The sequence below is a fragment of the Eleutherodactylus coqui genome, chromosome 10 (genome assembly GCF_035609145.1).
Source record: "Eleutherodactylus coqui strain aEleCoq1 chromosome 10, aEleCoq1.hap1, whole genome shotgun sequence".
NCBI classification, from domain to species: domain Eukaryota; kingdom Metazoa; phylum Chordata; class Amphibia; order Anura; family Eleutherodactylidae; genus Eleutherodactylus; species Eleutherodactylus coqui.
This window is the reverse complement of record NC_089846.1, coordinates 27,882,032-27,953,591: the sequence shown is the minus strand read 5'-3', so window position 1 is coordinate 27,953,591 and position 71,560 is coordinate 27,882,032. Positions and strand designations below refer to the sequence as shown.

Sequence of the window (71,560 nt, the reverse complement as noted above, 5' to 3'; positions counted from 1 at the left end):
CACGGTTTATGGCATAACATGTCATGATGTAAACGGATCTCTGCTGATGTGTATTTTGTTATGCACTTTACCCTCACGTTGTCACCTTGTCTCACGTTACCTTTCCTTGCTCTTTGCCCTTTCACCTCAGTGTCAATCGGAGGTCACGGGCTAGGTAAGCCGCTTGCTGGTCTTGACTAAACTTTTACATTCTCGTTGAAAGTAACTTGCTGATCTTTGGTAGTCTTGGGCATTCACAGCTGTTAGAAGGCTTATTGGTATAGCTTGGCAGGTCGTTAGTTATAGTGTTAATCACTAATATAAGGGGCATTGTATTAAGTCACCTCTTTTGCATTGAACATCCTTTCTGTGGGTGATGTGTTCCAGAAGGAGCTAAAAAGGTGAAAAATCCTGTTGTAACTGGTCATTTGGGTCCGGTAGACAGTGCTACTTGGCAATTACCACCCTTGCCTACAGATGTAGCATTAAAGGAGTTTTATGGTGTTTAACTTTATCTTATACATTTGAGATGAGTGGGGTTGGGGGGGGGGGGGGGGGGGGGAGCATATTCTCCAATAGTGCCCTGATGCCTGCCCCTTAAAACCCAGACAAACCCCTGTAATGCGTCCATCCATGGGCTACACTGTTAATATAGCCCTGGCGCTCTTCACTAAACTCAGCAGTTCTCGTACAGTGAATGAGTGGCACACTGCAAAAATGGTTGTGTCTTGGCGGGAATGTATATTAATGTCCACTCGGAAATGGTAGTTGGTCACTTTCTATCGATCTTCCATTTACAATCGTGAACAAACTTGAATTTCAATTAGCTTTGGCCTGATGGTTGAGTTATCCATTTGGCTGCAACAGCTGTGAACGGCCCAAACTTAACTAAACCGTTTGTCTATTCGGGGTAGGGCTTTAATCATAGGCATGGTATGCTTTATCTATAACTGCTCTAGTAAATGCTCACCAATGTACCCTGATTTAGACTTTAGATTGTGTACAAAGGGGCAGTCCAGGCTTTGTCTAGGTGTTTTTTTTTTTTTTTTTCTGGTCCTCTTTAGTCAGGTCTTCTAAAATGCCCAATAAAGAGAATTTTTGGATGGTGGTGGAACAAGTGGACTAAAAACGGACAGCAGATCTTAGTTTTGGGATTGATCTGAAGTGGTATTAGTGTGGCATCAATGACTATGTACTTATATGGTCTCGGACAAAGCTGCCAATGAATTTTATCTAGTTTGAGCTCTGTTGCTCAAGTGAGACACAGAACTTAATTCCAGCTGCTAGTAATTCTCTCCTGATCAGATTTCTAGATCATTAATGGGGAATTGTGCAACAAGACAAAGCATACCTATATATGGAAGTTCTAATCTATTCTCAAACTTCCAGATCAGTCCCTATACTATACATTTGATTACTAGGCCTTTTTTTCTCTCGAAATGGGTAGAGAACTTGCTTGTGTTTTTTTTTAAACTTTTTTTAATGGAAAACTGCAAGGTTCTTCAGGGGAGACTTTGATATTCTGTACCCTTAAAGCCATTCCATTCAGGCTATACTCCCCAACTCTGAACTGTAGGACCTGAATTGGGATGGGGTTTCCTTTTTATACCATATTTTTTTTGTCTTGCTACTTGCATGCCTGCTTTGTATGGCCCATCTTCAACAATCTTTGGACCTTAACTGCATCTCTAATTCCACTTTGATCTGCACCCTCTCTCACCCTCCAATGCTTGTCTTTAGCAATTATGTATGTTCTTATGGATATCAGTTCTTCAGGAAGTTTTTGTTACTGCTCCATGCACGAATACTGTAGGGTCACCAATTCTGGAGGTAACTTTACACATCTGGTGGTCACATCTTCAATTTTTTTTTTTCGCTTGGAATCACATTCTTGCCATTTTGAGGTCCCTCTAAAAACTTTGTTCCAGGCGCAAGAAGCCATTCAAGAAGTGGTGGGTGATTTAGCATCTTTTCGACCACTTAGTAGTATGAACCTGTTCATGGTGGTTGTGGTGTCAGATTAACTAGAACAAGCTTGGTTATGAGCATGTTGGGTCATCTTGGTGTGTTGAGGCTTTGGGTACTACATCGGATTTATTTGCAAGTCTTACACCTCAAAGATAATTTGAGCAGTCTAAGCTATGAGTGGTAGCTGTAATCTATATGGCCATACTGGTATAACTGGGCTCCAGACAAGTGGTCAAAAATTCACACTGACACAAGTCTCGGGTGCTCGCCATTCTACGGGTTACTAGGAGGGCAAGTTTCTTAACTTTGTAACCTTGTGCATAAAAATTTCCTGAGAACTGATCGTCCTGTAGAACGGCGAGGGATCTGGCTGTGAATGCTGAAGGGTTTGGTTATGTCAGATTTCATATTTTCCAATTTAGCGTGGTGGCGCATGGGATTGGCCTGAAAAGTAGAACAGTGAACTCCCGTTTCACCATCCTTACTTTGTACCTTCCTACTTGCCCCACCCTATTCCCACATCTTGGTTCCTCACAGGTGCTGGCATTGGACCTACCATACAGATTGGTGAAGAGACCGTAATAACAGTAGATGCCAAGGCTGCTGGAAAGGGTAAAGTGACATGTACAGTGTGCACCCCGGATGGCACTGAAGTGGATGTAGATGTTGTAGAAAATGAAGACGGAACTTTTGATATCTTCTACACTGCCCCTCAACCTGGCAAATATGTCATCTGTGTGCGCTTTGGTGGGGAGCACATACCAAACAGCCCATTCCAAGTTACAGTAAGTATGGCGGAGACTTTTCTCTTTACACTATTAGATATCCTTCAATTAATTCTGGAAATGGAGGGACTTTATATTACAAATTAGAGTAGCCTTGATAAGACCACCTCTATCAGCAGCCCTTTGGTATCACTAATAGAGGGGGAGTCATTAACAGGTGACTCAATGGTCATATTAAATTCATAGAAAACCCCTTCCATATCTAAAATTAATGCAACTCACCCAGCAGATCAGTGTATAATGCCACAATGTAAAAAAGAATAAAACTCAAACTAAATACGCTGTGTTTCCTCCAAATGGCTAGCCTACAAGCTGTGGCCAACGTTGCTTTGAAGGCCTTTGTTCCATCCACCTATGTCTTAATGAAGTTCCAGTTGTAGAATGTGACTAATCTGTTCTTACACGCAGGCTTTGGACGGCGAGCAAATGATGCCCCAGCAGATGGCTCAGCAGCAGTTAGCCCCACCTTACGCATACCCGGGCATGCAGCAACCCTGGGTACCCCGTCTTTTAACCGTAACTGTTGTTCATGGAGGGAAAAAACATCCTGCAACGCTATGTGCTGGGGAAGGGATTTTGGAATTCAGAACTCACAACCTGCTCAAAGCTCTAGCACAGACTTTTATTAAAGAGGAACTGCACTTTTTAAAAACTTTTCGCATGGCAGGTTTCGATCAATCGGGGTGCAGGTGCTGAGAACCCTGCTGACTGCTCATCCAAGTGCTGTGCCCCTTCGGCTATCTTCATAGATTTTGTCTGCTCCTTGACAGCTGACTCACAGATGGCTATAGAAGTCTATGCTGCTAGAGGTGCCAACAAGTGGTAGGCACAGTGCTTGATGGAGCACTGCAGTACCTTAACTTGAGCGACCAGCAGGGCTCTTGGCACTTGGACCCCACCACTGATTAAAAGCTATGTCACAGCCACATGCCAAAAGTTTTTGAAGTGTGGTTACTCTTTAAATGTAGCTGTTTTGGAGGCTGCTTTTGAGTAGACTGCAAATAATGGGTTAAAGGGGTTGCACAGTCACTAGTGTTTGTAGGTTCAGCTCTATAGTGCTTTGCTTGCATGAGAGGTTTGTTGCATGTGCCATTACACTGACAGCACTGGCATTGCCTAGCAGTGTTACCCACAGCTCCGCTGGTATAGGGTGACTTAGTTGTCCAGCCAGAATACTTTATTCTCTTTCTGCTTTTGCTGCGACAACACAAGATGAATTCCTTCCCTGTGTATACTGTTGCAGTGATGGCCTTTTCCTCAATCTTCACTGTAATTAAATTTGGGAAGGGGAATGGGGTGGGTTCTGAGGGTCATATGGTGGGCTCATACCTCTGTCCACTCTATATAAATTCCAAATGTCTGCCATATCTTCCCATTCTTTTCACTACCAACATCTCATTAAGTCTGTTAGATTTCCAACCAGTCACCACATGTTGGATGGCAGGAAGGAGTTAACACTTTATATCCACTCGTTCGTCTCATCCATTTTTTTTCTTCATGTGTTCAGAAATATATGTAAAGGTCTCTTGCAGAATTCATGTTTCCAGGTTTGCCAAGTTTTTGGATAAACTAACTGCAAAGACTTCCCTCATCGTGCAACTTGTCATGTTTCCAATTTTGAACTCCATTGCTGGTTCATCATCCTTTTTGTAGTGCATCAGTATAATGTCCATAGGATGTCTGATGGCACAGCAGGGTTCTTTCTGCAATATTCAGAATCTGCCTCTCTGACGGAGCCCCTTGGCTGACAGCAGAGATTGCAGTGAAGCTGTAGTCATGAGATGTGCCCTGAACTTGCAGTTTGGGGGCTGAGAACGTCTCAAAAGTATCTACAGTAACAGATGTGAGAACCTAAAAAAAAAAGCTTTAACTCAAAGTTTTTTGCCTTTTATGAAACTTTTGGTCTCCTACCATGATGAACTTCCATTGGAGTTTGAGGTCTCTTCCTCCCATTGAAGCATGTCCTCTCCACTTTTTTTCCCCTCTTTCATTAAGGGTTTGCTCATGTATGACTCTCTCGGTTTAGGCTACAGATCGCCCTGTAATGGGAGTGAATGGACTGGATGTTGCAGGGTTGAGACCATTTGACCTCGTTATTCCCTTCACTATCAAAAAAGGCGAGATCACCGGTATGGACACTTGTCTTCATGCTTGTTGCATGTTTCTAGATCTACTGGCTTTAATTTCCATAACTCTTGACTTTTACATAATACTGTTCACATTAATGTAGGAGAGGTTCGCATGCCTTCTGGTAAAGTCGCCAAACCAGACATCACGGATAACAAAGATGGAACAGTCACTGTCAGATACGCTCCTACAGAAGCCGGCCTTCATGAGATGGACATCAAGTATGACGGCATCCACATTCCAGGTCTGGCCTTGGTGATGGACACCATAATGTACTTTGTGTATGAGATTTCTGGTACCTTATAAATACTGATGTGCTCGGTTTTCCTACAACTTTAACCCTTTCAAATCCACGTGTCAAACAGGCTCTGGCAGCAGAGCGGTTGAGCAAATGTATAATAGGCAGAGGGGGTTAGAATAAACCCCATTGGACCTCTTCTGACATCAGAGCTGCAAGGCTGAATCAATGTTGGATTGGAAAGGGTTAAGGAATTGCGTATTTGAAAAGTGCAATTTTTGAAGAAAAGAACCTAAAGGAAGAGCACATGGGACATGCTCCAAGTTAAACTGTATTGGATGCTGATCAGATCCTTGTCTTAAAAATGGTTATACCTTGATTTTCAGGAAGCCCCCTGCAGTTCTACGTGGACTATGTCAACAGTGGGCATGTTACAGCCTATGGCCCAGGATTAATTCATGGCACAGTCAATAAGCCGGCTGTGTTTACAGTGAACACCAAAGATGCTGGTGAAGGTAGGTACCAGGAGGTGATTGGACTAAACTCTTCTTTTTATACATGGCCTTAACAATTATTGTTTGCATGTAGGTGGCTTATCACTGGCCATTGAAGGTCCTTCCAAGGCAGACATTAGTTGCACCGACAACCAGGATGGAACTTGTACAGTGTCCTACCTTCCCGTCCTTCCTGGAGACTATAACATCCTTGTTAAGTACAACAATAAGCACATCCCTGGCAGTCCTTTTGTTGCCAAAATCACAGGTTGGTATTGCTCAATGAGACGTTTTGCTGCACTACAAATGTGGCAAACTTTTAACCCAACGCTAAGAACTTGCTGAAAAGATGAGAAAGCTTTGCAACAGATTGGCTCTTAAGTGTCAAGTTAAACTTTGCTACATCTGTAGGTCCAACTTCTATGAATTTGAGGTCGGCTGTTGTAAAATGTTGGTTATTTGACAAACAATGTAACTTTTCCCCGCAGGTGATGACACCATGCGCATGTCCCAACTTAAGGTTGGTTCTGCTGCTGATATCCCACTCAATATCACAGAGACTGATTTAACGCTGTTGACTGCTACTGTGACTTCTCCTTCTGGAAGGGAAGAGCCGTGTCTTCTCAAGAGACTTCGTAATGGACATATAGGTGAGTCTTTGATTTTTATTTCTTTTTTACCGTTGGCTCAACTAAATGGTCATGACTTGTATTCACCACTTTGCTTCATGTATCTGTAGGTATATCTTTCGTGCCAAAGGAGACTGGAGAACATATTGTTAGCATCAAGAAAAATGGCCTTCATATTCCCAACAGTCCCATCACTGTAATGATCAGCCAGTCTGAGATCGGTGACGCAAGTCGCGTTGTTGTCTCTGGCCAGGGCCTAACTGAAGGAAGAACGTTTGAGCCAGCAGAGTTCATCATTGACACTAGAGAAGCAGGTCAGAACCCCACTTTATTAGCTGAGAACTTTGAAATTGCTTAATCACAGGCAAACTGTTAAAAGCCAACCAGCTGTCTCTTGCTGTTTGCTACAGGTTATGGAGGTCTTAGCCTTTCCATTGAGGGTCCCAGTAAAGTGGATATCAACACAGAAGACTTAGAAGATGGAACATGCAAAGTGACATACTGTCCAACAGAGCCTGGAAACTATATCATAAACATCAAGTTTGCCGACCAGCATGTGCCAGGTATCCTATAGAAGTGCAGAAGGAAGTTGGTGTATATTAGTTGGCCTTTCTCATTTTTCTGCTGTCTGCAATCCACTTTCAGGGAGTGGGGGTAGAAGTGTAGTAAGTCTAGCATTCTGCCAGTAGTTCACTGTCCTGCACTTCCTTGCCCTTCCCATGCTGTATGGTGTGGTCTCGGGTCCAATCAGTGTCTAAATGCGCTCCTAGGAAAGCATTCTAGCCAAGTAGTTGGTTAGTAAACCACTGAGTGCACAGACTCTGTAGCAGCAGGAGAAGCAGAGATTCTGGAAATTGTTATTGGGGTCTGCAGATCTGTCAGCCTGCAGCCTCTGAGTGTATGGGAGCATCCCTATGAAAATAGCCCCTCCCCCGATTGCCAAGGAAACATGTCCTTTTGGTACAGGAGCTCTCTACCAAACAGCGTTTATTGCATAGATGGAAGCGAGACCCCTAGTGGCAGCCACTTCAAACATAATTTACAGTGGTAAAGCAACATTTTAAATGCAAGTATATTACAGAAATGATGCGACTGACACGCTAGTGGATGAGCAGAGCTTGTTTGAAAAGTTAGTTCTTTTAAACTGACCACCTGGTTTTGGGACAAAACTGTCCTGGGACCAGAGGGGATGGGAGATGTATTGTTTTCATTTCTGTTGGCCCTCCATCCTGCTAGATCTGGGTTGTGTTTGTACTCATCCAAAATGGCTGGCACAATCTTCAGACTACCTGTTCCCCACAGTTCACTGATCCAGCTTGTTGGGCCACAATAGAACTGGAGGTAACGCACCCCCTTCCTGTCAGGGACGGGATTTTGTCCCGAAATTAGAGGATTGCTTTAAGACTCAGCTTTTACTACGACTTGCCTCATTCTGCTGCTGCAATCTGACTTCTGTTCTGCATCATGTAGTAATCTAATACACCTTAGTCCACTGCAGAACAATCCTTTGGGAGGTTCAACCTAACACATGAATTAGTATCTTCATTGATGGGTTAAAGGGATTGTCCAAGTTATTGGTGGCAGTGGACAAAAAACTAATCTACCACTGCTCTGGTCTTCGCTTTACGGGTGCTGTGGGGGTGACATAGGCTGTTGACCCACATAACCACTGCAGCCAATAAAAGGCCTGACGGCAACATAAGCTTTGTATAGCGCCAACTTATTCTGCAGCGCCTAAATCACTGATGTCCTGTAAACCTGATGGGGGGGCTTCTAGCTGGGTGTTACCTGTCGGATGTCATAACGCTGGACCGCCAAAACTGTGTGCTCCGGCACCACGGTAAATATATTTTATATAGTTTGGGGCCCGGGGGACCCAGAACTATATAAAGGAACTCTGAAAACACCTTAAAAAAAGTTTGCTAACGGAAATCCATCATGTCCATCTTGGTGTAATGCAGGGTCATTCTTCTCTGCAGGCAGTCCATTCTCTGTCAAAGTGACAGGTGAAGGAAGGTTGAAGGAGAGTATTACACGTAGAAGAACGGCGCCATCTGTGGCAAATATTGGAAGTCAGTGTGACCTTAGCCTGAAAATACCTGGTAAGTTGCGTACCGGATCATTAAATAAGCTGTTTATGATTATAAATACTTAGCATCTTGGAAGTATATCCAGTACAATACTGTTACATCACTGATATACTGTTGCGTTACGAGGCTGCTTCTAATTTACAGAAATCAGCATTCATGACATGACCGCTCAAGTCACGAGTCCATCCGGCAAGAGTCATGATGCAGAAATCATGGAAGGTGAAAACAACACTTACTGCATCAGATTTGTCCCTACTGAAATGGGCGTTCACACGGTCAGCGTCAAGTACAAGGGTCAGCATGTTCCCGGAAGTCCATTCCAGTTCACTGTAGGCCCCTTGGGTGAAGGCGGTGCACATAAAGTTCGAGCTGGTGGACCAGGCTTGGAGAAAGCAGAAGTTGGAACTCCAGGTACGGAGAGCTTCAGGGGAGGAAGTTATAACTTGGCATAGAGACTGGCAGTCTGTAAATGGGACTTACTGGGTGCTCCTCAAAAAGCTAAGTATCCGATAAGTCATTGATTCTGTACTACTTGGCAGCATATTACAGCTTGGCAGCTGCTTTGTGTACAGTAACAATTGCCATTTGTAGTCTTACAAGTAACTGAAAAAATGGCAATACTTACTGTAGATTCTCTAGTTAAACTGATTTAACAAGTTTATTTATTTTTTTTTTTTATAGCGGAGTTCAGTATTTGGACAAGAGAAGCTGGTGCTGGGGGTCTGTCCATTGCAGTGGAGGGACCAAGCAAAGCAGAAATTGCTTTTGAGGATAGGAAAGATGGATCCTGTGGGGTGTCCTACGTCGTTCAGGAGCCTGGTAGGTTTACAGATCTGTAGAGTTTTGTGGAGAGAACCGTTCCCCACAGTGAGTGTGTGCACAGGCTCAAATTCAGATCCTCCTCTCCCCCCCTCCCCCCCAACATTTCTCAATCACCAGTGATGGAGGATGGGGCCCTTATCTTTACTGCACTTTTATCAGCTCCTTTATGACCACCTTTATGGTCCTAAGTTGACTGATAAGGAAGTTCAGGAGATGAAAGTGAAGGGTTCTTTTAGACAAGCCAGCTCTCCTTTCAAATGAGCGAGTGATCTTGCTAACGCCTTTTGCAGTCAGACAAATGCATGGTTGGCACATTCAAATGAGAATCGTCCATTCTTTCACATTCACTTATACAGCAAATGTGGAAGACTGAATGCTGTCCATTGGCTGCAGCAAGTTCACACTAGAAAGCTATAACATGTAATTTGCAAATTAAACTTTTTTTTTTTTTTGGAACATCCTATTAATTTAGGTTTTGTTTTTTTTGTTTTTTTGTTTTATAGGAGATTATGAAGTGTCTGTCAAGTTCAACGATGAGCACATCCCAGACAGTCCATTCATTGTTCCAGTGGGTTCTCCATCAGACGACGCTCGCAGACTCACTGTTTCTAGTCTTCAGGTGAGGCACTGGGAAAAACCCTAGCCCTTACTGGTTGGGCAGAGGATCTGTCTCCTGAGCAGCTGTATAGACCCCCTCACTTAGGCCAGCTCTGTGCCAAAGTCAGCACCTTGGTTCGCCTTGGCATGGACTTGGTTACCTTTTTAGTTTGACTATTCAAAGAATATTTAGGTCTGTCCACTTTTGAACTCCAATGACTCTATGCTGTGCCTAAAAATCACAGCATCCAAAATTCAATCCCTAGTCATTGTTACAAGGCTTGGATAAAGAGTAGCATTGACTTGCAGGAAATCTGCCTTCCAATAGGTGGCGCTGCAGAGATATTTAATCTCCCTTATTTGCATATTACCCAGAGGAGCATGAATGGCCTTTAGTCTCCTCACTCACCTAGGTGCTCTCCCTACGGAGAAAAGATGGCGGTCCTTGATCACTAGTCCTTTATGGTTGCTAATTGCAGTAGCAGTGCTGCCACCTACAGGGCTCGGTTAGGTTTTGCTTCATAGTTTAAGTATGGCAGAACTGCCAGGACTCCTCCAGGTTCCCAGCTGACTCAGGAGGCTCTCCATGTGTTTTTCTCGTGTCTTTCTTAAAGGCTCTTAACAGGAAGCAAATCTTGACTTCAACCTGCCAGTGTTTAAAGTGGGAGAGGAAAATGGATGTGAACCGTGGCTGTGGCTTACTGTGGCATTGCTGAAGGCTCTGAACTGGGCATTCGGGGGTCCTGCTTCTCTTCAGGCTGCTTTTTTCCACTTCTTTGCACCTTGTTTCTGCAAATCATTTCATCAGCTACCTGGAGTGCATCAGCATGGTTGACTAAGCCACCCTCATTGTAAAATTTTTCACACCATACCTGCATTTGACGGCTGTCAGAAAACTCTTATTGCTGATTTTTTCCACCAATGGTGAATGAGCAACTGATGCCGTAGTGACCTGATTCAGTCAATCATCTCTCCTAATCCTTGGACTGCTGTGTCTTCCTTTACATAATACGGTATGCCACCGCCAGGTTCTCCTTCACAAGCCTCCTCTCCCTCATTAAACCGGAGTGGGACAGGTAGGTATTATGTCTGTCAAGGTGATCAGCATGGAGACTGATTATTGGGGGGGAAAAAAGTCTGCTTTGCAATGTTTCTAAACCATTTGATGTGCTTTTAGGAGTCAGGGTTAAAGGTCAACCAACCAGCATCTTTTGCAGTAAGTCTTAATGGTGCCAAAGGAGTTCTAGATGCCAAAGTACACAGCCCTTCAGGGGCGTTGGAGGAGTGCTATGTGACGGAGATTGATGAAGGTGAGCATGATGAAACACAAGTTGGATTCCAGGGCTAATATTCAGAGATTTAACCCATAGGGTTTTATTGGAGGGTGGAACTACAAAAGCACTTTTTTGGAGTGCAACATCTGCATCAAGATCTGCTAATGTCTAACATGCAGGTACATGTATATCAATCTTCACTTAATGTTGACTATACACTACTTCTTGCAGATAAATATGCTGTACGCTTCATCCCACGGGAGAACGGCTTATACCTGGTTGATGTTAAATTTAATGGTTCCCACATCCCTGGCAGTCCATTTAAAGTTCGAGTGGGAGAGCCAGGACAAGCTGGAGACCCAGGAATGGTGTCAGCGTATGGACCTGGATTAGAAGGTGGCACCACTGGTAAGTCCTAGGCCTCCTGGTTTTCCCCAAAAATAAGACTCTCCCCCCTCAAGAGGCACTAGGTCTTATTCTCAGGGGGTGTAGTATCATAATTGCCCAGCAGGCTCTGTTCATGTCCCTTCTGCTGCTCTCAGCAGCTCTGGCAGGCTTCCTGCAGTCCTTGGCCGCCTACAGAAGATCGCTTCCTGGTTACAGGATTCATAAATTCCACCTACAGGAAGCTTAGGCGCTGATTGGTTCTCAAGCGCTGCTTAGCCAATCTCAGCCATTGTATTGGTTCTTGAGTGCTGGTCAGCCAAACGATGCAGGGCTCAATGAACCAATCGCAGCCATTGCTTCCTGGAGGCGGGATTTATGAATCCCATAACCAGGAAGCGATCTCTTCTGTGGATGGCCAAGGACTGCAGGAAGCCTGCCAGAGCAGTTGGAGGAATGTGGACCGTGCCTGCTAGGTAATATGCGGGTGGTCTTGTTTGTGTTAAATGTAATGCACATAGGGCTTTATTTTCAGGGTTGGGCTTATGTTTCAAGCCTCCCTGAAAATCCACAAAAATCTGGGTGGGTCTTATTTTTGGGGAAACAGGGTAGTGTCTTATTCCGTACAGGAGAAGTCCTTGACTGTATTAAAGTCAATACTCCTCAAGCTATGCACCTTTTTCAGTTTGTTACTTCTTCCCATCCCAGGAAATGCTGCAGAGTTCATTGTGAACACCACAAATGCAGGCGCCGGAGCTCTGACTGTGACAATCGATGGACCATCCAAGGTCAAAATGGACTGCCAAGAGTGTGCTGAGGGTTACAAAGTCACTTATACACCAATGGCTCCTGGTAGCTACCTTATCTCTATAAAATATGGTGGACCTTATCATATTGTTGGAAGCCCGTTCAAAGCAAAAGTTACTGGTATGTCCAAAAACCTGTCGGGTGACCTTTTATGGATTGTCTTTGTTCAGTCTAAAAAAAATCTATTTGGAAATCATTGGATAATGTGATGTAAGACCTTCTGTGCATGTTTCTTAGCGTTGCTTGCAGACCTAATCCATATCTTAAGACTCTTGGTTCCAAGCCAATAACCCTTATCTGTTCTTCTAGGGCCTCGCCTGGTGACAACCCACAGTCTCCATGAGTCCTCTTCAGTCTTTGTAGATTCTGTTACAAAAAGTGAGGCTTTCGTACAGCAAGGAGCCCTTCCAAGGGTGTCATCAGATGCAAGCAAAGTGGTTGCCAAAGGTCTTGGTTTGAACAAGGCTTTTGTTGGCCAGAAGAATTCGTTCACGGTAGACTGCAGCAAAGCTGGTGAGCTCCGTACCGTGTGGTGAAATGATGTTTTATAAAGTCAGATTATCAGATGTGTGGTGGTCACAAATGGGGCACGGCCTAGTTTAATAGAACTACATACTGCTTATCAGTGGTGGCAGACAAGATGCAGCATTTCAGTTATGCAAACCCTTTCTTTTGGGAAAACGCTGCTGGCTCGGTACGTTCTGCTGGAATGTGTGCTGGCATATCTTGTATGAAGTTATCTACTGTAAGGAAAAACTTGTCCTATAAATATGCAGCAAGTTTCAGATACTCACAATGGTGTCAAAGTGGAAAAACTAACTTTTTTCACTGTATGACAATTAGGGGAGGTTCACACAGGGTAGATTTTCCCAGACAGAATCTGCAGCCATTCCATGGGTAAAGTCTGCTTTAAAATCCCACGGCTACAGTTTGTTAGACCAAAGTCCACAGCAAGTCTGCAATATTTTTACAAAAATGTCTTTGAAGCCTACTGCTTCTGCACTAAATCTGTTGAACATTTGGTGCAGTGCAGAATTGACATGCTGAATGGGTACAGGTAAAGATTGGGAGGTGGAGATTTTTGCACCCAGGCCCCTGAGCCTTTAGTTACACCCCTCTGCTGAAGTGTTTTATTCTGCATCTAATGAGTGCAGACTTTTTTCCACTGAGTGGACGAGACTTGGAAAATCTGTAGCATTTACAGTAGCAGCAATGTGGATTAAATTTTCCATGTGGGTAATCCACCCCGTGCAATCATGGCCTAAAACTACATACAGGTGCAACAAACTTTAGCTTGATGGCACAGCACAAAGCTCCGATCTTAACTTGCTAGAAAGATATTGCTTTTTTTCTTGGCACAACAGAATCCATTGTAAAGTAATTTAAAGTGTTAAGTCACCCTGACAGCAGGTCAGTCATGTCGGTGAGAAGTCACTTGTTGGTGTCTTGGCTTTTAGCAGAACTAAAAGCCAAGTGACTGTCGGACCGTGTAATAGGAGCCGCTCATCTATTTACTGCCAATTACTGTGAATGGAGTCGGGTGGCTTGAACGCTCCCCGGCCATTCCACCTCCGTTCACGAAACGACTGTTGCTCCTTTTGTAAAGCACACTAGCCAGTCGGGTGGTAGCCCGTGGGATGGATGTCAGATCTTTGCTTCACACAGCAGTGATAGTCTGAGAATGGAGGTGGAGTGAACTGGAGATGTCGTCCACCACTAGCCTCCATTCGCTATAAACTGGTAGTCAAAGGTTGAGCGACTTTCGTTTACAAGGAGAGAAGCGGCTCCCTAACATGGGAACTAGTGACTACTGCATGCCTTCTCGCTCAGTGCCATGGGTACACGGGCCGACGGCTGCTCATAATCGCTCATTCGGGTGACTATCTACAGCTTGACACTGACTATGTGAAGATGCCTTTAAGAAAAATATATCCGTAAAACCCGGTTTTGATGTAACGTATTATGTCATCCGATTGTGAAAATGGGCACCAACATGACTTGCTTTGTTTCACCAGGTAACAACATGCTGCTTGTTGGGGTTCACGGACCAAAAACCCCTTGTGAAGAAATTGTAGTGAAGCATCTTGGAAATCGGTTGTACAACGTTACGTACCTCCTGAAGGACAAGGGGGATTACATCCTGGTGGTCAAGTGGGGGGATGAGCACATTCCAGGCAGCCCTTACCATGTGTCTGTGCCCTAAACTGCCACACAACTGCCCCTTGTCCTGATTCCAAACCTCCTTGCCCTCTGTGTGCGTGTCTAATGTACAGTTGCCCTATTCCCAACAATCCCCATGTGACGGAGGGGTGAGAGGTTGGCTCGGGTTTGGGGGGGTTTTTGCTTAGCTGGTTCCAAGTTTATGCAATGGCCTTATTTAAACCCCTGTGGCACTGAAGGGGCAAAGTGTCTACGGGTGCATTTGGCCATATTATAGGGAAGAGGGATGGTCAGACATGTTGGCGCGCAGCCCTTTGGGTGAACTTGGCACTTTTATCCTATAATTTGAGTAGGCTGCTAAAAACAAGTTGGTCTAGGTCCATCCCTTGCCCTCGGGGCTGCTTTTCTATGCCACATGCTCCCGTCTGCTGTCTTGCCCCCCCGTTACTTGTTTACATTTGTTTGTCAATCCTTAAACTGTTATAAGGGATCTCGGAGATGGCAATATGTTTCTTGAGGGCGGGAGACCTAATGGAGCATCCAGATAGTGTTAATCTTATCACTCAGATTTTTCTATATTTTTCTACATGATGAAACAAGTTGCACCACAAGTGGCTAAACACCATAAATACAATGTAACACACAGACATACTCAACTTCTAATGGAACCACTACTTCAGATCACTAAAACTTTGTGCTGGCCCTATTTATCCACCTAATTTTTGCAGTGGACCTTCTAGGTCCCTTCAGGTGGGTCTTGAATCGCCCTTCTCCTCCCCCCTTAGTGTTATACTGTGTTTTCAATGTTGTCCTGAGATTGGGTTACTTCTGAGATACTCCATTGGGTTGCTAAGCTGGTTCACCTTCCAAAGGCCATTCCAATTGGATTGCTTCTAATTAACCAAATCTTGTCTAATTTTTCTAAATAGTTTTTGTTTTGTGCACGACTACAGTACTTTGCTCTTTAATGATAACAATAAAATTCTGCTTTTAATCCTCTTCTTGACTTTTTGTTTTCAGTTTTTAGACTTCCTTTATATTATGCATGGGAAGGCATTGTGGCCCCTCCATTCCCTAATCTGCAGAGTAGAATTGTAGAATTCCTTTCTTTATCGCCCTGCTGTAAAATGTTCAAGTGACAATTTACTGATAAATTGGAAGAGTTGGAACGCCAAATTCCCTACTGACACTCCCCTCCATACAGTAAAATGGGAATATCAGGCTTTAATAGATAATCTTTTAGAGTCTGAGCCAGTAGAAATGTATCAACGCCAGTTTACTACGGCTTCTCCCACTTCTAGCTGGTTTGCTGCAGGAAACAAACAGCACTGTACATTACAGTGGCCTGAGTCAGTACTGCAAGCAGAGTTCCATTCACTTCAATAGGACTAAGCCTGTAGTATGAACCCCCTTTTAAGATTCCTCAGCCCTGATGGCCCCAACAGCCTTTTGGCATACCCATATACATCTTGGCTTGGCCAAGCATCCGTATGTTCTGAATGTAAAGACTCGTCAGGCAGTGACAAAAACAAAAGATCAGGCAGTTGAAATCAAACTGCCACCCCCAGTCCATATAATTTACACCAGAAATCTATGTCAGGCTGGACCTGGCATTCTCTTCTACCCAGGGGTACAGAGGTGGGGCCAGGATGTGCTTAATGCATGCGCCTATTCATGTACTAGGTGCATTACAGGAAACTAAGACTTGCGCTGGAAATGCCAGTCTTGGTAAACTTCCCCCAGTTTGTTAAACGTTGCTTTTACATTGTCAAAAGGTGGATCAGATCACTATATTCACTCAAATGTCCTACCGTACGTATGTTGGATTGTGTGTAAGATGAGGGAAACTGAACCAGGATTAAGAGTTGTTCCCTACCCACAGGATGGGGGAGAATTCATCGATCAGTGAGGGCCTCACAGGAACGTCACTGAATGGCACACTGATATGAGCCAAACATGCTTTTTTGGCCAATGGGGATGACCAATACCCAAGCGACTATCTCTGGCAGTTCCATTGAAGCTGAGCAAAGGACTGGAGCTGTAGTGTACTTTCACAACCATCACTCCATTCAGTCTCCTTGTTGGGAGTGCAGTTAGGATGGGGGCACAGGACCTCTTGTTATCAGAATTGATGAAGGTCTCAGTGGTGAGACCCCCACTGATCAGCAAGTTACCTGCATTCTATGTATAGAGGGTGACATGTAATGCTGGTACAACCCTTTTAAGAAGGGGGGGCAGTTTCTTGAGGGAGCAAACTTCACAGATGTAGCAGCGTGTAACTAGGCATTTACCATGCTATAGCTTTCTGCACCAGTTAACATATATTTTTTTTTAATAGCTTTGTAACATGTTTTGTATTTAAGGGAACAATGGGGTTTTAATGGATTAAGATGTGGTCGAACGTTTCGGCAATCGACTCTCTCCATTGATGCTTGCTGCTAGTCTCACGGTAATCCAGCTCTTCGGGATGTCAAGTATCTGACTCCTTTTGTAATATTGGGTATCAGTTTGGCCCCGGCTTGTATCCATAATACACGGCTGCCTGGGATCATCCACCTCCTTAGAACATGACGAGTTCCATTCATTACTAGTGTTCTCACTGTGTTGCACTCTGATTAATAAATGCAGAGCATCTCGCCTGCTGTCGGCAGCTTTATAGCAATTCGGTGAAAAATCATTATTTTTTTTTGCTGGCTGTTCCTGTATCTCTTGGGTACTGTTAAAGCATACTTGCTATATAGCAACTTGATGGTTCTCTCTATGAAGCCAGCTCCTTATTAGTCCGTTCCCACTGTGATTCCAATGAAAAGTAGCTGTCGTTGTATACGGAAGATATAACCTCACTATTGTGCTGGAACACTTTATTTGCCGAGTTGGCACAAGGTAACTTTTAGAATTGTGCTCATTATTAAAGAGAAACAAATGGAGGGGGAGCCCAAAAATTCTATTTGGCATCTAGTAAATGCTTGACAACTAAATGCTGCAGAATTGTTTCCTGAACCGGATGGGACTCCTGTTCCTCCTGAAAATGTGTGAATAAATTGACAGCTGGGTGTTGCCTACGGGGGGGAGGTGTCCCTACTGTCAATCAGTGCTGAGTCAGATACTTGTTTAACAAGGAACAGTCACACCCAGTGGTCCTAATAAACTCCTCCCCCATGTCATTAATGAGCTTGCCTGGGACTTATTTTTGGTGACCCGTCATTAAGATTTGGTAATCGCTAATCCATCACTCAGAATCCCTGCCAATCAACTGATTCCCATCATTGACGGTGATGGAAACAGATATTGCTGTCAACATTGCAGTGGCTTAGGTTGGTATTGAATTAAAGGGAAGCTGTGCCTGTAGTACCAACCTGGGCCACTGTGGCATTGATGGCCCCATCTGGACCAAGCTCTGTCCATACTGACAGCAGACGGTGATCTGCAGGTATGCAGAGATGGGTTGCATCTGCTTGCTAGAGACAGGTTGCACCTTACAAAAACAGGTAAGCATTAGAGATGGGCGAGCACCAAAATGCTCGGGTGCTCGTTACTCGGGACGAAATTATTGCGATGCTCAAGGGTTCGTCTCGAGTAACGAACCCCATTGAAGTCAATGGACGACCCGAGCATTTTTGTAGATCGCCGATGCTCGCTAAGGTTTTCATTTGTGACAATCTGGGCAATTCAAGAAAGTGATGGGAACGACAGCAACGGATAGGGCAGGCGAGGGGCTACATGTTGGGCTGCATCTCAAGTTCCCAGGTCCCACTATTAAGCCACAATAGCAGCAAGAGTAGCCCCCCCCCCCCCCCCCCCAACAACCTTTACTTCTGAAAAGCCCTCATTAGCATGGCATACCTTATCTAAGCACCACACTACCTCCAACAAAGCACAATCACTGCCTGCATGACACTCCGCTGCCACTTCTCCTGGGTTACATGCTGCCCAACATGTAACATCAGCTTTAATGCAGGTGGGCAAAAAATTAATTGGATTACACTGTAGGCGAGGGCCCCAAAAAATTGGTGTACTAATGTACGTCAGAAAAATTGCCCATGCCCAACCAAGAGGGCAGGTGAAACCCATTAATCGCTTTGGTTAATGTGGCTTAATTTGTAACTAGGCCTGGAGGCAGCTTAGTTAAAATAAAAATTGGTTCAGGTGCAAGTTTCAACGCTTTAATGAGCATTGAAACGTATAAAAATTGTTTACAAAAATTATGACAGCCTTGTGGGCCTAAGAAATTGCCCGTTTGGCATGATTACGTCAGGTTTCAGGAGGAGGAGGATGAATATACACAGATTGATGAAGCTAAAAGGGCCACGTTTTTGATGGTGATAGAGAACAATGCTTCCATCGGCAGGTGCAGCCTACATATTGTTTAGGTATCGCTGGTGGAGAAGAGAAGTCTGGGGAAATCCAGGCTTTGTTCATCTTGAGTGTAAGCCTGTCGGCACTGTCGGTTGACAGGCGGGTACGCTTATCCGTGATGATTCCCCCAGCCGCACTAAGCACCCTCTCTGACAAGACGCTAGCCACAGGACAAGCAAGCACCTCCAGGGCATGCAGCGCGAGTTCAGGCCACACGTCCAGCTTCGACACCCAGTAGTTGTAGGGGGCAGAGGCGTCACCGAGGACGGTCGTGCGATCGGCTACGTACTCCCTCACCATCCTTTTACAGTGCTCCCGCTGACTCAGCCTTGACTGGGGAGCGGTGACAGTCTTGCTGGGGAGCCATAAAGCTGTCAAAGGCCTTAGTGTTCCCCTGCCTGTGCTGTACATGCTGCCTGATCTCTGCGCCTCCCCTGCTACCTGGCCCTCGGAACTGCGCCTTCGGTCACTAGCGCTGTCGGATGGGAATTTTACCATCAGTTTGTCCGCCAGGGTCCTGTGGTATAGCATCACTCTCGAATCCCTTTCCTCTTCAGGTATGAGAGTGGAAAGGTTCTCCTTATACCGTGGGTCGAGCAGTGTATACACCCAGTAATCCGTAGTGGCCAGAATGCATGTAACGCGAGGATCACGAGAAAGGCATCCTAACATGAAGTCAGCCATGTGTGCCAGGGTACCTGTACGCAACACATGGCTGTCCTCACTAGGAAGATCACTTTCAGGATCCTTCTCCTCCTCCTCCGTCCATACACGCTGAAAGGATGACAGGCAAGCAGCATGGGTACCCTCAGCAGTGGGCCAAGTTGTCTCTTCCCCCTCCTCCTCATCCTCCTCATGCTGCTCCTCCTCCTCCTCCTCCTCAACGCGCTGAGATATAGACAGGAGGGTGCTCTGACTATCCAGCAACATACTGTCTTCCCCTGCCTCTGTTTCCGAGCGCAAAGCGTCTGCCTTTATGCTTTGCAGGGAACGTCTCAAGAGGCATAGCAGAGGAATGGTGACGCTAATGATTGCAGCATCGCCGCTCACCATCTGGGTAGACTGCTCAAAGTTTCCAAGGACCTGGCAGATGTCTGCCAACCAGGCCCACTCTTCTGTAAAGAATTGAGGAGGCTGACTCCCACTGCGCCGCCCATGTTGGAGTTGGTATTCCACTATAGCTCTACGCTGCTCATAGAGCCTGGCCAATATGTGGAGCGTAGAGTTCCACCGTGTGGGCACGTCGCACAGCAGTCGGTGCACTGGCAGATGAAAACCGATGTTGCAGGGTGGCAGCGTCCGTGTGGGACTTGCGGAAATGTGCGCAGAGCCGGCGCACCTTTCCGAGCAGGTCTGACAAGCGTGGGTAGCTTTTCAGAAAGCGCTGAACCACCAAATTAAAGATGTGGGCTAGGCATGGCACGTGCGTGAGGCTGCCGAGCTGCAGAGCCGCCACCAGGTTACGGCCGTTGTCACACACGAAAATGCCCGGTTGGAGGCTCAGCGGCACAAGCCAGCGGTCGGTCTGCTCTGTCAGACCCTGCAGCAGTTCGTGGGCCGTGTGCCTCTTCTCTCCTAAGCTGAGTAGTTTCAGCATGGCCTGCTGACGCTTGCCCACCGCTGTGCTGCCACGCCGCGCGACACCGACTGCTGGCGACGTGCTGCTGCTGCCGCCGACACATCTTTATGGCGAGACAGAGGTTGCGGAGGAGGAGGGTGGTTTAGTGGAGGAAGCATGCACCGCCGCAGATACCACCACCGAGCTGGGGCCCGCAATTCTGGGGGTGGGTAGGATGTGAGCGGTCCCAGGCTCTGACTCTGTCCCAGCCTCCACTAAATTCACCCAATGTGCCGTCAGGGAGATATAGTGGCCCTGCCCGCCTGTGCTTGTCCACGTGTCTGTTGTTAAGTGGACCTTGGCAGTAACTGCGTTGGTGAGGGCGCGTACAATGTTGCGGGAGACGTGGTCGTGTAGGGTTGGGACGGCACATCGGGAAAAGTAGTGGCGACTGGGAACTGAGTAGCGCGGGGCTGCCGCCGCCATCATACTTTTGAAAGCCTCCGTTTCCACAACCCTATACGGCAGCATCTCCAGGCTGATTAATTTGGCTAGGTGCACGTTTAACGCTTGAGCGTGCGGGTGCGGGGCGGTGTACTTGCGCTTGCGCTCCAACACTTGCGCTAGCGACGGCTGGACGGTGCGCTGAGAGACATTAGTGGATGGGGCCGAGGACAGCGGAGGTGAGGGTGTGGGTGCAGGCCAGGAGACGGTAGTGCCTGTGTCCTGAGAGGGGGGTTGGATCTCAGTGGCAGGTTGGGGCGCAGGGGGAGAGGCAGCGGTGCAAACCGGAGGCGGTGAACGGCCTTCGTCCCACCTTGTGGGGTGCTTGGCCATCATATGTCTGCGCATGCTGGTGGTGGTGGCGGCTCCCCGGCTGATCTTGGCGCGACACAGGTTGCACACCACTGTTCGTTGGTCGTCTGCACTCTCAGTGAAAAACTGCCAGACCTTTGAGCACCTCAGCCTCTGCAGGGTGGCATGGCGCGAGGGGGCGCTTTGGGAAACGGTGGATTATTCGGTCTGGCCCTGCCTCTACCCCTGGACACCGCACTGCCTCTTGCAACCTGCCCTGCTGCTGCCCTTGCCTCCCCCTCTGAAGACCTGTCCTCAGTAGGCGTAGCAAACCAGGTGGGGTCAGTCACCTCATCGTCCTGCTGCTCTTCCTCCGAATCCTCTGTGCGCTCCTCCCTCGGACTTACTGCCCTTACTACTACCTCACTGATAGACAACTGTGTCTCATCGTCATCGTCCTCCTCACCCACTGAAAGCTCTTGAGACAGTTGCCGGAAGTCCCCAGCCTCATCCCCCGGACCCCGGGAACTTTCCAAAGGTTGGGCATCGGTCACGACAAACTCCTCCAGTGGAAGAGGATTCGGAACCCTTGCTGCCCATTCTGGGCAGGGGCCTGGGAACAGTTCCTGGGAGTCTGCCTGCTCCTCAGAATGTGTCATTGTAATGGAGTGAGGAGGCTGGGAGGAAGGAGGAGCAGCAGCCAGAGGATTCAGAGTTGCAGCAGTGGACGGCGCAGAACTCTGGGTGTTCGATATATTGCTGGATGCACTTTCTGCCATCCACGACACGACCTGCTCATTTTCTAATAAAGGTCTACCGCGTGGACCCATTAATTGTGAGATGAATGTGGGGACGCCAGAAACGTGCCTCTCTCCTAATTCTGCAGCAGTCGGCTGCGATACACCTGGATCAGGAGCTCGGCCTGTGCCCACACCCTGACTTGGGCCTCCACGTCCTCGCCCGCGTCCACGTCCTCTAGGCCTACCCCTACCCCTCAGCATGGTGTATTACCAGTAGTGCAGAAACAGAACACTGTAATTAAATGTGCCGCTTATTGGCCTGTGGTTGGAGGCTGACTTTGCTTACGGAACGCACAGTAGAGCCAGGAAATAATTTTGCGCAAGCCTGCTGTAACACTTAGCTGGCTGCGTATGAATTAGGACAACTACCCCCAGTACACTGAGGACAGTCACAGGCAGCCCAAATAGATTTTTTTTCCCAAATGTTTTTGGAAAGGCCCACTGCCTATATTCAATAAATATGTCTTCTGTCCCTGCCTCACCACCACTACTGGCCCTGGACTATGTATAATTACTGCAGGGCGCAATGCTTGGCCGATATACAAAAAAAAAAAAAAAAAAAAAGTGCAACCCTGCAAAAAGCAGCCTCCACACTACTGCACACGGTTAGATGTGGCCCTAAGAAGGACCGTTGGGGTTCTTGAAGCCTAAAATACTCCTAACACTCTCCCTATAGCAACTCCAGCAAGACAGCACTTTCCCTGATCTCTGTCAGAACGCATCTGTGGCGAGCCGTAGGAGGGGCCGATTTATATACTCGGGTGACACCTGATCTCGCCAGCCACTCACTGCAGGGGGGTGGTATAGGACTTGAACGTCGCAGGGGGAAGTTGTAATGCCTTCCCTGTCTTTCTATTGGCCCGAAAAGCGCGCTAACGTCTCAGAGATGAAAGTGAAAGTAACTCGAACATCGCGTGGTACTCGTCTCTAGTAACGAACATCTTGAACACGCTAATACTCGAACGAGTATCAAGCTCGGACTAGTACGTTCGCTCATCTCTAGTACCGTATATACCGGCGTATAAGGTGACGGGGCGTATAAGACGACCCCCCAACTTTCACCTTATACGCCGGTAATACAGTGGAGAAAAAAAAAATCATTACTCACCTACCCCGGCGTTCTGTCGTGCTCCGGCAGGATGTCACTTGCTCCTCGTGCCCGGCGCAGCATTGCTTTCTGAATGCGGGGCTTGAAATCCCCGCCTCCAGAAAGCTAATTCACACGCCGTCAGCCAGTTACAGCCATTCAATGACATCATTGAATGGCTGTGATTGGCTAAAACACACGTGGCTTCAGCCAATCACACTATTCAATGACATCATTGAATGGGTGTGATTGCTAACACACGTGCGCCTTCAGCCAATAACAGCCATTCAATGCTGTCATTGAATGGCTGTAACTGGCTGACTGCGTGTGTATTAGCTTTCTGGAGGCGGGGATTTCAAGCCCCGCATTCAGAAAGCAATGCCCGCGCGGGGACGAGGAGCGAGCGACATCCTGCCGGAGCGCGACAGAACGCCGGGGGAGGTGAGTAATGATTTTTTTTTTTACACTTTTTTTTTTGTATTACCGGCGTATAAGACGACCCCCGACTTCAGAGCAGATTTTTCGGGGGACAAAAGTCATCTTATACGCCGGTATATACGGTAAGCATGTTTTTGGTGGGCGCCTTGCTTCACTCATTAGGAGAGCTTTAAACTAGAACAATATGGGAAGGGAAGTGAAAAGCCAGGTAAAAATATACAGCTAATTAATACATTTGAGACCCTTGCTATTAGAAGTGGAAAGAACAAGGACAAAAAAATCAGAAGGCAAGTAGAGGAGCAAGAGACACCAATCACAAACTAAACTGTTTTTACACAAATGCACAAAGCATGGGAAACAAACAAGGAGAATTGGAGCTCCAAACACAGGAAGAGAAATGTCATAGGCATCATGGAAACTTGGTGGGATAATACACATGATTGGAACACAAGGCTTGAAGGATACAACTTATTTATAAGAAACAGACCAAAAAAAGGGGAGGAGGTGTTGGGTTGTATGTTAGGAAAACCCTTAATCTCCACAGAGATTCAAGCTTCAGAGCATGGGAGTTCTGTAGAAACTGGGTGAGAATACAAGGAGAGAACAGAAAGTTCATCAATATCTTCTGCTTGGCCAGGTGGCCTATAGTAAATGCCTACAATGGTGTCTTTCTACAGCAGATAGCCAAGCTCCCCAAAAAGCATGACATAGTGATTAAGGGAGATTTTACCTATCCATACATTTGTTGGGCATCTCTCACGTAAAAGTAATGGATCCAACAAATTCTTATCTGCTCTTGCTGACCACTTTATCTTCCAAAAAGTCGAAGAGAAAACAAAGGGATCTGCTATCTTGGACCTAATTCTTCGCAACCGAGAGGAAATGGTTCAGGAAGGGTGGCTGGGTCCTTGGGAGGCAGTGATCATGCTATCATAGAATTATGAATAAAAAGGGTAGGAAGACCTGAGAAAACTCAAACCTCAAGGTTGGATTTCAGAAAGGCAGATTTCTTAAAGACTTAAATGGCTGGATGTTCTTAGACAGAAATGCCCAAGAATGTTGGGAAATATTACGAAATGAGATTCTCAAAGCACAATCGTTAACAATCCCTAAAAGAAGGAAGAATGGGAAGCATTTAAAGAAACCAGGATGGATGAACACAAAACTCGAATACATGTTAAAAAGGGAAGAAAAATATGTATCAAATGGAAAGGGGGGATATCTAAAGAAGAATGTAATGGGGTCTGCAGAAACTGTAGGGCAAGTGTTAAAGCTATAGCTAATAATGAATTGAGGCTTGCAACAGAGGCCAAAATCAATAAAGGATTTGGGGGGGGGGGGGGGGGTGTCAAAAGCAAAAGAAAAGTCAAAGATGCTATTGGATGCTTACAAGATGAATATCGTGAATTAGTTAAGAATGATAAGAACTTTTAAATTCCTATTTTGTATGTTTTCTCTCAAAGTAGATGGAACATCAACTGTTCTTCCCTGTGCTATTTGGGGAATAAAACAATGCAGGCTATCTATAAGTAGAGAGACGGTGAGGGAACACTTGGCTAACTTAAATGATTTCAAGTCTCAAGGTCCAGATGAATTACATCCTAGGATACTAAAAGCAGTGGTGGTAATTGCTGCACCACTCACCATAGTCTTTGAAAATTCCTGGAGAATGGGAGAAATCCCAGAAGACTGGAAAAGAGCAAATGTTGTCCCCATCTTCAAAAAAGGGAAGAAGGTGGATCCAGGAAACTACAGGCCTGTGAGCCTGACTTCTATACCGGAAAAGATCTTTGAACAAATTATTAAACAGCATGTATGCAAGTACTTGGATGAAAATGGAGTAATTAACCAGAGCCAGCATGGGTTCATGACAAACATGTCATGCCAGACGAATCTAATTTCTTTCTATGACAATCACCAACTGGGTTGATCAGGGAAATGCGGTGGATATAGTATATCTTGACCTTTAGTAAAGCATTTGGCAAAGTATCTCATACCATACTTATTCAAAAAATTACCACATATGGGATTGACAACTCAACTGTTAGGTGGATTCACAACTTGCTGAGTAATCGTACTCAAAGTGATCATAAATGGCTGCACATTAAAGGGGAAGAATGAATCAAGTGGGGTACCACAAGGCTCTGTCCTAGGCCCAGTGTTGTTCAACATTTTTGTAAATGATCTGGAGAAGGGAATTAATGGGGAAACTGATCAAATTTGCTGATGACACAAAGCTACGACGATTAGCTAACACTAGGGAAGAGAGCGAGGGTATTCAAAAAGATCTAGAAAAGCTTTCACAGTGGGCAGCGACTAACAGAGTGGTATTTAACAAGGAGAAATGCATAGCCCTACATCTGGGCAAGAAAAATGAAAAAAAGCACATACAGAATGGGAGGAATTGAGCTAAGCAGCCGCACATGTGAAAAAGACTTGTGTATACTAATAGATCAGAGACTGAACATGAGTCAACAATGTGATGCAGCAGCCAAAAAGGCAAACACAATTCTGGGATGTATTAAGAGAAGCATAGAGTCTAGATCATGTGAGCTCATTATCCCCCTCTACTCTACTCTTCCTTAGGGTGCATTTACATGAATGTATATCGGCTCGGTTTTCACGCCGAGCCGATATACGTTGTCCTCATCTGCAGAGGGGGGAGGATGGAAGAGCCAGGAGCAGGAACTGAGCTCCCACCCCCTCTCTGCCTCCTCTCCGCCCCTCTGCACTATTTGCAATGGGGAGAGGCGGACTGGGGGCGGGGCTAATTTGCAGAACTTAGCCCCGCCCCCGGCCTGCCTCTTCCTATTGCAAATAGAGCAGAGGGGCGGAGAGGAGGCATAGAGGGGGCGGGAGCTCAGTTCCTGCTCCTGGCTCTTCCATCCCCCCTCCTGCACACCAGGACAATGTATATCGGCTCGGCGTGAAAACCGAGCCGATAAACGTTCGTCTGAATGTAGCCTAAGTCAGACCTCATCTGGAATACTGTGTCCAGTTCTGGGCACCCCACTTTAAAAAAAAAACAAAAAACAGACAAACCAGAGCAAGTTCAGAGAAGAGTTACCAAGCTGGTGAGTGGTCTGCAAATCATGTCCTATGAGGAACTGTTAAAGGGGTTGTCCCGCGCCGAAACGGTTTTTTTTTTTTTTTCAACCCCCCCCCCCGTTCGGCGCGAGACAACCCCGATGCAGGGGTTAAAAAAGATCACCGGACAGCTCTTACCTGAATCCCCGCGCTCCGGTGACTTCTTACTTACCCAGTGAAGATGGCCGCCGGCATCTTCTCCCTCCGTGGACCGCAGGGCTTCTGTGCGGTCCATTGCCGATTCCAGCCTCCTGATTGGCTGGAATCGGCACGTGACGGGGCGGAGCTACACGGAGCTACACGGAGCCCCATTGAGAAGAGAAGAAGACCCGGACTGCGCAAGCGCGTCTAATTTGGCCATTAGACGGTGAAAATTAGACGGCAACCATGGAGACGAGGACGCCAGCAACGGAACAGGTAAGTGAAAAACGTTTTATAACTTCTGTATGGCTCATAATTAATGCACAATGTACATTACAAAGTGCATTAATATGGCCATACAGAAGTGTATAGACCCACTTGCTGCCACGGGACAACCCCTTTAAAGGATCTGGGAATGTTTAGCTTGCAAAAAAAAAAGACTGAGAGGAGACTTAATAGCTGTCTACAAATATCTGAAGAGCTGTCACAGTGCAGAGGGATCAGCCCTATTCTCATTTGTACAAGGAAACACTAGAAGCAGTGGGATGAAACTGAAACGGAGGAGACACAAATTAGATATTAGAAAAAAACTTTCTGAAAGTGAGGGTGATCATTGAGTGGAACAGGTTGCCATGGGAGGTGGGGACTGTTCTCCTTCAATGGAAGTGTTCAAACAAAGGCTGGACAAATGTGTCTGGAATGATTTAGTGATCCTGCACTGAGCAGGGGGTTGGACCCGATGACCCTGGAGGTCCCTTCCAACTCATCCATGCTGCTTAGAAGCCCCTCCATGCAAAGAAACAGAAGAGAGCCGTGATTGCAGTGTGACGTATGTGCAAAAGCGCCCGGCCATTCGCTCTTAATTGCACATGCAGTTAGTGTCCAGGTGCAAGGGATCTCTACTTCATAGAAAAGGTGGTCAGTTCAGCATTTCAAGAAAAGGGGAGTAGCAGCGAAGTATAACACATATCCCCAAACTCATCAGGTCAGCTACTTTTGAGCTCAAACGCTTAATGTCCATCAGCTACATTAGAATCTAAGTTTACAGTTCGCTTATTGAGATTAAGTCCTTTTTCCACGTCTGTCCTTTTCATCACCGTATTTACATGAGATGCACAGAAATGGAATGCATTATTTGCAGTGAGTGTATGGAGATCACCCATTTTCTATGGGAGCAGAAAAAAAAAATAGCACTTGTATAAAAATCGCATCTGCATGCCATGGGGTTTATTTTTCCTATTGAAATGATTTTTCATGGGTTTGACACATGTAGCGATGCAATGAGGTTTTTCTCACAAAACCAATCAAAGGTTTAAACAAGCACAATATCAACTCCAGTATCTCAACCTGATAGTATTGTTCTGTGTAAATACAGCCTTAAAGGTATTGTCCAGTTGTAAACTACTAATGGCCATCGGTAATAGATCAGCAAGGGTCTGCCCCCTGGGATCCCTGCTGATTAGCTGATCTCTGGGTTGGTGTGCTTGTGCTCTGAGCAAATATCTGCAGGAAGCAGAGCTCTGTTCTCTTGGTATTACAAGAAGAGTTCCTTTTTACTTCAGCGAGACTTGACCTGCAATACCAAGCCTTGCCACTGCAGTGAGAACGGAGCTGTCTGCCTCCTACAGAAATCTGCTTAGAGCAGCTGATTAGTGGTGGTCCCAGGTAGATCAGTGAGGGTCTGCCATTGTTGACCTTTCCTAAGGTAAAGCAATCGATGGCTTATATCCAGACACCTCTTAAATTGGATGTTTCCCACTTAGTATGTAATAGTGTATGTATTTTCCCTGCTCTTAAGGGTAGGGCTACACCTAGACAAGTTTTAACTTCCCCTGGACACTACAGTGTCGTCCTCTGTCTGTCACTGCGGGGGATGCGCGATCAGCATTCCATTAACTTTATTTAGACTCATGGAAATGGCCGAGTGGCACCCTCTCGGGTATCTTTGCAGTCCAAATAAAAGTGAATGGAGTAACCAGTGCTCCATTCAGTCTCGTAAAGAGGTGAGGGGGGCAGTAGCAGCGAGGAGGATGGGGGACATGGCAACAATATTCTGGAGATCAGCTGTAAGACGCTCGGCAAGATATCCCCTATCCGGTACTAGAGAATAACTTGCAATTATGGTACAACCCCTTTAACAGGCAATGTCAAATATATTGGTGCATATGCATTCTACTTTGTACACCCGAAAAAGTTGGTGCGTGTACATAAATTGGCATGCATCACAGCTGAAACCTATGCCACCTTGTAGCTGGCACAAGTTTGTCTGGCCTACAAAGGTGCTGCCAGATGTGACAAATGGATTAGGAGGCTTGTGCCACTAATGCCGACATATAATGTACTTAGACCACCATATGAAATGCCCCATAAATGTGTATGGACGTGAAATTGTAGAAGCGGGAAGCGTCGTACAGCAGTCGGCGGAGTAGCAGTTTTGTGCCAGGTAGGGGATAATGATTGCTGGGCAAGGTGGGATGTCTGCTGCTAAAGGAGAACTGCTGCAGTTATGGTGGAGCAAGAAGGGGTGCGTGCGCTCTTCCGTTTTTGCATAGACTCGGCCTTTGCCCACTGTCACTGATTGCGGTTTAACTCTGCCGACTGTTAACCTCTTCCTGTGACGTGTTGACCTGATTTATGAACTACAGTGTGCTGTTCTACAAAACACTTTATAGAACTTTTTCCTAAAAATACCTTCCTTGCAGAATGCCGTTTTTTTGGGGGTTTTTTTCGTCCTTTCTTTTGAAATAGAATGCCGTTGCTACAGGGTTTAATTTTTCATTTATTACAGGCTTCTGCCATGGTCTGTTGCCGTTCAGGTCTCTAAATCCCTGCTTTCATTCTCCAAGCCAGAGTTAAATGATGAAATTGTCAGCAATCCTTTTGCAGGAGACTATGGAACTGCAAACAATTCCCTTAACTCAACGTTCCCCCTAGTGGTGGTTTCATGCCTCTCGCTCTAGAATACCACCTTCACAGGTGTTGCATTTCCTGCAGTATATCTGTACCTAGATGGTATGGATTTGGCCACATTTTTAATTACGGATCTGTGGGATTTAAAGGGGTTGTCTGGTTACTGGCCAACCCCATTTCCGTATGCGAATACTGCCTGAGGCTTCATTCACACGGACATATATCGGCCGCAGTTTCATGGCCTTCTGATATACGCCACCTATCGGATACATTGGTTTCCAATGCATGTCTTCAGATGGGCGTAAATGCATCCAGCTGGCTGAGAGAGCGCATACAGCCGGGCGCTTTTACGCCAGCTGGAAAAGTTAGTTTTGGAACTCTCTTCCAGCTGGAATACAGCCGTTGCCATAGAATCCTATTGGAGCCTATGACCGCTGCCGGAGCAGGTAGGTGGGAGGGAGTTTAGCAGCATGACTGCTAAACTCCCTCCCCCTCTCTACACCTTGCCAGCTGTTTGCAATGGGACGGGGTGGGGAGCTAGTGTGCTATAGTCCCGTCCCCTTGCCAGCAGCTCCCATAAGCTAGAGAGGGGGAGGGACTAGCTCTGCTAATGTCCCACCCTCTACCCTTGTTGTAAGCTGGCAGGCCCCCCCACCTCCCCACGTTGTCTCAACCTGCCGGGACTCCTGCAGCTTATGACGACATAGAATTAGAACAAGGATAGTTTGATAAGAGGGGGGCTGGAGGAGCGGACCCCCAGCCGGTTTAGATATCAACTACTATCACCCATTTCTAGACTGACACTTGCGGTTTTTCATATTATCAGTAGCTAAACGTGAATGGCTTATATAACCATTATTGTTATTTGATTGGATATGCTATGCCTATATTGTTATACCTCGCTGCAAGGGGAACCACCATAACTCTTTTTAATTTGACTTAAAATAATCTTTTTGAAATTAAAAACATACGCAATAGCGTGACCTTCACCGCGCAAAAAGTCACGCTATCTCGTGCGTATCTGAACTTTTTACTGTACTTTCTCTGCTGCCGGGGACACCCACACTGTGATTTAAAAGGCTTTACAGCCTTATTTAGTCCCCAAAGGTTTCAATTCTCCTGTAGAATTCTGCACCCCTATAGACTCCTATGGTGCCTTTGCTGTACAAATGCGCATCAAGGTAAAGCATGTTGCGTCTTTTGCGCACGCAAAAGTGAAAGTGAGACTGAAAACCAGGGGTTCTATTCTCTGCACAATATAAGCCGCCCTCAGACTGTATTTACACAAGTGACTTCTGTCTGGTTGAAACAAGTGGGTTATTTTCACGTGCGTTCTCTCCATATTGAAATGTGTTTATTTACATGGACCATCGGGCTGAGGGAACAATTGTTCAAGATCTCATTACGTCCTATTTGTGGGTGAATGTTCAGGATTCAGAATCGCCCATTACCTTCTATAGGAGGAAAATGTAAATAGGAGTGCGATGCAATTTTTACCACTGAAACGTGATTTTCGTGTGTGTGTAAAAAAACAAAAAAACAAAAAAAACACGTACGGGCGGTGATGCAATACTTTTTTTTCGTAAGACAATCATTGGTTTAAAAGTGTGATATCTGCCTGTGTCTTTGCCTGATATCGCACTCGCCTGTGTAAATACAGCCTAAGGGCTCTTTCACGAGCGCGCGTACATGGCGACTGTGTTTTTACGTTTTCATGCCCACTCCGTATAAGCACCTGAATAGGCGTTTTTCCGCGATCACAGCCAGCGTTTTCTCACCCATTCACACGACCGGGAGCATCGTTTTTAGCGGAAAAATATGCCACACCCCAGAAATCCCTCGCTCTGCTTAAATCCTCGGGATGCCTTCCAGCGCCTATATAGAGGCACCTGTAAGCTTTTCGTAATGCTGGATAAATGCCTCCCTCTCCCTTCTCTTTCCCTGCTCCCAAAGGAGTCTATGGGACCCGCCGGCGTATATTGGCCAAAACATAGTTCTGGAACTGAGCGTATATGTTCTAATTTTCATACTGCCGCCTTATTTATGCACCGTCTAATCAATGCCTCTGATGGGCGCGTATATACACCCTGGCGTGAGAACGCGCCGTATATGCGCTCGTGTGAAACAGCCCTACCATGGACAATCCGATGCATACACGGCTCTGCTGCATAATACAGATACAAGACCATTACTAGAATAAACTGAAGAGGTAGCAGAAATGTTCTTCATTATCACCTATGATAGTATGAAGCATAATGCGCTCTATAACGGCCTACAGCGATGACGTTCACCGCAATCAAGACAGCGTGAAGTTTGGTCCATTGCTAGTATAAGGTATAGGTGAAAGTATTTGGCGCACGGATGTTTTCCATGTTCTGGTCCACAGACGCCATTGACCCTCCAGCAGACGGTGCCATGATTTAGCATGATACAGCAGTCCTATATGGCCGACTTCCAGCAGCCGTGCCTAAAGTCCCCTCTTGTGATTTCTTCCTCCATCGCATGAACTATGGGTCTAGTAAACATAGTTAATTGTTCAAGTCTGATCATTTCGATCCATTAGCTATAAAGTATGTGCAGCTATGTGCTTTTACGTTTGTCACATCATTCCAGTTGTGGATATCTTCTGCATCTGCTCACAGCGGGGAGCACGGACAGAACGCTGCCTGTATAAACCGCGGATGGCGTTCTCCGATTGTTAAGTGGCTGCGTGTCATCCGTACAAGAGCGACCGATACTGCCAGACCAGTCTGTGCTCCATAGGAGATGGTATCAGGTCAGATCCATTAGGCACTTGTTATATTCTCTTACATCCATGTGAAGCAATGCCCCGGTGTGAATATGCTACTCTCAATGAATTGGCACGGACATGGTACACTCAGGACACCAGTATGGCCAGCGTCATGGACCTGGGGCAGCTGGCCTGAGGTGAGGAGACGCACATAACAGGCACTGGCTATGATCAGTAGTTGGCGAGCCATCACCTGCGAAACAAAAGTGGTGTTAGAATGACATGTAATTACACAGAGTGCCCCCTCTGGGACAAGCCCAGTAGAACCTGGACCCTCCAGCTGGTCTTGCCTTACAGCTTAGTTTTTGGTTTCCTGTTACTATCTAACTGATGATGATTATCCGTTCAGGGTCAGATGCGTTTGAATGGATAATCATCATGTGTTAGATAGCAACATGGTTCATAGTATTGCAACCCAATAGTCAACTAACCAATATTATATCATTTGCCCAATGGGAAAATCGACCCTCTGGACCTCGAGAGGCAAAGATGGCCACCCCAGCTTCTCTGACTACCTGATGCACACTATACTGCCTCATTTCCCTTTTACACACAATGAGAACTGTACTATTCTCGTTTGCCCGAGCTGATGATCTAATTAGCAGCTCATTCGCGCTTGTGTAGCCTGTTTAAAAAAGGCAGATCTTTGTTAAGAAATTAAAATAAAGCTGAAGAAAGAAGATAAATAGCATAGCCAGCAGCCCTGATGGTGGACTGCTGGTGAATGACCATCAGGGCTACTGGCTATGCTATTTATCTTCATTTTTCATCTTTATTTTCATATTTATGTCTCAGTAGGCAGGGTTGTTACACCTTATTCAGTGTCTTATGCTCCTGCAAGGAGTCTAGGTGGCGAGGCAGGTCATTTTTTCTAGACTGAAGTAGAAACTAGATGCTTTATTTATCTACTAGATTCAGTCTAGTAACCTCCTTCTACTATTAGACCTAGCTAGTAAGCACTTGTAGGTGTTAGCCTTGAGCAATTTTCTAATTGATAGGAGTAACTTGGTTCCTGATGAACTGTAACCTCCAGGGAAACGCATCGAACCAACATGAACTAATTGTATCAATACGAAGTATCTGAATCATTAGTAATTTATAACCAATGGGTATATTTTAAACCATTGGATTTCATTAGAGATGAGCAAGTATACTCGCTAAGGCACATTACTCGAGCAAGTAGTGCCTTAGCCGAGTATCTCCCTGCTCGTCTCTAAAGATTCGGGGGCCGGTGCGGGTGACAGGTGAGTTGCGGCGGGGAGCGGGGGTTGGGGGGGTGGGGTGGGTGGAAGAGAGATCTCCCCTCCCTTCCTTCCCGCTCTCCCCCGCCGCTCCCCGTCCGCCGCCAGCCACCGAATCTTTAGAGACGAGCGGGGAGATACTCAGCTAAGGCACTACTCGCTCGTCTCTAAAGATTTGAGTTTCCGCTCACCTAAAAACTTTAGTCTGGAAAGCCATTTTTCCCCAGTATTACTTTTTGTTGAGGTTGATCTGGACACGGAGTGGGATCTTGTCATGTACTACAAGGTTTGTGTTTGTGTATCCAGTTTGTGGATGCACAGGTTACAGGCCTGCTTTGGCACCACATGTGTCTATATTGGCTAGCCACTCGTGTTACTGATCAGCCCTATTTCATATCTTATTTTTGGGGATTCTATCAATTAGGGATCTTCAGTTTGCCATAATTGTTCCATGTCTGTCCACTTAGACGGTACGCCCAGGATTCTCATCACTTGATTTTTGGTCACGTGACTAGGAGCACCCTTAATTTTCGTTTGCGTCAGTCCTAAGCCCTATATTTTAATAGTTTGGATAACATTGAGTTTTAAGGTCTTTATTATAAATTGTATAGCCCTTTACAGAATAGACTTCTCTGCCTCAGTAATTGCAACTGTAGACTACCAGTGGATAGTCATGGGCTGCCATAACATGGGCCGTTTCTTTTGCATTATTTATATGGCACTGGCTAATTCTAATTGACCAGGAACCTGTAAAGTAAAGCCCCATATTTAACAAAATTCTTTGTATAAAGATGTAACAGTGGAATTTGGCACTTACAGTATTTATCGCAAATATCTAGTTTTACATAAGAGTGCTGGTAGTTAACCTATTGAATTGTCACAATTTAATATATATATATATATATTAAATTTATAATTAAATTGTGATAATCTAATAGTTACATACACAACCAACTCCGACCATTTCAGCTCTGCTACATCGCTATCTAGTTTCGAAACGCTTTGCCAATATTTGATGTTCATGGTTTATGTCATCGATGACCAGGCACAAGCCAAGTTTTTCCACCCCGCTCAATACTTCTCTAAGTATCCTGTTCACAGTGTTTTAACTACTCACTGAGCGGACATCAAACATTCTAGTTATAAGAACACTCATGGCAAAACATAGATGTTGTGTCATGCCAAGTGCCAGCAGGATTTCGGGCGGTGGATCTGTCACCAATGTAATACTGTTATGGGGCTGCATAAAAGTTTTGGCTCCTCGTAGTTGGCAGAACAGTTTAAACTTTGCTGTTGGGCAAGAAGAGTCGGAGAGTTCCAGTTCTAGCTGCAGGAGCGAGGAACTCAAGGTGCACCACAAGGTCTTCATATGCTTGATGTAGGACCCAGGAATAACTATATATATTTAGTCTGAAGTCTTCCTTTAGGCCGACTTCACACGGCTATTTCTTCAGCATTTACAGTACAAGTGATGTGGAGGAGACTTCAGAAGTCTCCTTTACAAGGTGCACAAAATTTCTGCAATGAATCCACAGCATGTCCCTTTATGTTGCAGAATTCGACCTTTGAAATACAAGTCCAATCCTGTGGCAGATGTGCTTCAAAAGCCGTGGCCACATTAACACCATTTAGATGCCAATTTGGCCACTGCGGTTTTCAAGTGTAACTGATGTGGAATGCAAATACATTGTGTGTGTAAAATAAAGAGCAGAGGGACCTGGAGAAGAGTACGGAGAAGGAGGAAAATCGACTGAATATTGGGACCTCCAGCGGTTGTGCAGCGGCACAACACGTGTAGGCGGACCACCACGGTAGGCGCCAACGTCCATAGAAAAGTAAGAACCTCCATACAGGATACTTCAGAACAGGATGCCCATGTGCGACGACCAGCATCGTAGTTGCAGAACAAACTCTTTTTTGGAGACTAGGCAAGACGTTTCTCTGCCGAATTGGTACTTTCATCTGGCCATTGATACACTTTGATGAGATAGAGAGGCCTTTTTCCCCATGTATATTACATCATATGACTCTGACGTCACCCACAGCCTTTGAACCTTATTAAAATGTATAAACAGGCAGACAAAGGTGCCAATTCGGCAGCTAAACATGCTACCTGTTCTCCAATAAAGTGTGTTCTACAACTTTGATCCTGGTCAGCATACCTGGGTATCCTCTTTGCTGTTATGCTGTGTGTAAAGGCACCCTCGAAGTGGATTTGTCACACACAATCATACCAAACAGATTAACAATCATAATCAACACTTCCCTTACGTTCCACAGCAGCACAATGATGGGGATCTAGCAAGTAGTAACCCCCATAAGAGGGTCCTCCTTCAAAAATACTGAGCACCCGAAGGATGCCCTATCTGAAAAGCATTCACTGCAATTTATTGCACAGACCCCACCAGGCATGCAACTGAAAGTGTAACCACATCCCTTCTGGTCCATGCAGATGTTGACCACAGAGCGAGCATGACACGCAGAACGAACCACATCACTTCCAGGCCGTGCTAATGCTGACCACAGAGTGATCGCATTACTCCTATTGCTGCACTTGAAGTGAAATGTGTTGCTTGTGATCCACCGACTTCAATCCTGGAGCAGGCGCTGAACCATAGCAGCATCCTAAGCGTCTCAGAATCCTGATTTGGGTAGAGGGGATTGGCGCAATGTGCCTTTAATCTTTCCTTCTGCACAGGACAGAAAAAAAATACAATGGCGTGTATGTGTGAGCCAAATATTATAATTACTTGATTTAATTAAATATTCCATCTGTCGTACCAGTCCACATGGGCAGAATACCCCAACATTGTGCTGCTGTGGGACATCTGGGAATTTATAGATTATAGATTTTATATAGTTTTTTTTTTGTTACCATGTAGGTTAATAGAAGAGCCGTCCCGCCCCAATATTGTTGCCTTATGCACTTAAGTTAATCATATTACTGGACATAAGTTACTTACTTCTGGATGACCCTGTAGAATAAGTGGAATCTTCTTGTTACACAGAACAGGTTTAGATTGGGAACTACTGGCCAACAGGGGGCTCTCTTCTGTTGTGTTGTCCTCATAATTAGTTTGTGCCAAGGCAGGATCAGCGGGAGTTTCTATGAAGATAAACAGCTGGTCCAAGAACTTTTCAAGAGCATCCTGCAAGGACATAATGGAAGGCATACACAAACATGCATGTATTACAGTTCAAGAACAGTGTATAATAAACTGCTGATATTTGTAGAGATAGGATAGAGAGCTCCACTAATTAACGTAGCCTCTAGAGATGAGCGAGTATACTCGCTAAGGCACATTACTCGAGCGAGTAGTGCCTTAGCCAAGTATCTCCCCGCTCATCTCTAAAGATTCGGGAGCCGGCGGGGGGCGGGGAGGAACATGGGGGAGATCTCTCCCCCCCCCCCCCCCACTCCCCGCCGCAACTCACCTGTCACCCGTGCCGGCCCCCGAATCTTTAGAGACGAGCAGGGAGATACTCGGCTAAGGCACTACTCGCTCGAGTAATGTGCCTTAGCAAGTATACTCGCTCATCTCTAGTAGACTCCTGTTTGTTCCTTACCTCACTCATGTTGGCCAAGCGTCGAGAGAGTTTTTGGTGGCAGCCCCACAAATGGAAATATACGAAGCACAGCTGGACAGCGATTTAAAGAAAAGTGTAAGATTTGGTTACTGAAATTGGTATTTCCTAGAGTCCTACGGCAGCACAAGCACAAATGGGTTAAGTTCCCTAGGTACAACCAAACAGAGACAGGTTAACAAGGAATTAATTAATCAAATCAATTAGCCTACCTTAGAAATCAAGGCAGACCACTGAAAGTGGGACAGGACTAATCTGACCACTCTTAATTGTTTCATGTCAGAGGATAAAGCCTTGTTCTTCTTCCACATCCTTTGAACCCCAAGGTAGTTCTCATGAGCACCCTATCCCCAGGAGGAGGTATCAGCAGTGAGGAGTCTCTGGGGCTGGGGAGCCAAAAACCTTCTTAACAGAATATGTTCAGGGTGTACCCACCACTGTAGAAAATGACAAATAGGTGGATTAATATGGCCCTGTCTAGGTACCTGTGGCATCTGTTCCAGGAGAAAAGAACATTGTTCTACAATGTTCAAATGTGCGCCTTTGCTCAAGGAATATAAAGAAATGGTCAGGGAGGCGCTTCAGGTGGCTAGTAGGGAGAATATATTAGGGTGTCCATATAAAATACGTGATGAAAGTGGAATAAAATAATCATAAAATAAAATAAAATTACTCACCCGGTGTATGGTGAATACTCCTGTGGAGAGGAGTCTCGCCAACACCTCCAAGTCCGGGTTAGCTTATCAGATCCCTTATAGGATCTTTCTTATGGTGTCCAACAGGTTTTCCTGGTTGCTGGAGTCTGCTGCAGGGCTTCTGTGTCCAATGCTTGATTGGACCCACGGAGTAGTAATAAGGCTTCAAAAAAATAAAAAATGCTCCTGCGCTGCCTCAAACACACGACTGGTCTTGACAATAATATTATTGTCTAAAAAGTTTATTAAGGTACCTTAATAAACTTTTTAGACAATAATATTATTGTCAAGACCAGTCGTGTGTTTGAGGCAGCGCAGGAGCATTTTTTATTTTTTTGAAGCCTTTTTGCTCAAGGAATGGCAACTATGGCATAAGTTAGAAGACCTAATACTCTCATGGCAACTCAGACTGATCATTAAAGACCTTTATATCCCACCACAGGACCACAAAGTTTCGGGTGCCGGCGCGGGTGAGCGGTGAGTTTCGGGAGCGAGCAGGGGGGAGCAGGAGGGAGAGAGAGATCTCCCCTACGTTCCACCCCGCTCTTCCTCCTGCTCCCCGCCCCCTGCCGACACCTGAATCTTTTCTTACGAGTGGGCAGGTACTCGCTAAGGACAATGCTCGCTCGAGTAATTGCCCTTAGCGAGTATGCTCGCTCATCTCTAGCTGTCTCTGTTTGGTTGTATCCGGGGCACTTAACCCTTTGTGCTTGTGCTGCTGAAGGACGATCAGGAAATATATTCTATATCAATGTCCGTTGGACTAAATGAACAGACTGACTTATGCAGGATTTCATAACCGGGCGTTGCGCTCCTGCTGTGGGCTTTATGATACGTATGGACTTCCCGTTCTACAAAATGATGATTTATTTTGCCAAGTGCTGTTTAGCAATTGAGAAATGCAAACCTGCAGCGAGGGAGGTTTATCATTAATAAATATGTATTATCTCTCAGTCTATACGCCGACGGGGATGGATATTTAGAATTTTTTGTAGCTTAGCTTGATACGACCAGCAATATTCAATGTGCGTGGACAAAAAGATTCACCCACTTTCGCCGTATACTGAAGACTTTCCACATTTACAAATAAGAAAAATAAATAGGTGCAGCAAACAGGATGTATCCAGTAAGAATGCAGGCGGTCTGCCGTAGGATGTCCAGAAAAGAGCTCGCAACGGGTTAATTGCTGGATCCCCTCAATTCGATAGCAATAAATTAACATTCAATTAGCATAACAGGTTCAGCCCCCACTCATAAAATACACGTTTACCATCAATATTGGAGTTCGTTAGCCTGGTTATTATATGCTATGTCTGCGATTTCAGTAATGGCCCCCTATTTGGTCATGTTGTTTTGTTCCCTTATTGACTGTTAATGGTCTTTTTTTGCTTATACTGTTTGAATTGTAAGGGAGTAGCGCTGCCCCTTACTCAGTTGGAGTGGTTAGGCCCAGAGGCCGCAAATTCAAGCCGGGACCTGGCCAGAGGGGAAGCTGGGAGAGTGAGAAGACATGGAATTGTCAGCACTGTGAAGAGGCGCCAAGAGCGTCAGTGAGAAACCCCGCTGCCCTGCCAGATAGTAGCGTCAGGGAGCAGGGGCATGAGTGAGGACGTTCTTCCATTGTGATGATGGCAGTAATGTGGCTAGTGCATCACAGCCCAGATGATCAGCCCCATTAGTGAGAGTGTAGAAAACGGGGCTAGGCCCTGCCCACGTATAGTGCGGCCGGCAGCCATCTTGAGGGCCATACTAATAGAAATTTAGCTGCGCCACAGCAGCACGCAAGAGAGGAGCCTAAGAGAGAATAAGCAGAGTGAGGCCTGCAGAGACATGGTGGTGGCTACTGTTTTGCGGTGAGCAGCATGTCTGAGTGATGTGCCCAAGTATGTTAGAAATGTGACTCCTGATTAAATTATGTAATGTTTACTGAACGAACTGGTTACGCTGCATAGGAGGCCACATGTGCTTTAAAGTTATATTTTTGTAAAACATTGCTGCCTCTGTCTATCATCACCGTGCCATACACATACCATCCAACTGCTTAAAACCATTGTGAATCAAAGTACTAACGATGACCTGTTTGTCCGTGCGTGAGTGAGTCCTTCATCCCCAGTGAGGAAGTTACATGCTCCGCCCCTGATCACATGACGGCGACATCATCACAGGTCCTGTATGCACATGGCTGCTGTCCGGCTAGGTGTTCGTTAATCTTCCATAGTAACTGAAGCCACAGGGGGTTTGTAGTCTGCCCATAATCTGCACAAGGATGCAGGACCTTTGATAACGTCACAGTGATGTGATAAGCGGGCGAAGAATGTAACTCCCTCATTGGCGATGAAGCACCTTTGATAATGTCACCCTCATGTGATCAGGGGTGGAGCATGTAAGTCACTCACTCAGGATGAGCATCAGAGTCATGTGATCAGGGGCGGAGCATGACAGTAACGTCATCACAGATCAGTCATCTCCACTGCTGTGTTGCTTCTGATCCTTGTAATATGGGATGAACAATGTATGTAGCAGTGCTGTGTGTGTGCCGTGCATGTAGCACTAGTCATAAATGTCTCATGCCCCGCGGTTCTCTTGCTCTACTGTTCCTCTACAAAATATTGTTTGCCGTCTAGCGGATGTGAGGTTCTTTGGCAGGTGTGTATTTGAAATTTTTTACCCCAACCCACCCCAAAAAACACTCGTTGCTTGCCCAGTCCATTGAACGGCCAAATGTGTTAGCAGTCTCCAAGTGAACACTCACTGGACCAAAAACATCCAGAGACCACAGCAGTGACTGTTCTTTCAAAATCATCAGGAACTGTTCACTCAAGGATCATTCGCCCATATTTGTGTTTCTGGGAACCAATCAGCATTAAGTGAGAGGACAAAATATTTTGCAAAAAGTCAGGGACCAATCTGCATTCAGTGGGAGGTGCATGCTGAACAAGTGCACACCGCCCTGAAAAGTTGTTAGGTAGTCATTGGAAGACAACTATTACCTGTTTACACCAGACGAAAATCAAGCAACCAGCAAGTATTTTTAAGCGAGTCGAAATTAAGCGACTAGTCATTGAATTCTCGCTCGTCATCTGGTGGGTGGCCTTGTTCGCAGGGGAAAACTGCTACTTACAATCTCTCTATCAAGCAACTATTTGGACTATAGTTGTCCCATGTCAAGTCATACTTATGTGCGGTGTATGTCCACTCTGAATTAGCAGTCATTCCTGGGATGGTTTAAATGACAGTTGGTAAAACTTTTTAGGAACTTGAAACAGATGACAGTAAAAAAAGAGATCCAAGCGGTCAGGCAAGGCATCTACTCCTCAGATTGAAACATCTTCATCTTCTCAAAATCTCCAGACAAAGATATTCTTTGGGATAGCTTGCTAACCTTCTATAATCAGTAAAAAAAAACCTGTATATTCAAAGAAAATTACTGAAAAGAAACAGAAGAAAGATTGCTTGTTTTATTTTCTCTATATTTTCCAAAAAAAGAGATGGTTCCTGGTCATCCACAGCTCAAGGACCATCAACAGAATGAATGGAAGATGCCCAGGAGGTTAGACACGGGCTCCAGACTCAAGTCTGTATTCAGATAAGGCCCAAAAGAGGTGTCAGAATGGGACATAATGCCTAAAATAGACTCGAGCATCGCCAAATTGTCCAGAAAAGCTATTTTTCCTTCAGAAAAGATCTCCTTATTAAAAGAGCTGATGGATAGAGAGGCAGATTCTCTTTTGTAGAAGGATTATGTAATAGCAGCTTCTTCCTTGAAGGTCTTTCATCTAATCACATACATATGGAGGACTCCAGGCATAGATGTCATAGCCACCACATACAACGCAAAAGTTCATAGATTTTGCCGGCCCTCACATCTGCCAAAAGGATCAGTGAATTGCAAGCCTGGCCACCCAAGGAACCATTCTTGCGAGTTCTTCCAGATCTAGTTTTAAGACTTATGCTAGGTTTCCTTCCAAAGCTTGACAAAGACCTAGCAGTAGGTCGAAACGTCGCTACTTTTACTTGTAAAAAAAAAGTCACATTTTGTACCAATTGATGCTGCCACCTTATCTTCACTCTACGTATGTTTGTATAGTGTCACTGTCTTAAACATGCAATGCATCAGGTTTATGTGTATTGGAAGTTTGCAGGCATGAAAGGGTTAATGTCTGGTTAGGTCTGAGGATGTCTGGAAAATGTATCATTTTGTCTTGTGTGTTGTATAAAAAAGGGGTCACATGTCTATGTCAAGGGCAGTGGGAGCGCAGTAGTTCCAGCAGTGCTTAGGGGTTCTAGCCTCAGAGAAGAGCAGAGATGGTGAGTTGGGAGACATGGAGGAGGCTGAGAAGTGGTCTTCTGTTCCTGCTTGGGCCTATCCTTCCCGAGGAACTCCCCACCATAACTAGCTACCAGAAGTGCATTAGCTTGGACCCAGAAAAAGCCGCACAAGAGCCGCGTGCGTTCGGAGAAGTAGAGGAACCACCAGAGAGCAAGAAAGGCAGTGAGTGATTGACAGGAGAGAGAATTAACGGGAGAGTGAATTCCTGCAGATAACCAAGACTGTAGATGTGTGTGGACTACTTTATTCCATCTACAAAGGTTCACCGCAGAGGTCGGAACGTTGGCGTCATGAGTGACTTCAGGTAAGCACCGTTACCCAATTTGTGATCTCCCCGTTAGTAACAAGGTCAGGTCCCAAGCTACCCTTAGGGAGGAGACGGTAGAGCCCTGTGACAAGGTTATATCTCTACCCAGCTGTCTCCTCAGCTGAGGGTCTGCTCCTTGGACGCTGCAATTGATCAAGAAATTTCCCTGATCTGCAGAATGTGGAGCAGCAGAAGATGGAAGAAGGATCATATCGATTTATATTCATAACACACAGCTTTAGGAAGGTGGAAAATCTGTTCATTCAATTTGCAGTTCAAAATAAAAGAAACAAAGCCAGTTATCCAGTGGATTTGTGACTTGATTAAGAACTGTTATAAGCGAAAAGAACATGAGTTCCCATTTTCCATAAAAGCCCATTCTACTAGATCAAGCTCAACATCTTGGGCAGAGTAAGGCGAAATTCTATAGTGCAGATACTTAGTCCTCCAGTTCTTCCTTTGGTAAACACCACAGACTAGACCCAACTCCAGTCCTCGAGGCACTCCAACAGGTCATGTTTTCTGGAGTTCCTCAGTATGAGGGGATGTAATTATTGTCAGTGCCTCAGTCATAGCCACAAGTGTTCTGACTGTAGGATATCCCGAAGACATGACCTGTTTGGGTGCCCTGAGGATTGGAATTGGGAAACACTGGACTAAGCATTACTCCTCTAAGGGTTCAACCTTTAAAAAGACTGTTGGAGCAAGTAGAAGTCCCTTAGAGTGGTTCTGTCATTTAAAAAAAAAATCAATACTTACCTATTCCTCCGCAGGCAGTCTGCTTACTGCATCTTCTCCTCGCCAATCTTCTCCTGACTCCTCCAGTCCCCCGGGTCACCTCACCTCCAGCCCTCCGGATCCTCTTCATCAGGTGACAAAGCATCTATTGCCGGCAGTCTCCTTCTTTAAGGTCAATGTACCCTACGTCACTAATGATGTAGCGTTCACAGACTAGTAGGGAATGCCAAGCTGTTGCCGAGATTGTGCATGCATGCTGTCTCCTGTCAATACTATGTGAACACTCGCGACAAGACAGCACACATGCGCAGTCTCGGCAGTAGCTCGGCATTCCTTGCTAGGCAGTGAACGCTATGTCACTAGTGACATAACCTACACTGACCTGCAAGAGAGAGAATGCTGAAAATGGACGCTCCATTACAAGAAGAGGAGGATCTGGCCGGCTGGAGGTGAGGTGACCCAGGGGACTGGAGAAGATCGGGAGGGAGAAGATGCAGTTAGAAGACTGCCTGGGGAGGAATAGGTAAGCATTGATTATTTTTTTTTAATAACAAAACCCCTTTATTGTCTCCCTAAGGTTATTGCTTCTTCTATTGTAGGACATGCAGGAAAGATTAAATTTTACTTACAGAACCAACTTTCCCTCAATTATAAAAAAAATTTCTTTGCTGCATATGAACACACGGTGTCTTTACTTCTGCTGTTTTTGTAGGAGTGTGGGCTGAATCCTATTTCAGTAAATCAACATCATAGTGTAAAGGATACTGAAGGAACACTACGACAAGTTCTTGATCGGTCGCTGATCCCCAACAGGACATTGTATTCCATGAAGACCTCATTGGCTGCAGCAAGTCTTATATCTGTGTTGACATTTATCTATCATGGACAGATGATAGCATGATTTTTGAAGCTTGGTATAAAATATAACACCTGCCTATCTTTTACATTAGAGATTGTTGTCTCACCTTCTTTTGGTGTTTCTTGATGGCAACAATAAACACAATGGTGATAACAGCAGCAGTTAAGGTGATAGGTATACTGGTCCCCCAACTATGGCCACTGGAGAACAACTGAGCAGTGGAGTAGAGATTGATCCATATGGAGGCATATATGACCTAGATGGAAACCACAATCTGTATTAATTCAGGTCTTACTCTAATAGTCCATTTACACAGGCCAATTATCGGGCCTGAGCATTCCTCCAACAATCGGACCAAAGATCAGCCATCGAACGAGCAAAAGCTTGCTTGTCGCTGATCGATTGATTTATAGGAGCATAACAATGCTTTCTGATTAGCAATGCATCTTGCAGTGTGGATAGGAATACATACAGCTGGCCTGTGGGGATGAACGTTCACATTGGTGATCGTCCGTCCCCATAAGCAGATTCTGGGCCCATGTAAAAAAAATAAAATAAAAAAATGAAGAGAATACTGATCAACGTCTCGATTTGTGCTCGTTACATTACATTAGGCTGTAAGCTCAGCATTAGTCTACATCTACCAAAACTATCCATCAGCAAGATACAGTTGTTTGGCTAATTAAATATATAGTAAAAAGAGGTTATGGCCTTTGGACAATCCCTTTTGGTTAGAAGAGTCTCCAAGGTAAGGTGATCACAGGTTGTTCCATTATTGTATCACCTGTAATCTATGTGAGAAACCAGGAGCAAATTGTTAAATTTTCCTGCATGCCACCACAGGGGGAAATAATGCATTATACGGTTCCTAATTAAATCAAAAGGCTGTCGAAGCAATGCAAGGGCTTGAGATGGGTCCTTCAGAATGAGAAACGGTCTCTGCATCCATTTTGTTAATTCTGAGTCATTTCATATTTGCTGCATCTGAAGATTACCATTGACAATGAAAGAATAACCCAGTGCATGATAATTCCTCTCCCTTTCCCACTCACTCCCATCCCTTTCCCCTTTCCTCCCCATCCTTTTCTCTCCCTCTTCCCTTAGCCCTCCCTATCAATTTCCCCCACCCTTCTCCACTCCCTCCCCCTCCCTTCCCCACTCTCTCCCCATCCCTTCCCCACTCCCTACCCATCCTTTCCCTCATTCTCCCCCTCCTCAACCTTTTCTCCCACCCCCCCCTCCCAATCCTTTCTCCGACCCTTCTGCACTCCTTCCCTATCCATTCCCCTCCTTCTTTCTATCCTTTCCACCCTCCTTACCCCCTATCTCCCACCCCCCCTCCCAATCCTCCCCGGCACACACTTCCTCCCTATACTTTCCCACCCCTCAAGTGTATGGCCAACATACAAGATTAGTGGCCTCAGCTATACAGTTGTGTAGTTAAACATCTTTTTCCACCCTTCCTTCTCCTCAACATGTTCCCATGCTGTTCCCTTCCATTTTTTTTTTTAAATCACTAAATAAAGCGACTGCAGCGTTCCCAGAACTACAATCTCAAAGCACAGAATAAATCTAAAAACAAAAGAAAAGAAAATATTCAGCTACAAAAGTACAGACGCAGAAACATTTAGATCTTTGAGCCCAGAGCTACCAATTGCTGCTACACAGAATTCGATGTCCTGCTGTTCATTTCTTGTCTCTCTCTATACTAGTAAAGTACTATACTGCGCCGCCTGAGGCACTTGACACTTACCACTGCCAGGATCATAACAAAGCCTCTAGAGCTGAAGAAGATGTATCTGTGAACCTCTGGGATGAGAGCCGGGATCTGTAGGGAGTCTTTACATTGCTCCAGTGGGACCTCAGGAGAAGAATAAGGAAACTGGTGAGAACGTTGACTGTAATTCTGTAAATGTCTTCTAAACCCTACATGTCTGATATATCACAGCACACAATATTTACCCCCCAGACACATGTATGGTCGTGGGTTTTCATGAAAAAACATTGCTGGCCTGTTCTTAGGATAGCAAATGGCGTGAAGCTACAGTACTCCACCCTATCCTATCCCAGTACTCCACCCATATGGATGAGCAACATTGGAGAGGCAGAAATACTCATTAGCACGACAGCCCTTCATTCTGACAACTGTGGGGTTTCTTAGGCTCAAACACTCATTGATCACACAATGATGGCTTTCCATAGAGTCAAAAAACTAATCAATACCACAAATATAACAGCTATAAAGGGGTTATCTCATTACTGGACAACCCCTTTTCATTAGGACCCCCTGTGTGAAAAATAATAAACAGAGATATACTTACCCCTCTGCAGCCAACAGAATCCAGCGCAATGCAGTCTCGGTGATTCCCGTGACAGATGATGCCACAGAAAAACCAGTTTACAAAAAATTGCAAAAATCACACAACAGGCTTCTGAATTTAGGGTGCGTGTAAAAAAATATTTTTATTTCAATCCACAATAAAAAAAGGTTCCATATATAACTCTGATGCATATTTTTTCAAACTGTAGCGATGTTTCGGACAACTGCGTTCTTTATCAAGCTATAATAAAGAAAAACTCTCTCTCACCCCCCCGCCCCCACGCTCACCCCTGCCGCCCCCGAATCTTTTCGGACGAATAGGCAGTTACTCGAAAAAAGCGATGCTCGCTTGAGTAATTGCCTTAACCGAGCATGCTCGCTCATCTCTAATGAAGTGCCCATTTTTGGTCTTGATCTCCAACCTTACACCAAAATAATACTGGTAAGCGATCTTCACTCTCAAATTTTGATTCAGCACACTCGATATAATTAAATAACATGTTTTTATCCCAGTAGCAAAATCTTTGTTTATCAGTGTAATATCAGACCAGTGCATTAAGTGACCACAAAAAAAAAATAGAAATAAACATTAAAGCAAATTGAATTGGAAAAGGATATAGAGCGTTTTTTCAGAACTCTTTGACTTCGGGCACACATTGGGATTGATAAACCTGAATGGGCTAACCAAGCCCCTATATCCAGCTCTGTTGCCAGAAATTTCTAGCAGTAGAGTCATACATCTCACTTATAAGAAAAGAGGTAAATGGTCTTTGGAGGAGGACTCGGGGGAAGTACGGGAAAATACATGATCTTTCTTTTGAGGAACGGAAAGATTTAACATCCCTTTCTAATGACCAATTGATAGTAATGAAGTCCGCGGACACGAGATCTGGGATAGTTTTACAGAACTATAGAGAAGAGATATTTAGGCAACTTAACAATAGAAGTACTTATCTTTCTCTCCCTACGGACCCGGTGTCTAATCTAAATATATCACTCTGGAGTTTGTAGTGGAATGTTATTACTCAAGCTGAGTTTTTGGTCCAGCTTTTCCGAAGACACCAGTGTTCTATACTCTTCTGAAAGCGCATGAGTCTTTGAGAAAACCTCCGATAGTGGGAGGGATAGACTCCATTTTTCAGTCTACTGCTAAATTTTTGGATGGCATTTTGAGGCCCTTTGCTCAATCAGGAGCCTCATATACACGAGATACTACTCATAATAATAATCTTTATTTGTATAACATTAACTTATTCCGCAGCGCTTCCGAGGCACATGGGGAACACAAACATTACGAAAATTACAGATGTTACAAAAGTTACATGTGGTATTCAATTATTTAGAAATAAAGGGGGTGGGTGATACAGAAGGTACAGGGGCAGGCGATGGAGCAATGGGGAACACAGCAATGCGACAATAATATGTGATATATATAGTGGCCCGGAGTTAGGGCCCCCACAGCCCTTTGTCAGCTACCTCATGTGGTGTGTATGTATGTATGGGTGTACTGTCAATTGTATTAACTTGTGTGTATTGGCCTTGTCTGGGTCAACCAAAGTTCAATGTCTGGTGTCTTCTCTGTCTAACCTGGGTATGATTGAGCACAATTTACCCTAACCCACTCTATGTGTTGTCAATCATCTCTTAGCTCCTACCGGGATTGGTCAAGTCGATTTCCCCTTTTCCCCGGATTGGTTAGAGGGGTTGGTATAAAAGATAGCTCACGGGTGGAATAGGAAAGGACAAAAAGTGAGAGAGGAAAGAAAGAGTGAGAGAGGAGAGAGACAGTTAGGAGTCTAAGCTAGCCCAGGCCATGGTAGTGCCTGGCCCAGGCTCAGAGCCAAGCTATGCAGGGAGCCTAGCCATGGAGTTGCTCGAAGGGGAGGACGGCAGGACAGAGAGGGAGTCGCCTACAGTCTTCACCAACCTTGCCGTGAAGGAACAAAACCAGGAAAGGTTTGCCTGTCAGCGGATAGGAAAGCTGCCACCGCAATCGCGAGTTTGACTATTGACTGAACAGGGATAGATTAGAGTACCTACAAAAGAGGCTGTCCTGTTCCCTCCATTCCTCTTGAGTCTGGTTGCCAGATAACTTAGCCTGGCAACCTTGTTTCCGGTTTCCCACTGAGATTTTGGAAGTAAAAATCTATCTATCTATCTATCTATCTATCTATCTATCTATCTATCTATCTATCTATCTATCTATCTATCTATCTATCTATCTATCTATCTATCTATCCATCCATCCATCCATCCATCCATCCATCCATCCATCCATCCATCCATCCATCCATCCATCCATCCATCCATCCATCCATCCATCCATCCATCCATCCATCCATCCATCCATCCATCCATCCATCCATCCATCCATCCATCTATCTATCTATCTATCTATCTATCTATCTATCTATCCATCCATCCATCCATCCATCCATCCATCCATCCATCCATACATACATACATACATGTATATGGTTACCTGTATTAGACTTTGACATATTTTCCAAGCTACAAGTAAGCTGTGTGCCTCCAGTTTCACTAAAGCGCTTTGGACTGTTTATTTCATCGTCACATAAAACTAAGAGGCACTGGCGTCACATCCGACTACTGGTTACCCCGACGAGGGCCCTTTTAAAATCCGCCGACTGCATGAGCCACCATTTCTGGGCAGAGTAGCAACCACCATGACAAGGACAGAATTGTTGTGACCACTCGAGCTACTCTCTATCAACCCAAGTTCATTACATATATAGTTTTTAGGATACAAATGGGGTGGGGGTAGTACAGGAGGTATGGGGCAGGAAGTATACATGATAGGCAAAAGTGGAAAGCCATAGAGAGGCAGGGGGCATATTGTGGGGGTGTGAGACTAGGTCAGGAGGTTTGGTAAGCTTCTTTGAAAAGGTGCGTCTTTAAGGCATGTCTGAAGTTCCGTGCGTCGGGGATTGTCTGGATGTTTTGGGGTAGAGCGCTCTAGAGGATCGATGCTGCTCTAGAGAAGTCTTGGAGGCGAGCGTGTGAGGTTTGAATTAGAGGGGTGTTTGAGTGTGTTAGCGGATCAGAGCGTGTGGGCTAGGTGATGTGTGGACAGGAGAGAAGCGATATATATATTGGGGCGGCGCTGTGGACAGCATTGTGGGTGAGAGTTTGAATTTTGTTCTGTAGTGCATGGGCAGCCAGTGCAGTGACTGACATAGTGAAGAGGTGTCTGAGAAGCGTCTGGTTAGGAAGAGGACACTAGCTGATGCATTTTGTATGGATTCGAGAGGGGAGAGTCTGTTTCGGTGAAGGCCGATGAGCAACGAGTTGCAGTAGTCAAGTCAGGAATGGATGAGGGCACCAAGTGTCTTTAGCGTGTCCATGGTGAGGCCTGGAAGGATTTTAGCAATATTCCACAGGTGTAGGTGGCATGTTTGGGCCAGGGATTGGATATGGGGGGGTAAAGGAGAAGTCAGAATCCAGTGTGACCCCAAGGCATCGGGCGTCCTTTTTAGGGGTTATTATGGTGCCAGATACTGATTTTTTAAAAATACTACAAAGAATTCGAGGAAAAGGTCTTGGACTGCATCCTTGTGACTATGGACATACACAGCCTGTATACCTCCATTCCACATATAGTAGGTGTACAGGCTGTTCGTGATGTACTTTCTCATTCAAGTGATTTTACAGAGATTGAACAGACTTTTATTATTGATCCATTAGAGTTTGTATTAACGAATAATTATGTTAATTTGGCTATGGTATGATTTACTTAGGGATTCACTACCTTTTTTGCAAATGTTGAGAGTATAAAAAATAATGTCAGACCCTATTAATAGTCATTTACAAATTTTTAAAAATGGCGACAAGGTTTCGAAGGAGAGGGTTACCCCATAAGGCCTTTATCTTCACAGCTGGCCCAACTTGGAAATGTTTCTAGGGAGGAATTACTTATATCTTGTTCAAGGAGAAATGGATCTTCTACACATATTCCATTTATGCTACATACAATACAGAAGCCTTATAGGTTAAAAATATTATCAATAAACATTGGCACATATTGTCAGGTTCACATCCTTAAGTATTCTCAATACCTCCCCCTGTGTCTTACAAAAGGAGGCAGAAATTTGAGGGATCTGGGGCCAGGCAACATGACAGTGCGAACCACTATTAGTGGTAGACAGGAAAAAGGTACCTGGATTTGCTCATAATTAGAGATGAGCGAGCATACTCGCTAAGGGCAATTACTCGATCGATCATTGCCCTTAGCGAGTACCTGCCCGCTCGGAAGAAAAGGTTCGGCTGCCGGCAGCGGGCGGGGAGCGGTGGGGGAGAGCGGGGAGGAACGGAGGAGAGATCTCTCTCTCCCTCTCTCCCCCCCGCTCCCCTCTGCTCACTGCCGCAACTCACCTCTCACCCGCGCCGGCAGCCGAACCTTTTCTTCCGAGCGGGGAGATACTCGCTAAGGACAATGCTCGATCGAGTAATTGTCGGCAGGGCGGCGGAGGGGAAGCAGGAGGGAGAGAGAGATCTCTTCACTCTCCCCCCCCACTGCCCCCCCCCGAGCACGCTTGGACAAGAATGCAGTTACTCGAGAAGTAACTGACTTATCCGAGCGTGCTCGCTCATCTCTATATAATATTCATCAGCTGTGGTTTTAAATCATTGTTTAGGTGCCCCCCGTTACGGAGAGGAGGTGATAGACAGGCTCAAGGGGAGAAAAGTGAGGTGGATAAAAACGTTGGGCACATTGCGCCCCGTGGGTTTGAACCGTGAATATCTGTTTGGTTGAAATGATTATGGATTGAGGTCTGTGTATCTCTATTTTGTATGCAGGTTAAGCCTTATTTTTTCAATGCATTATTTAGTTAACTTTATATTTTGTGTGCCTTACAGGTGGGCGGTGGTTGTTGGAGTGGGTCTGCCTTATATATACCTCCTCATTAACACTTGTATTTTCTATTATATAGACCACCATCTTGGCGGGCTGGTAAAAGGTTTTTTCTTTTTTAGCGCTACCCAATTTTTTCTGTTATTCCCTTAAAATATCTAGTATAATAAATGACTTTGATGTTGGTAATTGATAAGGTACCAGGATACAGAAGCTTCTATATATAAGTAGATAGAGATTTCTGATTGCTTCTAAGTGGATGGGGGTATTAGGTCATTCAAAATAGGTGTGTAGGCGCCCTAATGGTGAGGCTAGTGCTTGGGTCTGTGGTTGGTGCCCATCTTTTCCCTACGCACATGCACGTCTTTTCTTCACATGTGCGCATCTTTGGTCGTTTTTTCCTTCGCACATGCGTTCCATTGTCTGCTTGCGGGTTTTATGGGTGGAGGTTTCAGACCTCATTTTGCAGTCATGCCCCCCCCCTTTTGCGATCAGAAGTTCCCTCTTTGATTTGTATGCAGCAAACACCTATTTAGTATCCTATGAGCGTATAGTGGAAGCTTTGTCCTAACAGATAGGGTTCCTTTCTCCACACAGGCTGCACACAGGTATCAATAAGTATAGCTGATTTTTCTCATTTCCTTTTGTTTTTATCCAAATATGTCTTTTAACACTTTTGTGATAATTATCCAGACCGAGGAGTAATCCATTGTTATTCAAGCTCTTTGATTTGCCATTTGGTATTTATAAGACATTTTAGCCTGAGTTTATAGCATGGGGGGGAGAGGGGGGGCTCATTGTAATTGAGGAATAAGCCGTTATTATTGCTACAGTCACAACATTTTTAGGACTTCTAGGGGCTTGCATTTATGTGCCATTGTTTATCCAGTTATCAATAGGGTTCCCTGCTATGCGGTTCTACCTGTAAATTAGTAAATCTACCTGTAATAAGTATGTATTGTATATATGTATATTTATTTATGTTTTCTCCTCTCTCTGTATCCCATCTCTCTCCATACCTGGCTGAATACTCTTTTCAGGTGGTCTTTGTGTGTTTGCTTTAATGTGTATTTCTTTTTCTTTTTTGGTCATTTATTTAATACACTGGTCTTATATTATTTATGCATATGTATTTCCATTTCTGTATGACTTGGCATATTATATGGGATCATGGCAGAATAAAAAATGAGAGATATGGGAAGTGATTTTTCGATCCTTTGTAGTCTGTTTTTTTGCTCTGTCCCATTTTTTTGGCTTCTGAGCATATTTTGTATGTTTTTAAGCACGTATATGAGTACACTGTATATATTGTTCGCCGCTATGTGCATTTATTGTTTTTCTTTAATACAGATTGATAAAGGACGCTGTTGTCTGAAACATCGCTACACTTTGAGAAAATGAATCTGATTATTAGAGATGAGCGAGTATACTCGCTAAAGCACATTACTCGAGCGAGTAGTGCCTTAGCCGAGTATCTCCCCGCTCGTCTCTAAAGATACGGGGGCCGACGGGGGGCGGGGAGCGGCGGGGGAGAGCGAGGAGGAACGGAGGGGAGATCTCTCTCTCCCTCTCTCCCCCCCGCTCCCCGCCACAACTCATCTGTCACCCGCGCCGGCCCCCGAATCTTTAGAGACGAGCGGGGAGATACTCGGCTAAGGCACTACTCGCTCAGCTCTACTGATTATATATATATGGAACCTTTTTGATTGTGGATTGAAACAAAAAGACTTTTTTTCCATGCATCAGAAGTCTGTGGTGCAGTTGATTTTTGAGAGATCGCTCCTGTCAAACCAACCTCATCAGCTTCTATGAAGAGGTAAGTTCTAGACTGGACCGGGGAGAGTCACTGGATCTTGTGTATCTGGAGTTTTCCAAAGTTTGATACTGAGCCGCATCAAAGTTTGGTATATAAAATGAGAATGCTTGGTCTGGGTGAGAATGTGTGTAGGTGGGTAAGTAACTGGCTCAGTTGGGGGCCTTGACAAAAAAAGTGGTAAATTTCTGGGTTTCACAATGTGGCAGCAGAAAGCAATTTTTGTTTTGAAAAAAAAAAAAAGTTTTACTTAAAAAATTAGGAAAAAACAAAGAAGAAAAAAAAACCTATATACATTTGATACTGCTGTAATCATACTAACTCACAGAATAAAGTTCATTTTTACTGTACCAGGAACATCGTAAAAACAAAATGCCCCCAAAATGGCAGAATTGCATTTTTTTTAAGCCCTCTTAGAAATGCTTAAAACTTTTTGAGTACATTAAATGGTACCATTAAAAAAATACAAGTCGTCCAACAAAAAACAAACCTTTATACAGCCGTGTTGAGGGAAAAAAAAAAGTTGTGGCTCTCAGAAGGTAGAAAGGAAATAATGAAAAATTTCTGGGCTTGAAGGAGTTAAAGGGTTTTTCCAAGCTCAGCATAAAATTTGGCTTAAAGACGGGGATTGCCATAAAATAATAAAAGACCAGTAATCACCTAAAAAATCCCCCACCATTCCAGTGGCAGTGCTCCAATTGTCCCTGTTGGTGTTTGTCTACTGTTCTGGAGCGATGATGTCACCGAATACCCACATGACTGCTGCGCCCTAATCATTATCCCAGTATTGTAAAGTGCATATCATAGTTCAGAAGGGTCGGTGATCCGGGAATTATTCCGATTGCCAGATTGGAGTCTGGAAGGATTTTTCCCCCCTAGAATTACGAAAATTAGCTTCTACCTCATTGTGGTTTTTAGCCTTCCTCTGGATCAACATTAGGCTCAACAGGATGGGAATGTGTGTTTTTTAGAGATGAGCGAGTATACTCGCTAAAGGCAATTGCTCGAGCGAGCATTGCCTTTAGCGAGTACCTGCCCGCTCGAGACTGCAGGTTCGGGTGCCGGCGCGGGAGAGCGGTGAGTAGCGGCTGTCAGCAGGAGGGTTCGGCCCGCTCTCCCCCGCAGCTCCGTGCCCGCTGCCGGCACCCGAACCTGCAGTCTCGAGCAGGGGAGATACTCGCTAAAGGCAATGCTCGCGCGAGCAATTGCCTTTAGCGAGTATACTCGCTCATCTATAGTGTTTTTTTCAGCCTTACATGCTATGTATGTTAATAAATGCTCAGTACCTGGATGCCACAATCCTGGAGCCTCTGAAGGCATTGTTCAGCTTGCTCAGTACTTGATGTATAGGGCAGAACGGTCAATAATCTTCCATTGTAAAGTCCTGAAATAATCAATTAGGTTGAAAAGACAAAAGAAAAAGAAAAAATCTTCCAATTCTCTAAATTTAGCAATAGGTTAATAAAAGTATAACAAATTGACTGTTACATTGACTGCAATGGAGAGCAAGTCACACAATGATTAAACGGGCTATTCGAAACTAACTTTTATCGCCTATCTATAGGCTAGGCGATAAAAGTGTGATTGTTTGCAGTCTCACCACTGAGACCCCACCAATCCCAAGAACGAGGGTCCAGTGCCCCCCTGTTCTCATCACCGTGGGCTCGCTGCACCCACCCGCAGTGATGCAGAGAATGAATGCAACGGCAGTCACACATGTACAGCACCACTCCATTGACTTCAATGGGCTGACAAAATAGCCCAGTACAAGCGCTTGGCTATCTCTGGCAGTGCACAACTATCATTCCATTCAATCTCCTCCTCACTGTGAAGGGTGAAGTGAGGAGAGGGGACACTGGACCTCCGTTCTCAGGATTGGTGGAGTCTCAGCCATCAACCCTTCATGGATCAGAACTTAATGACCTATCCTGTGGCCAATTCTGGTACACCTCCTTTAAGTATTAACCCTTTCCAATCCACTGTCTGACGTCTAAAGACATTCTGATTGAAGGCTGTACAGCTCCGATGTCAGAAGACATCCGGCATGACATTCTTACTGTAAATTACTGGCCGCTCTGTTGTCGGGGGGCTTCTCCGGCATGTCACATACCGCAGTACTGTCTCTAGCCAGCAGATGGCGCTATTGTGTAATGGTAGAAAGAAAAAGACCCCTAGGAAACCCTGAATCCAAGATTGGAATGCAAAGGGTTAATAACCTAGTCTTAGGATAATGAAGAAGCAGTAGAGAGGATTATTGGGTGCACTGAAGAGAAAGGCAGGATCGTGAATACAAAGATGCTTTATTGGCTACGTATTTCTGTGCCAGATCGGCACCTTCATCTGGCCGTTTACCTGGCTCCTTTATCTAGTAAATGGCCTAATGAAGGTGCCGATTTGGCACAGAAACGTATAGCCAATAAATCATCTTTGCATGTATGATCCTGGTCCTCCTGTTCAATGTGTCCGATAATCCTCTCTGCTGCCTCTTCATTTTCCTGTAAGGAGGTTTCGGTATATCACTCACATACGTGTTGTGCCGGTGCATAGCCACTGGATGTATCACTATTCCATTGTCCTTCCACTGCAATCTTTTTGAGCCCTTCTGCACTGTGGAGCACTGTTTCTTTTATTGCTTCTATATAATCTTAGGAAAGGTCATGAATATTAGATTGATGGGGAGCCGACTACTGGATCCCTGCCGATCAACTGCTTAAAAGGGGCTACAGCACTCAGGTAAGCACTGTGGCCTCCTCTACATCCTATGAAGTCATGGTCATCGGTCACAAGGCCTTTCAGCAGCTAGGTCCCATTAAGGTGAATGGGACTGAGCGGCTATACCCGGTACAGATTAGTACAGGGCCAGCGAGTAAATTGCAGGACCCAGGACTCAAAGAGGGCCTGCACTAAGTCTAGTTTACATAGACCAAGTTCTACACCAATGTAGCAAGTGCCGATCAACATGAATGTCAATTGGCACTACTTTCATCTTGTTTTACTTGGGCTGAGAATTGAGTTATGGGAACGAAGGCCAGCTGTACATTTTCATGTTCACAAGGGGAGATGTACCGCTGATCAGCGACCATTTTTACGCTCGCATAAACATCCCAAATCAACCATTGAACTAGTATTTGCCCATCCGTCAGCTGACCATTGGTCTCTTTACATGATCCAACTATCAGGCGAATGGGCCAGAACACAGTATCAGCTTTTTCCTGCTGCTGAAGATGGTGTCAGCTTCACCCACTTGAGTATCCGAGGACCTTCAGCTGGGCTAAGGCCCTGAGACAACACGCCACAAAGGTCCAGGAGAAGTCAAGCCCATTTGAAAGTAACATTGGAGCCAATTATTTCCTATAGGATCTATTAAAGTGACCCACCGGTCCTGGACAAAGATGGCTGGTTTGTCGTTCATTCATGCACAAATGAATGAGAATTCCTTTGCTTCTCGTTTGTCGTTCAGTTTCTGCAAGCATAAAACTCAATCACGATTGGCTCTTGTAAACAGGCAGTCCTTCATTTATGAACAACTGCCTGTTTACTGTGGACGGAGGCAGCCGGCCCGGAACGATCTCTGTCCCGCTCCACCTCCATTCACTCAGCAATGATTGTTCCTGTATAAAAGCACAAGAATGATCATCCATGGAAAGACCTGTAGGGCATCTGCATCCAACAGGCCATCTCGTGTAGAAGGACCCTTAGACTAATGATGCACAGTGAGCATCAGGCAGTCACAGAAGCGGTGTGGCCATCTTTCTTTGTCCAGGACCGGCGATTCGCTTCAAGGATGACTCACAAATAACCTATTAGCCTTTATTTGCACTTAGTATGCCACTGACTTTTTCATAGCTAAAGCAGAGCCAGCTAACCATGAAACCATTGATAATTTTAAGCCCTCACATTACTATACAGAATTCCCTCAAGTATTTAGAAATAGTGTTTGCTGCATCTACAGAACAGACTTCCAGATGTCTGGAGGACTTGACTACTTAGAAAGGATTACCTAGAGTCAATTATAACAAAGCTGGAAAATAATGGCTTAGTAAGGTCTCCAGTCAACCAAGGGGTTTAATTCTCAGTGACTGGTGGCATCGATGACTGACAAAAAATGAAATTTATGATGTTGGAAGTATTGATTTTCTTACTCTCCGCAGCCAGTTATATTAAGAAGAATGACCCACAGCCGGCGTTCTGTCCTTGTATTCACACATCACATCTCTCACCTGAATGTAAAGTGACCACTGGTTCTGGGTTCTCAATTCTAGGACCTTCGGCCTCATCAGTCCCGCTCATTGTACCATTAGTAGTGGCAAATAGGACGACAGTTGTTGGTCTCAGTGGAATTCAAGTCCTTGGAGGGTCATTCCTGTTCCGGTAAGCCAGTTGTCACTGTACAGAGGTAATACGTTAGCATTGTCAGCAGATATATTCATTGCTGCAGTCATTCACAATTCATCAAAGACACCATAGAGGGATGTGAACTATTTTGTCTGCACCGCTCTAGTCCTACTTGAGTTAAAACGAAAAAAGTTTGGTACCCCGTTAGCCAGTAGAGCAAAATGTGATTGTTCCCAGCAAGAGAAACCAAGTAATCTTGTAGATATGATATCTTTTAATGGCTAACAAAAATACATGATGTTATAGCGAGCTTTTGAACCTCTCAGGGTTCTTCCTCAGCCTGAGGAAGGACCCTGAGTAGGTTTGAAAGCTCGCTATAACATTATGTATTTTTGTTAGCCATTAAAAGGTATCATATCTACAAGATTACTTGGTTTCTCTTGCTGGGAACAATCACATTTTGGTCCTACTTGAAACACAAGATAAACTGCAAATGTAATCCTGATCCCAAAGATCATGAATCTGACATTATAGAAGTTAGTTCACCAACCCCCCCCCCCCCTTTTTTTTTGTAACAATAGTTTTTATTAAGTTTTCAATTATACATACAAAGGCACAGCAGTATGGAAGGATTTTCGGTCCTAATACAAAAATGTAGCTACGAGCCTTGTATCTTCTGAAAAGAAATATATAGCAAAATAATAGCAATCAACTGGTATTTTAGTTCACAGCTTTCAGTGCTATTATCAGGAAGAACATTATACAATAAACAACAGTGGCCTGGCCAGGGCCAAATAGTATTTCAAGGGGAAAAAGGGAAGGTTTGGATGGTGGGGGGTATTCCCTCTCTCTCAGGACTGCCGCCCCAAGGGGCAAAAGCACCAGAATTTCATATTTAGGTTACTAGGCTCATCCCTGCCGTAGGAAGGGCATAATTTATCCATGGAGTCCATATACTGAGAAATTTATCATTTTTATCTTCTGATATCGCGGGTAGCCTTTCATTTATCAGATACCAATTCATTCGGCATTTAACTTCCGAAAAGTCCAGAGAAGCTTTACACCAGGAATGAGCAATAGTTTGCTTTGCAGCCAGGAAGAGGAAAGAAATCAATTTTCTAGAATTTGGGGATATATTCCTGATCTTTTTGTTCAACAAAGCCTCCCAGGGATTTTTTGCGCAGATTATGGTACGTTACTGAGTAAATTAGGGAGTATGTCCTAATCCAAAATCTTTTGACTCTATATATGGAGCATGTCTCCAGGGGAAGGACAACCTCGGAAACACTCTTTAGAATAGCCAGGGACTGCATGTGCGATTCGATGGGGACCAAGTACCAACAAAGGAGGATTTTATATGAAGTTTCCAACATTAAGATGTTACGGACCCCTTGATTGGTAGAACTCCTGATCTGAGACGACTCCTCCTCGCTTAGAACGTCCCCCAAGTCCCGTTCCCACTTGGTTTCATATGATAATTGTGTGCGATATGCAGTGTGAACAAGGTTCGAGTATATTTCAGAGATGAGGCCTTTTGCCTGCAGGTGTTTAAGGCAGAAGGATTCAAAGGGGGTTAGGGTGTATGGAAGTTTTGTATTTTTCAATAGGGAGGATAGCCAATTTTTAAAATTGTAGATAGCGGAATATTTCCGAGGATGGCACGTCCCTGTTTTTCTGCAGGATGGGGAACGCAGTCACACCTTCCCGAGAGAGTAAGTGATGAACCTTAGTAATGTCTCTATGTGTCCAATTGTGAAAAACTACCCGGTGGAAATAACGGATTACGTAAGAGTGGCAGCAGGGGTAGATGAGGGGAGAGCAGATTTCCGGAGTATTTTATAGAGTCCCAAACTCTAAGAGAATGTTTTATGATTGGATTAAATATTGCGGGCCTGTAAATCAGGGGGGGATCCATAATAGTAAATCTACTGTGAGGGGCTGAATTTCCATGGCCTCTATCGAAAGCCAAAGAGGGGCATTTGTGGTGGAATGTAGGGAGGCTAACTGGGCTACCTGGGCCGCCTGGTAGTATTTTGTAAGCTGTGGGGTTCCCAAACCTCCTTGTTGCCTATGTCTGTACAAAGTGGAATGTGATACTCTAGGAATAGAGTTATTCCAGATAAAGTGTAGGGTCATCTGTTGAAGTGTTTTCAAAAAATGCCGAGGAACCTGAACTGGAAGAGCTCTAAAAAAGTAGAGAAGTTTAGGAAGAAACGACATCTTTAAGGAGTTTACTCTTCCAATCCACGATATATGGTATCGATCCCAGCTTTCCAACAGTAGGCGAAATTTATGGAGGAGTGGTATATAGTTTTGTGTCTATTACGTATCATAGGAATTAGTCAGACTCACACCTAGATAGCCCAGTGACCCCATCAACCATTGAAAGGGGAAGTTGGATTGTAGCAAAGATAGTGTGTGTGGGGGCAGGGCAACATTAAAAGCTTTGGATTTTGTTTCGTTAATTTTTAAGCCGGAAATCGACCCGAACCTGGACAACTTCGCCATGAGATTGAGAATTGTAGTGTGGGGGAATGATGTTCACCAAAAACGTTTATCACAAAGGATATGTGATAATGACTAGAATCATGAGAACAGCACCCCCCCGATTCACCATAGTAAATGTAGCAACAGGGCTTATGTATGGCTGGTGGTCCATTCACCTCCATGGGTCTGAAAGAGATAGCCAAGCGCATTGCTCCACTATCTTCATAGATAGTGAATAGAACACATATGCGCATATTTATCGCCCATCCTATGAATTGGCAATAAATGTTTTTGGTGGGTTAACCCCTTTGAATCTGTTTAGACATTTCAATAAGATCTCATGTACATAAATCTATTACAGTCCCGTACAACCTAGATTATCTACACTAAAAACAAACTAATGCACCCAGATAGAAATATCGGATTGCTGCATAAGTCAGCATGCAGTAATGTTTTAGGCAGATATATAAATGATGACAGTTGTGGTCTGATTAGACACTGGGTCTTATCACTAGATGCCATAAAAGTGCTTTCCCTATTGCCCAATAAATGCTCTCCGAGGCTACCTTTGTGTAGTGTGGAGCATGTTGACCACTAGACGCCTCAATGACATTTTGCTCAGTGAATAGACCTTGAGGGGGGGCATCACTCGAATAAGAAGCAGGATAGTTGTTTCAACAAATTGCCCACCATCTAGGCTGTTCTGTTAGGAGGTGATGGAACCAGTGGTTGCATGAGAGCACTAACGGCAAACCGGCTCCGGACACCCCAGGCAGACCACCAGTGGCGAGGATCATTTAATCCACTAACAAGCATGAGCAGATCCAACAGTTTTGTTGTCCACCGTCCGGACACAGGTGGTACCTTCATTACAGATCCCTGCGTCTGCCAGAACCATTTCCGAGCACTTAGCAGAAGGGAATTTGGTGTTACAGCACCGATTACCTGTCCTGCCATTAACACCCCAACACCGTCGCCTTAGTTTGCAGTGTTGGCATGAACGAGAAACCTGGGCTGCTACAGACTGGAACCGTTATCTTTAGGGACTATTTCAGGTTCTGTTTGGGAGTTGATGACGGTCGTATTAGGAGTATAAAGGCCTGAGAGTGAGAGCTTCAATCCTGCCTTTATTCTGGAGCGGCACACTGCCCCCTGCTGGTGTGATGGTCTGGGGGGCCATCGCATACAACACTCGGTCACCCCTAGTGGCATGAGGGACAATGACAGCTTAGCGATATGTTCAGGACATCCTGCAGCCACATGTGTTCCTCTCATGGCGACTTCCAGCAGGATAATGCTCGGCCGCACACACAAGGGGGTCACAGGAAGCCCCCACAACATTGTCACACTTCTGTGGCTGCCCGGTCACCAGATTTATCACCAATCCAGCATTTATAGGGTCTGCTAGGATGCCAGCTTCAGTAGCCCACAGGTATGCAGGATCCAGAGGCTCAGTCGCAATATTTGTTGGCAAATGTGCCGCAGGATACCATCCGGAGCATGTATGCCTCGATGCCCAACCGTTTCTCATCATATATCCAGGCTAAAGGAGGTCCCATAGGGCAGAGGTGTAACTTGAAGCTCCTGGGCTCCAATGCAAAACCTGTAACAGGGCCCCCAACTATAATGCTTTATTCATAGTACTGGGCTCCCTATATGGAGAAGAGGCCTTATGGGCCCCCTGAGGCTGCTGGGCCCGGGTGCAACCGCATCCTCTGCACCCTCTATAGTTACGCCCCTGCCATAGGGTACTAGAGCCTCCTCTGAATAGTACAGTTTTCCCCAATAAACATCTTTTCGCTGTAATATTGTAGTCACTTCCATCTATCATCATATCATTCACACATTGAAAGTTGTATCCCATTGTAACAACACCTTGGTGCGTTGTTTCTTCTGCTAACGAGTGTACATCTCATCTTCCTCTTCTCTGGAGCATTCCACATCTAAATCACCGGGTCAAGTGAGTGATGGGTACAAGTCCGGCGTTAGAACATAGCTTGTCATAGCTTTCTTTTTAGAAGTTTGCTTTTACATTAAACTCCTAAGGCTGGGTTCCCACGGGACGAAAAATCCCGTGGAAATCCCGTGACTTGGCCACACCGAAACGCAGTGAGATTTCCACCGCAGCTTTAAAACCCGGGACATTTCGCCACGGGTTTTGGAGCGGTTCAGCCGCCGGCATTCTGTTGCTGCTTTCTTTCCCCATAGAGAGGAGTTAGGTTGCAACGGAAAAAGAATTGACATGCTGCGGCTGTCAATTCCGCGCCGCATCGCCGGTTCCGTCCAGCTTTGCCACGACGGATTGGCTGCCCAGTGCGGCCGAGATTTTTGAAAAATATCATCCACATGACTGGCTAATCCAGGGATTAGGAGCTGCGGGTGGATTTGCGGCACAGAAGTTACGCACAGAATTTCCACGGCCATGGCCCGTGTGATCCGAGCCTTAGGGCTCATGTCCACGACCGTGTATTACACATGCGTTGCACAGACACGTGATACACGGTGAATGGAGTCAATGAAAGTCAATGGACTTTCATTGCTCCATGCATATGTGCGTGTAGGTACACATGAGAACTAGATCGCAGCACTCTCTCTTTCTCTGCGTTCCACGCAGTCTAAGCCCTATACATTTGTATGGCCAGCGGTTTCATACGCATCCCCGCTCTGAATTAAAAAAGAAGAAAAACATCACACTTTGCATATCCGTGTGCGAGTGATACGCGGGCATGCGCAGTGTTCACGCAGCCATACGTGGTCTCTGTGCCGATGTAATAAATTCAGTAAAACTAATGCAACTATGTAAAAAAAAAAAGGCTTTTATTGTGCAAAACTGGAAAAACCTAAAAAAAACCTAATAATTTTGTAATGTTTTAATCATCCAAAACACAGAAAAAGGCTTTATCATGTCATTTATGCTGCATAATTAGGGCCTCATGCCCACGGCCGGGTTGGATTCCGCCTGCGAAATATCGCAGCGGAATCAGACCCTGCGCCCCCCAGAGATCCTATACTCACCTCTCTGGATCCACGGCGAGAGTCTCTGCTAGCGAGCCAACACAGTGCAGCGCATGACACGCCGGCGCTAGGCGGTGACACGATTTCCCGAGATACTTCCGCTGCTTCAATGGAAGCAGTCTGTGAGTTTTTCCGTGCGAATTCTCCCAAGCGAGCGGAAAAATCACAGCTGCTTTTCGCTCGTGGGCAGGGGAGAATCAATTACCCCAGCATGTCTATTGACAGGCATTGCTGTGGAATTCGTGGCGGGCGTCTGGCCGTGAATTTTGCAGCAATAACCCGTCTGTGGGCATGAGCTCATGCCCACAGCCATGACGGGCTCCGCCTCTGCCTGCGGAATATCGCAGTGAAGTCAGTCACGGCGCCCCCCCCCCCTCCCCAAGGACCCCATACTCACCTCCCGGATCCGCTGTGTGTGTCTCGCGTGATGCGCCGATGCTCATGCGCAGTACAGCGCATGACGTGGCTGGCGGTGGGTGGTGTCGTGTATCCATGCGATACTTCCGCTGTACTAACAGTGGAAGTACAGTGTGACGGCCGGCTTCCATTGACTACAATGGAAGCTTCCGCGCGCGTTCCCGCAGCAAATAGGACATGCCGCGGGTTATTTCACGCTGCAATTACGCGGTGGAATTCCGCAGCGTGAACATTCAGCTATGCGGTGTAACGCTGCAGATTTCCGGAAATCTGTCCGTGGGCATTAGCCTTAACTGTGTAAAAAAAAAAAAATGCAAAAATGTGTTTTTCCTACTTGCCCTCCAAAAAAAGTTTATAAAAGTTTTACAATACTTTACATGCACCCAGATACGGTACCAATCAAAACGGCAGTCTACCACAGAAAAAAACAGGCCTTAATACGACCACATCCACGGAAAACTAAAAAAATGATGGCTTTTGAAAAGCGGAGTTGAAAATTCCCCCAAAATCGTCACGTCCTTATGGCTAATACAGGCGGTGTCACTAAAGGGTTAAGAAGCAGCAAGTGCAAGTTAGGAAATAGCAAGGGAACACAGAAAGAGCGCTTAACTATTACCTTCATCTATGGAATTACTGGAGCCTCTGCAGCGTCGGCTGGAGAAGTAAAAAGTAAAATGCAAGAAGGGTTTTAGTAACAACCTGCACTTACGTGTAGCCTTCCGTGGCGTCATCCTACGTCACCTGCGCCTGACCCATGGCTAGCGGCATTGTGTAATAAGTAGTCCTATACTTATATACTATGTAACTACTTATTGGTGCGCCAGTCTTCCTGCTTTTACTTTCTGCAGCTATCATGCCAGTAATGCCGCCTGCACAGGTCTCCTCCCCCCCTGTAACCCCTCGCTGCCTGCAGTGTCGCTGCACTTCCTCCCTCTCCAGCTGGCGTCACAAGGTGGCCCTGTTCTGCCAGCGCTGGTGACAGGACCACGGCAGGAACACATAACAGTGCATCACTTGGCAACTACCAGTCTGCAAGGGATTCTGGGGGAACACAGCGGAGAATTAAAATGCTGAAACTGCTCTTAAATTGTGCTGACAAAATATACATTAAAATAGCGGCAGCAGAATATAAATAAACCGCGCCGGACGCGGACCACCGTGCAGATTTACTGCTGCAAAATAGATTTTGGTATTTTACAGCTTTGTAATTTATAACCGCCTTCTTATAATATTGTTTTCTGCTACTTGGCCCCAGAAATATTACATACCGTACATATTATATATTTTATTACAAGTTGTGCGTCTTACGGAATTTTACCAACTGGCATAAAAAGTCTGAAATGTACATACGATTTTTCCCATGTGTTTTTCCTGCATGTGAAGAATTGAAAAAGCGTAATTTACGTGCGGTGCAACTTTTCTTTCCTCCAGTAGAAATGGCGATTCCTGAACAGAATTGGTCCGAGAAAAAAAAAAAAATTATTCATGTAGTTAAAAACACATTGAGAGGAGGGTGTGTTCACTTAAATGATTTTTGCATGTGAGTTCCGTTCAATTGCGACACGGATGGAATTCGCACGTGATAAGAACCCATTATTTTCAATGGGTTAATTCATATGAGCGATTTTCCTCTCTGACCAAGAGTCAGAAAAAATCGCAGCATTTTTCTATTTTCGGGTGATTCTGTTAAAAAAAAAAATATCGCCATTACTTCATAAGGGAGTCAAAAAAAACACAACTTTTCGCACTCGCATGTAAACGGTGCGATATTGGTCGTAGAAAAATCGGACCGACGTTGTATTTGTAAACCTGTGATTTCACTCACAATTGTGTTGCGCATTTCTGTAGATGTCATTTTCACATGGGTTTTTTCACGCACGTGAAAATTGGGCGTTGTTCGAATAGTAAAAATAGGAAATTGAATCGTACTCACATGAAACGCACATTTACAAGCGAGTGCAATGCAATTTTTTCTTGGCTCCCAGAAGGAAATAATGGGTGATTCTTGAACTGAACCCTCAAAAAAATAGGGCATGCTGTGATTTTTCTATCTCGGACTCTCAGACCTAGGGGAAAAAAAGGCCAATGCGAAATAACCAATTGGAAAAAAATAGTTTTTTTTCTAGTGCAAGTTCTGTGAATATTGCAATTGGACAGAACTCACCCGTGAAACTTGCCCTTGTAAATACAACAAGTGGCTTATAAATTGAAATTGACTACAGCTACTATGGAGCTGACCGCGACCCTGTCTACTGACGCAAAATTGTACTTCACATGACCGCATATTCATACATGCAGTCATGCACACTAAACCTGGGGTTTTTTGCTTATATTTCTTGCGCCGCTGCTTAGCGTTGACGTGTATACCAACTGACCTACGCAATGTAATTCTGTATAGGTGCATGTATATACACGCCCATAGAGAACAATTGGCTCTATTTATTGGCGCAAAATAGAACACTCTCAATTACATTGGATTGCCTGCGAGTTACTGCGTATCACACAGACGTACAGAGCCTGCGTAGTACGAGGTAAACATACGCCCAGCCTAATCTAGTAACGCCCTCCACATATAACCATAAGTGAAACAACTCGCCCATATATCCATCTCCATTGGGCATCTGGAGCCTGTGTTTAAGACCCCATTCACACCTGTTCCTCGGTCTCCTGCATATTTCCTTTGTTTCGCTCCTTGGCATATACCAGCGCCGAATGGGCCCCGTTGACTATAGTGTTGAGTGAACCAAAGCAGATGAACCCTGTTTCGGGTTGAACTTTGATAAAAGTTTGGTTCATAGTGAACCTGAATGGTTCTTCCTCAGTAGTGGTCCTCCTGTGTCTCAGTAGTTAGCACTGTTGCAGTGCTGGGGTTGTAGGTTTAATCCAACAACATCTGCATGGAGTTTGTATGTTCTCGCAGTGTTTCACAATAATCACCTTTCATTATATAGCATGTACATATTACACAAAACTTTACATCACTTGATATTTTCTGCCCCGATTGGGGCTCACAATCTATATTCACCTACTGGTATGTTTTTGGAATGTGAGGCTCTGTGTGGTCCATCTGCTCTGTGTGGTCCGGAATGGAAGAGGCTGAAAGGTATCTACCAGCCTGCCCTTGGCCTGCTTTACCCTAGGACAGTGATGGCGAACCTTTTAGAGACTGAGTGCCCAAACTGCAACTCAAAACCCACTTATTTATTGTAAAGTGCCAACATGTCAGGGGGCGGGGCTTATCACGACGTATCATTTTTACCTCCGTCGTTCTTAAAAGGACAAGGCTGTTTCAAAATAGACTGGGTGCAGATTTTGACTGCTTTTGGATGCGGAAATGCTGTGGAATTTGCCACAGAAATTTCCGCTGAGGATATTCTACAGCATTTCCACTTCGTGTAAACATATCCCAGCAGTGATATTGACCCCCCCCCCCCCAGAACGGCCCAGCAGTAAGGGTGACCCCCCGAGAGCAGCCCCAGTGCTAATAGTGACCCCCCCCCCAGAGCAGCTTTGGTGGTTATAGTGACCCTTGCACAGCGGCCCCAGCGGTAATAGTGACACCGCACCGTGGCTTCAGTCATAATAGTGACATCCCACAGTGGCCCCCCAGTAGTAATAGTGACACCACACAGTGGTCTCAGTGGTAATAGTGACATCCCACATCAGCCCAGTAGTAATAGTGACATCCCACAGCAGCCTCCAGCAGTAATAGGGACATCCCACAATGGCCCCAGCGGTAATAGTGACACCCCACAGTGGTCCCCAGTAGTAATAGTGACACTTCACAGCGTCCCCAGTAGTAATAGTGAAATCCCACAGTAGCCAGTAGTAATAGTGACATCCCACAATGGCCCCCAGTAGTAAAAGGCGACATCCCAAAGTGGCCCCTGTAGCAATAGTGCCCCTCCCCCCTATGAGACCCAAATTCCCCCAGCTCCTCTGCTTGGCGCTGTTTCTGCCACTGATCCCACTGATCCCAGGAGCACATTGTGACGTGCTGCCGGACACCTCCTCCCCTCCCCTTGTCTTGCGGAACCAAGTAGGAGGCGTCAGAGGAGGGGGGAGGAGGATCCCAGCTGCACACTGACATCACAGTGTGCGCCGGGATTAGCGCTTCTAGCAGCACTGCTGAGTGAATACCAGCAGGGGAGCTGTGGCACCCCTGCCAGTATTTACTAATGTGGTGAGCGGCCGACGGTGGCGAGTGCCAGCTGCGAAGGCTCTGAGTGCCGTCTCTGGCACGCGTGCCATAGGTTCGCCACCAGTGCCCTAGGAGATACCAGCCTAAACACTGTAAAAGAGAGAGGAGCCACCATGCAGTGTGGAGTGCCCATCTCCCAAACGTGAGAGTTGACCAGAAGATAGCTGGGGAGAGTGAAGGAGATTGGCCGGGAACAGAACCCCACAGATAACTAGACTGTGGAGTCATCTGTCATCCTGTGAATCCTCCCTGTGGCACCACTTTGAGTTCTGCACCATTTTCCTGCTGGCGTGTATATTACTGTTGAACTGTTATTTCCAAGTAAAGGAGCACGGCCGACCGTTTTCGGCTTTGCTTTTGAAACGTTTCCCTTTGTGTGTGGACTACTTATTTCGACCTTTTGGAGTTCACCACAGAGGAAGGAATGGTGGCGTCACAAGTGACAAAGGACATTCAGGTAAACCTCTACTTGGGTTACCTCGTGAAACTCCCCCAGCGGTAACTTGGATGGGTCCCGTGCTAACCCCAGGGGAGGAGATGGTAGAGCCCTGTGACAAGGCCTTATCTACCCCGCTATCTCCTCAGCTGTGGGCCCACTCCTTGGACGCTGCAGGTATATGTGAGGTATATTATGCAATAGAAGGGGCAAAAAAAAATTATTTCTACACCTCTTCTCTATGGCTCCGTTTCTCTCACCTGTTGCGGCAGAGTGGAGTGGATGAACAACCACTAGAAAGTGATGTCACCAGTTTTGCCCACTCCCCTGTGCTGACATCTAATTATGACCATAAGGACAGTGTAGGGAATATCTGAGACTACCACTGCCACCCCAACGCCGCACCAAGGAAGCAGTAGTTAGAGGTTATGGCACCATCAGTCATCTTCACTACTGCTGGGATCACGGTGTTGGCTAAGAGCTACTACAGAGCAGGATGTCAGACTGATTATAACTATTCAGTTACTTTAAAGCAAAATGGACTCATTCGATAGAACCCTACATTGTTGGCATTTTGGATATTTTACACTTGAAGGGATACTCTAGGACATTTACTTTTGATGACCTATCCTCAGGAAAGGTTATCAAATAATTCATTAGCGGGGATCCACTGATCAAGATCCCTACTGATCAGCTGATCCCCAGCAGCACCGTCAATGCAGACAGCACTGGAAGCAGATAGCATTGTCTGTTTTGCAGTGGCCCAGTTTAGTACTGCAGGCACAGCTTCCATTGAAGTCAATGGAAACTGCCCTTGTAGTACCAGGACCACTGCAATATTGACAGCGCTATCTGCTCCAATGCTCTACACAGTAGGATTCAGCCATGTGTACCTGATATGGTCATCGATTTTAAATCTTCAGCCTCTCCCCATTCTTTGGAGGAGGAAGAGAGTAGTTACACTCTGACTCTCCCCTCTTCAATCCATATAAAATGCGGCAACTAGACTCATCTTTCTATCAAGCGGCTTCTCTGCATTGTTCCAGTCACTGCATTGGCTGCCCATCCACCACAGAACTTTATTCAAACGCCTCACGCTCACCCACAAAGCTCTCCATGGCACCGCGCCACCGTACATCGCCTTCCTCCTGTCCATACATCACCCAACCCACGCACTCCGTTTCGCTAACATATTCAGACTAAACCTTCCCCCGCATACGAACCTCTCATGCCTGCCACCAGGACCTCTCCAGAGCTGCACCTGTCTACAGGAACGCACTACCCCAAAATATCCGAACAATCCCAGATGCACAAACCTTCAGACATGCCTAAAAAAAACATTTTTGCAAATCCCCCCCCTCACCCCTACAACATGCCCTCTGCCCCTCCCACCACACACCTGGACTATTATCTACCCCACACTCTCCACTTTGCCTACCATGTATACCTCCTTTCCCTGTACCTCCTGTATCACCCCCTCCTTGTTGTATGTACGTTTGTTGGTCCACGCCCCCCACCCCTATTGTTCCCTACAAACCTGAACACTACATGTAACTGTTGTTTCCTATTAATTTGATTACTACGTGTAACTGTTGTACCGTCTGTGCTCCCCTGTTCTAAAAGCGCTGCGGAATAAGTTGGCGCTATACAAATAAAGATTATTATTATTATTACATGCATAGATAAGAAAGGTTGCACAAGCTAAATTAAAGGAGTATTTGCTAAACTTTAAAGAGACACCCCATTCTACCTTAAAAACATGATATCACATATAGGCCCTCTTCATACCATGCCATACATACAAAATACTGAGCAAAAAGAGACCAAAAAAAGTGTTCCCTGTTGACATTGGCATGTCACTCTTTTCCAGAAACAGTGGCACTCTTGTCCATAGGTTGTGTCTGGTATTGCAGCTCAACCCAACTTAAAGAGGTTGACCGATGAAATAAAGTTATTCCCCATCAACAGGATAGGGGACAACTATGTGATTGGTGGGTCCCACCACTGGGACATCCACAGATCATAACTATATGGTCCCAAAAGGTTCCCTGATGAATGGAGTGGAGGTCATGAAGATGCATGCAAACTGTTTCCCCATGCATTTCAAGCGGGACTGCTGGAGATAGTCAAGTTCAAGTGCTCTTCTATCTCTGGCAGTCCCACTGAAATAAAAGGAGTAGCTGCACATGTGACCACCGCTCCATCCAGCAGTAATAATTCTTGACCACCGCTCCATCCAGCAGTAATAATGCCTGACCACCGTTCCATCCAGCAGTAATAATGCCTGACCACCGCTCCATTCAGCAGTAATAATGCTTGACCATCGCTCCATTCATTCAAGGACCTTATGGACCCCTGCTCTCGTGATCAGTGGCCGTCCCAGCAGTCGGACCTCCATCCAATCCAATAGTTATCCCGATAGCATTATTTCATGGGACAACCCCTTGTAGTGTGGAGCTATGTCTGGAAACAAAGCAGACATGTCAGCATATATTGCACAGTATGTGATTGGATCAGTCTCATGAGGAAAATGGGGAACAGACAGAAAGCAAAAGATTCATCAGATACCATGTCTATGCCAACTTTAATTTATGTGGGCTGGTAAATTTGCCAAATTTTGAAGAAAGGGGGGGGGGGGGGAAAGGGTTTTGAGAATTTTCTGTGAGACTACCTGGCAGAGAAGGAGGGAGGGGGGGAAATAATTCTACTTCAGCGTATTAGGTTCACCATTAATAAAGTGCATCTCTAATACAACAGATGAACTTCAAACCTCCTCCCAGAACTGGAGCTACACACTACATCTATCAGCCACATGAACTGGTTGCGTTGGCAGTGCCACCGTGTGTACACAGGAATCCTTGCCAATCTATAGATTCACAATTAATTACAACTGAAGTGAGGTTATTTAGTAATGTGGATTTGGGAAGAGAGTGTGGAGAATGGCGGAGATTCTGGAACATTATTCAACCAGTAGGCAGTAGCAGTGTAGAGCCCATTGATTCATAGGCACGCTGGCAAAAGAATCAGTCTTATGACCTTCATTCCATGGAGTTAATCAATCTTACATAATTTTCAAAAATGCTCCTACCTCAAAGCGGTCTGCTCCTGCTCGCTCCTCATTGTTCTCCTATGGGCTTTGCTTAGTCTGTGCTCTTTTCACGGAATTCCTGCAAACTTCAGGTCTTCCTGGTCAAAGAATCCTTAATGTTCTCACACCGGACTGTCTCCTCCTCCTTACTGGCTGCTTAGTGGTAATTGAGTCATAGGTACATGCTAAAATGGACAAACATGTCAAGGATAGAGTAACAGGGATTATTTGCACCCGAGGTCGAGGACAAGTATTGGAAAGAAACATTAGATTGCTTACCGGTTATCTTTTGTGACCATCGATCTTAGAATCTACACAGTTCTTTGGGGATGCACATTGGAGAGCATTAGATGCCATTAAAATCCTGGAGAAATATTGACCGGTTCAAGGGTCAATGAGTATTTGCAGTAGTGTAAAGTGCATTGCACAAGAGACAGTTGTCAGGAAGTGTGGTGACCACAGGTCCAGTATTTCATTATGAAATGGTCCACCGTTTCTCAATT

General features: G+C 45.3%; 2 protein-coding genes across 8 annotated transcripts in view; one reads left to right on the top strand and one right to left on the bottom strand.

Moving 5' to 3' along the window:
• The window catches only part of FLNA (filamin A), a 116,011-nt gene extending 100,658 nt beyond the window's left edge, over window positions 1-15,353 (top strand). The window contains exons 30-48 of one of the 4 annotated variants that reach the window (XM_066580719.1): window positions 131-154; window positions 2,485-2,732; window positions 3,141-3,230; window positions 4,759-4,861; window positions 4,963-5,103; window positions 5,484-5,612; window positions 5,686-5,859; window positions 6,080-6,241; window positions 6,331-6,534; window positions 6,631-6,783; window positions 8,200-8,322; window positions 8,455-8,721; window positions 8,992-9,129; window positions 9,636-9,751; window positions 10,907-11,039; window positions 11,235-11,411; window positions 12,096-12,314; window positions 12,504-12,707; window positions 14,210-15,353. In XM_066580719.1, the coding sequence (XP_066436816.1) occupies window positions 131-154; window positions 2,485-2,732; window positions 3,141-3,230; window positions 4,759-4,861; window positions 4,963-5,103; window positions 5,484-5,612; window positions 5,686-5,859; window positions 6,080-6,241; window positions 6,331-6,534; window positions 6,631-6,783; window positions 8,200-8,322; window positions 8,455-8,721; window positions 8,992-9,129; window positions 9,636-9,751; window positions 10,907-11,039; window positions 11,235-11,411; window positions 12,096-12,314; window positions 12,504-12,707; window positions 14,210-14,397 (2,993 nt within the window). In that variant the 3' untranslated portion in view covers window positions 14,398-15,353. The remainder of the gene's footprint in view (window positions 1-130; window positions 155-2,484; window positions 2,733-3,140; window positions 3,231-4,758; window positions 4,862-4,962; window positions 5,104-5,483; window positions 5,613-5,685; window positions 5,860-6,079; window positions 6,242-6,330; window positions 6,535-6,630; window positions 6,784-8,199; window positions 8,323-8,454; window positions 8,722-8,991; window positions 9,130-9,635; window positions 9,752-10,906; window positions 11,040-11,234; window positions 11,412-12,095; window positions 12,315-12,503; window positions 12,708-14,209) is intronic. The other 3 variants (XM_066580720.1, XM_066580721.1, XM_066580722.1) reach the window with 3 other exon arrangements.
• A 15,726-nt stretch (window positions 15,354-31,079) lies between these two features.
• Window positions 31,080-71,142, bottom strand: TMEM268 (transmembrane protein 268). Of its 4 annotated transcripts, none has more exons than XM_066580718.1 (9): window positions 71,058-71,142; window positions 57,299-57,464; window positions 54,365-54,462; window positions 45,826-45,933; window positions 44,179-44,328; window positions 43,979-44,089; window positions 37,126-37,197; window positions 36,522-36,707; window positions 31,080-32,510 (listed from the first exon to the last, which is right to left on the bottom strand). In XM_066580718.1, exons 2-9 carry the CDS (start codon window positions 57,366-57,368, stop codon window positions 32,334-32,336), a joined length of 972 nt encoding a protein of 323 aa, XP_066436815.1. In that variant the 5' UTR covers window positions 57,369-57,464; window positions 71,058-71,142; the 3' UTR covers window positions 31,080-32,333. The 4 variants fall into 4 exon arrangements, with proteins under 4 accessions (XP_066436815.1, XP_066436812.1, XP_066436813.1 ...); XM_066580715.1 differs by lacking the exon at window positions 71,058-71,142 and adding an exon at window positions 64,032-64,216; XM_066580716.1 differs by lacking the exon at window positions 71,058-71,142 and adding an exon at window positions 64,042-64,216.
• Window positions 71,143-71,560: the final 418 nt, after the last annotated feature.

Coding starts and splice junctions, on each gene's coding strand:
- TMEM268 (XM_066580718.1), bottom strand. CDS start 57,368: ATGAGCGGGACTGATGAGGCCGAAGGTCCTAGAATTGAGAACCCAGAA. Junction 54,463..57,298: donor AGTGGTCACTTTACATTCAG/GTGAGAGATGTG, acceptor TGATTATTTCAG/GACTTTACAATGGAAGATTA. Junction 37,198..43,978: donor CTTGTCGTAGTGTTCCTTCA/GTATCCTTTACA, acceptor ATCGCTGTCCAG/CTGTGCTTCGTATATTTCCA.